The sequence below is a fragment of the Aquarana catesbeiana genome, linkage group LG02 (genome assembly GCF_042186555.1).
Source record: "Aquarana catesbeiana isolate 2022-GZ linkage group LG02, ASM4218655v1, whole genome shotgun sequence".
NCBI classification, from domain to species: Eukaryota; Metazoa; Chordata; class Amphibia; order Anura; family Ranidae; genus Aquarana; species Aquarana catesbeiana.
Genome location: NC_133325.1, coordinates 9,697,610 through 9,769,698, shown reverse-complemented (window position 1 = coordinate 9,769,698; position 72,089 = coordinate 9,697,610). Strand labels below are relative to the sequence as shown.

The window sequence follows — 72,089 nt, the reverse complement described above, 5'->3', positions numbered from 1 at the left end:
CATGATTCAGCATGAGGTTGGATCTATGGAATAGAAGTTCATATTACAATCAAAGAAATTAGTATACAAAACCGCGGTATAAGCCAACTAGACCCGCAAATGCGTGCCCATGATGTCATGATTACAATTAGAAAAAATTGGCAAATTTAACTTCCTCTGATTCCATCTCTGTGGATCTGGTGATCCCATTTACCTGTAAAAGCCCAGTAAGATTTCAGTTCTCTTCTTCTTTTTCAGCTGAGACTCGGAAAAAAAAAATGTCTTGTTGACCCGAATGTGCATTAATGATGAAAAAATTGTATTCTTGTTCCTCCAGGGCCTGGTGAGGCACCTTCTGATCTCTTTCACCCCTAGCCCATAGATGAAGAGATTGAGAGAAGCCAGTAACCCTAACCCTCATCCTAACCCTAACCGCCCACTAAGAGTTAATTTCTCTTCCCCTTTTTTTAGCTGAGAAATGGACAACTAATGTCTTGTTGACGTGAATGTGCATTGATAATGAGTTAATCATATTCTTGTTCCTCCCGAACCTGGTAAGACAACATTCTGATCTCTTTCAGCTCCAACTCAGCTCAAAGATAAAGAAATTGGAAAAGGATTGACCATCATGAGATAGATTGCGTTAAATAGGTTCTGAATGTCTTGGAAATATGCATCTGCATGAGCTACATAATGAATGATATCAGTGTGGACAGGTAAATAATCACGACTACCAAGAGATGAGTTTCTTGACTGGCTTTGCTGATGACAATGTAGACAACGCTCTATTTATCTGCAGAGAAAGACTGACATTGACAACAGTGACTAAGATCCCAACCAAGATACCTACAGCTTGCGGTTTGGAGATGTCTAAATGTGCAAGGCTGAAAATGTCCATGTTCTCACAGACAAGATTCAGATTGACATTGGATCTACAGAATAGAAGTCAATATGACCATCGTAGAAATGAGCGTAGCACTCTGCACCACCAGAGTGAAATCCAACTGGACCTGCAAACGTGTGGTCATGATATCGTGATCACAGTTATAAAATTGGGTCAATTTAACTTCATCTCTGTGGATCTGGTGATCCCATTTACCTGCAATAGACCTATAAGAGTTCAGTTCTCTTCGTCATTTTCACCTGTGTGCCGGAAAACAAATGTCAAATTGACCCGAATGTGCATGGATGATGATGAGACAATCATATTCTTATTCCTCCAGGACCTGGTGAGGCATCTTCTGATCTCTTTCACCCCCCAGTCCATAGCTGAAGATATTGAGAGAAGCTGATAACAATAACCCTCACCATAACCATAACTTCCCACTAAGATTTCAGTTCTCTTCTTTTTTTTTAGTGGAGACTCGTAAAACAAATGTCTTGTTAACCCGAATGTGCATGGATGATGATGAGACAATCATAGTCTTGTTCCTCCAGGACCTGGTGAGGCACCTTCTGATCTCTTTCACCCCCAGCCCATAGATAAAGGGATTAAGAGAAGCTGGTATCATGAGATAGAATGCGTTAAATAGGTTCTGAATGTCGTAGGAAACATGCGTATGCATGCGGTACACAATGGAGGAGATCAGCGCAGACAGGTAAATAATCATGGCCACTGTGAGATGTGCTCCACAGGTGTGTAAGGCTTTGTGACGGGCTTTCCCAACAGCAATCTTCATGGCTGTGTAGACAATGGTGGAGTAGGACAGCAGAAGAAGACTGACATCGACAACGGTGACCAGGATCCGAACCATGAGACCTACAGCTTGCTGTTGTGAGATGTCTTCACAGGCAAGGCTCAGAAGCCCCATGTTCTCACAGACAAAATTGAGAATAACATTGGATCTACAGAAATGGACACTGGAAGTCAGTACCACCATTGGAGAAACAAGGAGGGCACTCCGCACCACCCCAATCAGAGCCAACTGGACTAGCAAACCCGTGGTCATGATATCGTTGTATCGTAAAGGTCGACAGATAGCTATAAACCTGTCCAGGGCCATCGAGAGGATAACGCCAGACTCAAAAATAGCCATGAAGTATATGTAGAACATTTGACTGAGACAACCAGACAACGTGATCTGGTTACTATTAAAAGACAAACCGAGGAGGAGCTTTGGCAGAACGGCAGTTGTGGAGGAGATATTGACAGCGAAGAGGAGGTTCACGAGGAAGAACATAGGGGAGTGGAGGCTCGGTTCAACAAAAACCCGATGAATGATGAGGATGTTTCCAGACAAGATCATGACATAGATAAACATGAATGGAATTGTCAACAATTTCCGGTATTTTATTATACCGGGAAACCCAAAGAGGATGAATTCTGTGTAAGAAATGGTGGTCTCATTTTGGGTTAGCCCTTCCATGGTGAAAATTATGAAGCCTTCAAATCAAGAAGTGAAGGAGATGGTTTTCTGAATTTTCTAGGAAACCCAGAAAGGACATATTCTATGTGGGAAATGAATGCCTGGCTTTGGATCCATCCTTCCATTCTATAATCATGGAACTCTCATGTTGGCATCACTGGAGACCTTCAAGTTTGGTCCTTTATCATAGAAAACAGAAATATATAAATAAGACGGAATTTTGATACCATGAACAAGTAATAGGGGATAAAGATGAGAGAGGAAACTTTAGTTAATATTATATTGTTGGGTGGGTCCATTGGTGAGATCTCTGCACTGTGTTGCTGACTCTGAACACCTGCTTTGTCTATTATGAGGGGTTCCCATCATCCCTCTGCTGAGTTCCCGGGTCTGTACATCTGATGTGCCCATTATGAGGGGTTCCCACCATCCCTGTGCTGAGTTCCCCGGTCTGTACACCCGCTGTGCCCATTATGAGGAGTTCCCACCATCCCTGTGCTGAGTTCCCGGGTCTGTACACCCGCTGTGCCCATTATGAGGAGTTCTCACCATCCCTGTGCTGAGTTCCCGGGTCTGTACACCCGCTGTGCCCATTATGAGGGGTTACAACCATCCCTGTGCTGAGTTCCCAGGTCTGTACACCCGCTGTGCCCATTATGAGGGGTTCCCACCATCCCTGTGCTGAGTTCCCGGGTCTGTACACCCGCTGTGCCCATCATGAGGGGTTCCCACCATCCCTGTGCTGAGTTCCTGGGTCTGTACACCCACTGTGCCCATTATGAGGGGTTCCCACCATCCCTGTGCTGAGTTCCCGGGTCTGTACACCCGCTGTGCCCATTATGAGGGGTTCCCACCATCCCTGTGCTGAGTTCCCGGGTCTGTACACCCACTGTGCCCATTATGAGGGGTTCCCACCATCCCTGTGCTGAGTTCCCGGGTCTGTACACCCGCTGTGCCCATTATGAGGGGTTCCCACCATCCCTGTGCTGAGTTCCCGGGTCTGTACACCCGCTGTGCCCATTATGAGGGGTTCCCACCATCCCTGTGCTGAGTTCCCGGGTCTGTACACCCGCTGTGCCCATTATGAGGGGTTCCCATCATCCCTGTGCTGAGTTCCCAGGTCTGTACACCCGCTGTGCCCATTATGAGGGGTTCCCACCCTCCCTGTGCTGAGTTCCTGGTTCTGTACACCCGCTGTGCCCATTATGAGGGGTTCCCACCATCCCTGTGCTGAGTTCCCGGGTCTGTACACCCGCTGTGCCCATTATGAGGGGTTCCCACCATCCCTGTGCTGAGTTCCCGGGTCTGTACACCCGCTGTGCCCATTATGAGGGGTTCCCACCATCCCTGTGCTGAGTTCCCGGGTCTGTACACCCGCTGTGCCCATTATGAGGGGTTCCCACCATCCCTGTGCTGAGTTCCCGGGTCTGTACACCCACTGTGCCCATTATGAGGGGTTCCCACCATCCCTGTGCTGAGTTCCCGGGTCTGTACACCCACTGTGCCCATTATGAGAGGTTCCCACCAACCCTGTGCTGAGTTCCCGGGTCTGTACACCCCTGTCTCTCTTATGAGGGGTCTCCGCCATCCCTGTGCTGAGTTTTGGGGTCTGTACACCTGCTGTGCCCATTATGAGGGGTTCCCACCATCCCTGTGCTGAGTTCCCGGGTCTGTACACCCGATGTGCCCATTATGAGGGGTTCCCACCATCCCTGTGCTGAGTTCCTAGGGCTGTACACCCACTGTGCCCATTATGAGAGGTTCCCACCATCCCTGTGCTGAGTTCCCGGGTCTGTACACCCGCTGTGCACATTATGAGGGGTTCCCACCATCCCTGTGCTGAGTTCCCGGGTCTGTACACCGGCTGTGCACATTATGAGGGGTTCCCACCATCCCTGTGCTGAGTTCCCGGGTCTGTACACCCGCACTGCCCATTATGAGAGGTTCCCACCATCCCTGTGCTGAGTTCCCGGGTCTGTACACCCGCTGTGCCCATTATGAGGGGTTCTCACCATCCCTGTGCTGAGTTCCTGGGTCTGTACACCCGCTGTGCCCATTATCAGGGGTTCCCACCAACCCTGGCTAAGTTCCTATGTCTGTACACCTGTTGTGTCTATTATGAGGGGTTCCCACCAACCCTGTGCTGAGTTCCCGGGTCTGTACACCCGATGTGCCCATTATGAGGGGTTCCCACCATCCCTGTGCTGAGTTCCTAGGGCTGTACACCCGCTGTGCCCATTATGAGGGGTTCCCACCATCCCTGTGCTGAGTTCCCGGGTCTGTACACCCGCTGTGCCTATTATGAGGGGTTCCCACCATCCCTGTGCTGAGTTCCCGGGTCTGTACACCCGCTGTGCCCATTATGAGGGGTTCCCACCATCCCTGTGCTGAGTTCCCGGGTCTGTACACCCGCTGTGCCCATTATGAGGGGTTCCCACCATCCCTGTGCTGAGTTCCCGGGTCTGTACACCTGCTGTGCCCATTATGAGGGGTTCTCACCATCCCTGTGCTGAGTTCCCGGGTCTGTACACCCGATGTGCCCATTATGAGGGGTTCCCACCATCCCTGTGCTGAGTTCCTAGGGCTGTACACCCGCTGTGCCCATTATGAGGGGTTCCCACCATCCCTGTGCTGAGTTCCCGGGTCTGTACACCCGCTGTGCCTATTATGAGGGGTTCCCACCATCCCTGTGCTGAGTTCCCGGGTCTGTACACCCCCTGTGCCCATTATGAGGTGTTCCCACCATTCCTTTGTGGAGTTCCTGGCCTTGCAAATCTGCTGTTTTAAAATGTTATGTTATGTATAATGTACCTGGAGTCAGAACACGCAAAGTGGATGGGAACTCCCCATGGAAGATGTCAACACATGAAGAGGGTCGGAGCACCCAAAACTTCCTGGTCTGCAGAAACAGGTCTGGGAAGTTTTACTGCTGGGGTATCCAAGACATATCAGAAGTCAAGATCCATTGCAGCCAAACAGGCTCCACCTATAACATAATAAACAAGCATAGACCTGGGCTAAAATCTTCCCACTGGTTGGCACAACATGTAAATCTTGATGTCTGCATAGCAGTCTTTATGTTCCTATTATAACCAAAGGACCCTTCCCTTCTCTCTCCAAAGAATCCTTCCCTCCTCTATCCAAATAACTCTTCTCTATTATAACCAAAGGGTCCTTTCCTTCTCTCTCCAAAGAATCCTTCCCTACTCTATCCAAATAACTCTTCCCTATTATAATCAAAGGGCCCAAAGAATCCTTCCCTTTTCTATCCAAAGGACCCTTCCCTTCTCTCTCCGAAAAACACTTCCCTTCTCTTTCCTAAGAACTCTTCCCTACTCTATCCAAGTAACTCTTCCCTATTAAAACCAAATAATCCTTCCCATCTCTCTCCAAAGGATCACTTACCTTCTCTCTCCAAAAAACCCTCACATTCTCTCTCCAAAGGACCCTTCCCCTCTTTCTCCAAAGGACCCTTCCCTTCTCTACCCAAATACCTTTTCCCTACTATAATGAAAGGATCCTTCTCTGCTCTCTCCAAATCACTCTTCCCTATTATAACCAAATGACCATTCTCATCTCTCTCCAAAGGTCCATTACTTTCTCTCTCCAAATGACCCTTCCCTTCTCTCCAAAGGACCCTTCCCTTCTCTCTCCAAAGGACCCTTCCCTTCTTTATCCAAATAGCTCTTACCCTTCTTTATCCAAATAGCTCTTCCATATAATAACTAAAGGATCGTTCCCTTCTCTCTCCAAAGGTCTCTTACCCTCTCTCTCTAAAGAACTCTTCCCTACTCTATCAAAATAAGTTTTGGCTTTTATAACCAAAGGACCTTCCCCCTCTCTCTCCACAGGACCCTTCCATTCTCTCCCCAAATAACCTTTCCATTCTTTATCCATATAGCTCTCCCCTATAATAACCAAATGACCCTTCTTTTCTCTGTCCAAAGGACCCTTCCTTTGTCTCTCCAAAGGACCCTTCCCTTCTCTCTCCAAAGGACCCTTCCCTTCTCTCTCCAAGAACCCTTCCCATCTCTCTACAAAGAACCCTTCCATCTCTCTAAAGGACCCCTCCCTTCTATCTCTAAATGACCCTTCCCATCTCTCTCCAAAGGACCCTTCCCATCTCTCTCCAAAGGACCCTTCCCATCTCTCTCCAAAAAACGCTTCCCATCTCTCTCCAAAGAACCCTTCCATATCTCTAAAGGACCCTTCCCTTCTCTCTCCAAAGGCACCTTCCCATCTCTCTCCAAATGACCCTTCCCTTTTTATCCAAAGAACCTTCCATCTCCCTAAAGTACCCTTCCATTTTCTCTCCAAAGAACCCTTCTATTCTCTCTCAAAACAACTCTCTCCTATTATAGCCAAAGAACACTTCCCTTCTCTGTACAAAACCTCTTTTCCCATTCCACATCCTCTCTAACAGTAAATAACTCCTTACACAATTTCAGGATGAACCGCTTCTCCTCCGATGACATTGAGTGGTCACGTGTCTTCTTAAGCTGCCTGAAAGTGAATAGTTTCCCTCTGTTCTGGAATCACTAGTGAGGTATTTGTGTATTGTCATCATATCTACTTCCTGAGAGGAGATATGAAAGGGTTGATGCTTCTGAATAGGATGTCTATCAGATCTCTATCTTCATTTCTATTGGTTGAAGTGTGTCTCTTTTTTCAACCTGACTAACTATGTAATTATATAACAGTATAACAATGTAACAATGTAACTAATCATCTCTGATATCCCCCACACTCACCTGCTCAGTGTAGAATGTCAGTGCAGCGTCCTCCCTCCAATCAGAACAATGACACGGATGGACGGGTCGCTCTCCGTATTTATCCTCTGTGATGTTCCCACCGGATTTCCATCTGATAATTGGTGTCTCTGTTGGTCCCCAGGTACTCCCCAGCAGCATGGCAGTGACCATGATCCACCCCACCCCACCTCATACCTTCCCAGCATCCCCGGTGAGAATTGTCAGGATTAAAATAACAACCAGTTCAACTCCCGTACTGGTACACCCCTTATAGACCAGAGCAATTTTTATAGTTCTATATGGGACTTTATTTTTTGGCAATTACACACGATAACAAAGTAATATTACATTTTTTTTGTTGTTTTTTTTCTGTTAATATAAAAAAATACATTTTATTTTTTTAATTTGTCCTAGATAAAATGACACTAAAATAATGTTTCTGAAAAAAAAAAAAACATGGCAAAGTTATTTGCAAATGAAAAAAACATTTTTTTAAAATGCTGGTTTAGGTGTTTTACCACACCACTTAATTCCCTTTGGATCGGTGACACTGCCCTTCTCTTTTTTTGTTTTCATAATATCAATGCTGTACATGTTTAAAAATTCACCTTAAAAATTAAAAAAAAAATTGTAACCTTAGATTGGTCTATCTTGATAATTATCTATATCCAGTATTTGTTTTTCCTTCTTCCATTATTCCTTTCTCCCCCCCCCCTCCCACCTCCCTTGGATTAGGAGTTCCACCACCCTACACTATGGCAGACTTCTGTGGTTAGGCGTGGGAAGGCCTGATGACCAAAATCGAACTATCCCACCAAACCTCTGGCATTAAGGAAGAAGACCTTGATAGGTCATTTATTAGTAGGGATGAGCCGAACACCCCCCGGTTCGGTTCGCATCCAGAACATGTGAACAGACCGAAAGTTCGCGCAAACATTCGATCCCCGTTAAAGTCTATGGGACTCGAACGTGAGAAATCAAAAGTGCGAATTTTAAGGGCTAATTTGCATGGTATTGTCCTAAAAAAGTGTTTGGGGACCCGGGTCCTGCCCCAGGGGACATGGATCAATGCAAAAAACAGTTTTAAAAATGTCAGTTTTTTCGGGAGCAGTGATTTTAACAATGCTTAAAGTGAAAGAATAAAAGTGAAATATTCCTTTAAATATCTGGGGGGTGTCTATAGTATGCCTGTAAAGTGGCGGCGTGTTTCCCGTGTTTAGAACAGTCCCTGCACAAAATGACATTTTTAAAGGAAAAAAAGTCATTTAAAACTGCTTGCGGGTTTAATGTAATGTCGGGTCCTGGCAATATGGATGAAAATCAGTGAGACAAACGGCATGGGTACCCCCCAGTCCATTACCAGGCCCTTTGGGTCTTGTATGGATATTAAGGGGAACCCCGCACCCAAATTAAAAATGGAAAGGCGTGAGGCCCCCAGGCCCTATATACTCTGAACAGCAGTATACAGGCGGTGCAAACAAGACAGGGACTGTTTGTTGTTAAGTAGAATCTGTTTGTAATTTTTGAACTGGTACATTTTTAAAGTGTAGCTCCAGCCAGAAAATCTATTTTTAAGCTTTTTGGAAAACATAGGGAAGGGTTATCACCCCTGTGACATTTGTTTTGCTGTCTGTCCTCCTCTTCAGAAGATTTCACCTCACTTTTTGTCCCAATGACAAATGTTTTTTGAAAATTTGGGGTTTTTTGTGAAACAAGGATTGGTGATAAAGCATCAGTGGAAAGGAGAAAAGTTTTTCCCATATTAATTCTTACAGGAGAGAATTTCCCTTCCTAGGGGTAGATTTCATCTCACTTCCTGTTGTCTCCTTCCGTTTGCAAGTAGGAGTCGTTTGTAAGTTGGATGTTTGAAAGTAGGGTCCTGCCCTAAATACTCAGCAGAAATTTGAGCCTTAGGTATTGTTGGTACCAGAACACTGTAAGCCCTCACAGTTACTCTTGCTGGGCACTGGAACGGGCCCTGCTGTAAAATATTATATCAAGAATTGTAATTACATGTCCCTGTTAAACAGGTTCAGAAAAATTGGGCTTTAGGCCCTGGTGCCACAACACTGCAACCCCTCACAGATACTCTAGTTGAGTGCAGGAGCGAGCACTGCTGCAAATTTTTACAGCCAAAATTGTAATTACACGCCTCTGTTAAACAGGAGTAGAAAAATTGGGCTTTAGGCACTGGTGGTGGTGCCACAACACTGCAAGCCCTCACAGATTCTGTTGTTGAGCGCAGGAACGAGCCGTGCTGTGAAATATTACATTTAAAAATGGTAATTACACGCCCCTCTTAAACAGGGGCATAAAAATTGGGCTTCAGGCACTGGTGCTGGTGCCACAACACTGCAACCCCTCGCAGATACTCCAGTTGAGTGCAGGAATGAGTCCTGCTGCAAAATATTACAGCAAAAAGTGTAATTACACTCCCCTGTTAAACAGGGGCAGCAAAATTGGGCTTTAGGCACTGGTGGTGGTGCCACAACATTGCAACCCCTCACAGATACTCTAGTTGAGTGAAGGAACGAGCCTTGCTGTGAAATATTAGATTTAAAAATTGTAATTAAGCGCCTCTCTTAAACAGGGGTAGAAAAATTGGGCTTTAGGCACTGGTGCTGGTGCCACAGCACTGCAACCCCTCACAGATACTCTAGTTGAGTGCAGGAACAAGCCCTGCTGCAAAATATTACAGCAAATATTGTAATTACATGTCCCTGTTAAACAGGGGCAGAAAAATTGGGCCTTAGGGACTGGTGGTGCCCTGAAACAAAAATGTTCTTAGAAGCTATCAACATGAACATTGAGGAGGAATAGGATAGTCACTCAGCATAACAGGATAGTCACTCAGCATAGGCAGTCTTCAAGGGATCTCACATTCATAGAAAAATGAATCAGTTACATCAGCATCAGGTGCTTGGTAGCTGGTGATCCAGGACTGATTAATTTTTATGAAGGTGAGCCGATCAACTGAGTCTGTGGACAGGCGCACTCTGTGACTGGGTACAAAGTCTCCAGCAGCACTGAATGTGCGTTCAGAAAGAACACTGGATGCAGGACAGGCCAGTAGCTCAATTGCATATTGTGCAAGCTCTGGTCAGTGATCCATCCTCAAGACCCAGCAACCCAGTGGATTTTCAGTTGGAAAGGTCTCCAAGTCTGATCTTGCCCCTAGGTATTCCTGCACCATGTAAATCAGACTCTGGCAATGATTGCTGGAACCGATCAGACCTTGGGGCTGCAGACTAAAGAATTGTCTGAACGCATCGGTCAGATGGCCACCTTCTCCACCGCTCCTTCTGTGAATGACCAAAGCCTCAGCGACACGTTGTCCAGGAGGACCAGGAAATTGTAACCTCCAAGGCTCTGGAAACGCATTGCACAAACCTTTCTGCAAGGCTTCCCGAAGATGTTTCAGCCTCTGCTCCCTCTGCGAAGGCTGGATAAATTCCGCAACCTTACCCTTGTAATGTGGATCAAGAAGGGTTACCAGTCAGTAATGATCCCTCTCCTTGATACCATGAATATGAGGGTCCTTTCGCAGGCTTTGCAGGATCAGGGAGGCCATGCAGTGAAGGTTTGCTGAGGCATTCGATCCGGAGTCCTCTGGGTCACTAAGGATGACATGATCCACAGCCACCCCCTCCCAGCCACGTACAAGTCCATGGGTTTCTGGGGACTGAAAACGATCCCTTGAAGACTGCTGATGATGCTGAGTGCTAGGCTCCACCTCCATGCTGACACAATCCTCATCCTCTTCCTCCTCCTCTTCCTGTGTGATCGGCGGGCCCACCAGAATACTGTCTGGAAAAAAAGGGGGCCTTGAGAGGTAAGGAAGTCCTCCTCTTCCTCCCTCTGTTCTGCCTCAAGTGCCCTGTCCATTATTCCACAAAGGGTGTGCTCCAACAGAAAGACAAGAGGGACAATATCACTGATGCATGCACTGTCACTGCTCACCATCCTCATGGTCTCTTCAAATGGTGACAGGACAGTGCATGCATCCTTGATCAGTAGCCACTGGTGTGGCGAAAAAAAGCCAAGCTCCCCTGACCCTGTCCTGGTGCCATACTCACACAGGTACTCATTGATGGCCCTCTGCTGCATGTGCAGCCGCTGTAGCATTGCCAATGTTGAGTTCTACCTGGTGGGCATGTCACAAATGAGGGAGTTCTTGGGCAGGTTGCATTCCTTTTGAAGGTCATCCAACCGAGCACTGGCATTATATGACTGGCAGAAATGCCCACAGACTTTCCTGGCCTGCCTCAGGAGATCCTGTAAGCCCGGGTACCTGCCCAAGAACCGCTGCACCACCAAATTAAGGATGTGAGCCAAACAGGGAACATGGGTTAAGTGTCCCTGTCGGAGGGCGGAGAGGAGGTTGGTGCCATTGTCTCAAACCACCATTCCTGGCTGAAGCTGGCGTGGCATCAACCACCTCTGAGTCTGCCCCTTCAGAGCTGACAGAATCTCTGCCCCAGTGTGGCTCCTGTCCCTAAGCAGACCAACTCAATCACCGCATGGCATCTTTTTGCCTGAGTGCTTACGTAGCCCCTTGAATGCCTGCGGAGCACCGCTGGTTCTGAGGACAAATCTGCAGAGGAAGAGGCCATAGAGGAAGAAGAAGAGGAGGGGGTGGAGGAGAGAGGTGCGGCAAAATCACCACTACTAGCATTTTGGAGGCGTGGTGGCGAAGCAAGCTCCAACAATACTGCACCTTGTCCTGCATCCTTCCCAGCTGCCAGCAGAGTTACCTATTGCACCATGAAAGAAAGGTAACCTCCCTGTCCATGCCTGCTGGACCATGAGTAAGCGGTAATATGCACCTTACCGCTGACCGCCCTGTCCAACGAGGCCAAGACATTGCCTTCCACATGCCGGTAGAGAGCCGGAATGGCATTCTGTGAAAAGAAATGGCGTTTGGGAACCCGTCACTGAGGTACCGCACATTCCACAAACTCACGGAAGGGGGCAGAGTCTACCAGCTGAAAAGGCAGCAGTTGGAGTGCTAGCAATTTAGCCAAGCTAGCATTTAGCTGCTGAGCATGTGGATGGCTGGGACCGAATTTCTTTCGACAGTTTAATTGGGGTAGGGAAATTTGCCTGCTACAATCGGATGTTGGTGTAGCGATAGCAGATTGCCCGCAAGTACTTGGCACACCTAATTCTACACCTTCATTCCTCTCAGTGCAGGTCTCAGAGAGGACTGAAGGTATAGTGGGGTTGGAGATCCCAGCTGATGAGGAGCAAGGAGAGGTCCGCCTTGTTCTTTGGTGTGGGTCTTTTAAGTACTGTTGCCAACGGACTGCATGGGAGGTCGACATATGTCTGGTCAAGCATGTGGTGCCCAAGCGGCTGCTGTTTTGGCCACGCTTGATACGCTTCAGACATATTGTAAGGATATTTTAGCCTGCTGTCCTTTATTTTAGCTATAAGAATATGTATCCATCTTAGAATAATATGTATATGTGACGTCTATCAAAAATTAGTTTCAAATCCTTGTAAATAACATGATTTCCCAGAAATGACGCATGAAGGTTTTTCCTTGTTGATAGTTTCTGTATGAAGAAATCATGTATTATTTTTAGGTGTTTTTTAATCATCTGATGTATACGTAATGTCTGTATATTAATGAAAGGGTTGAACTTTTTTTGTGATGTCGTTTTGATTATATAAGTGATTGTCTACGGAAGTAAAAAGCAGAACATTCCAGGCATTTGACTGTTGTGTCATTATTTTCTCACTGGAATGGTCTCCGGGCCTGATTTGGGTTTGAAAGAACACTCTAGGCAGATATTCTAAGAAGAGGTTCACTTGCTCCTAGAAGAAGATCGTTAGCCCCCTAACAGAGTTTTGGTGGCAGAGGTGGGATGGTCATTGTTCATGAGATGATCATCATCCAAGATCGTCATCCAAGTTTCTAAAGTCCGGTGAGTCTGATTTAATTATTATTATTTCTTTCACCGTGACTTTAGTTTAAAAGACCGTTTCCTTATATGGGGTTAACAGAAGGTGTAGTGTTAAAAACATTTATGTAAATGTATGAATCTCGCAGAGGTCCGTTCGGGTGACGGATCAAAGGGCTCTGAGTTAGTCCAAAGGGCTCTGAGTTAGTCCAAAGGGCTCTGAGTTAGTCCAAAGGACTCTGAGTTAGTCCAAAGGGCTCTGAGTTAGTCCAAAGGACTCTGAGTTAGTCCAAAGGACTCTGAGTTAGTCCAAGGGGTTCTGAGAAACCCAAAGTAATATAATACAGTACTGTAAGAAGTTTTATAAAGATATCTGATAGAGTGTCCCGGAAAAACCCAAACCTCTTTGCTTACCTTATCTATCGCTAATCGCTTAGATTTTTTATATATATAAAGTAAGATAAGATAATCTATACGTGTATTGTGTGGATTTTGTCGGACGCTGCGAGGTGAGGTGGCGTTCACCACTGTATTGTTATGGGTCAATCATCAGGGAAGAAGATTCTCCTTCCAGATGTAGGAGAGACATGTAAATGTTATGTTGCCAGAATATGTGGAACGGATTATGTGTATATTAACCCTTGGGTAGATAATCTGGCGGGATGGACTGAAGGCATGAGGAGTAGTGACCCGTTTCCCCGACAGGGTCAGAATGACATTTTTCATATGGACATGGTCAAGGGACTTTGTTTAGGGGATAGGGAAGCTTTCCCATATTATATGGGAGACCCCCAATGGGATAAGGAATATATGAGGAAAGGTGGGGAAAATTGGTTATTGTATGCCCCCTACTGGTATGAGAGAGCGGATAAGAAAATAAGAAAGAGAAGTCCAAATCCAAGGGACAAGGAAGCTCCGGGGTTACATGCTTGTGAGAAGAGACTTAAATTAGGTTTCCCGTCCTTAGTTCCATGTGCATCAGCTCTCCCAGTAGCTCCCTCAGTTGATCCCCCAGTTGTTCCGTCACCTCCACCTTATATACTGCAGCCAAATAAGGGAGCACCAAAACAAATATACCCCTCGTTCTCAAAAGAGGACATTGAGTTTTTGGCTGCAATTGCAGCAGTTCGTCCATTTGAGAATAGAGTGTCACCTGCAGAGGCATCTGTTTCCTCTGTATCCGTTCCACAGCAAGGTGCAGTGGTGGGTCAGGCACTGCCTGTGGTCTTACCAGAGTCACAGGTTGCTGTCCTATCAGATCAGCCACTGCCTGTAGTTTCACAAATGCAACAGCCGATGGGTGCTGCCTCCTCCACAATGGATGAGGAATTACCTGAAAAGACATCTGCGGGGGAACATAAAATAAAGATGCCCCATGGACCTTTTAGGGAGGATCCGGCTCAGACCAGGAGTACAACTCAGAAATTAAAACAAGCTGCAGAGGGTGAGATTGCACAACACGCAGTTTCAAAACAAACAGCTGACAGAAAAAAAGAGGAAGTAGCTACGCAGCTAGCAACGCAAAGCTTTCCTTTTCTGAGTGTCGGTGACGTAATGGTGATAAAATGTATCGATATTGAAGATATCAGTCGTATTGTCAAACATTGCCCCAAACCTTCCACATCAGCTTTGGGGGCAATAGCTTATTTAAAGAAAGCTTGTAAGGGTAGAAATTATACACAGGAAGATATAAGGATTATTATAGATTGGTGGGAACTACCTCCCCATGGGATTGGACTAAAGTGCCCACCATAGATGTCCTAGAGGCACCCACTACCAAGGCAGAGGCTTATTCACTAAACACTGTTGAAGGAAGGAAACTTATGTGGGAAGAGCTAGAGAAGGAAATGAAGAGAGTTTTCATAAACAAGTCGTCACTCCCTACTGCAGTAGCCTGCAAACAGAAATCATCAGAGTCAGTTTTGGAATTTTGGAAAAGATTTCAGGAGGTCTGGACACAAGATGCCGGACTCAATACTCAGGATGGAATGCACAGTCTTTTAATACAGACTTATCTTAGCAACGTGACCCCTAAATATGCCCTCGTTGTGAGACAGCAGATTTCAGATTGGGCGACAAGGAGTATGACTGACTTTCAAAAAAAATTGACTGAAAAAGACGCAGCGGGGTGTTTTGACATTCCCACGCAGACACCAGCACCGATACATTATCAGGATAATTTCCCAGGAAATCAAAGGGGAAACTTTTATAAGAAAAGGGGACAGGACAGAGGGGGTTATAGAGGTGGATATAGGGGAAGAGGACAGCCACAAAGAGGGGACTTCCAGCAGAGACAACCTAAACCAGGGTGTTTTAATTGTGGGGACCCCGGACATTGGAAAGCTCAATGCCCCTGGTATGACCGAGAGTGTACAAATTCAGGGCCACCGGCTGCACCTACTCCCCCTCAGGCACCACCCTCAGTACAGCAGCAGCATGGTGTTAAGTACCCCATTTCTTGGAAACAACAGCAGTCACAATGAAGCTGCCCGGAAGGTAGTGTCCCGGCATTTCCACTTGTCTCTCATTCTTATCATGAACAGCCTATAATTTCATTGCTTGTAGACGGGCATGAGGTACCATTTGTGCCCGATTCAGGAGCGACGTGCAGTACCATTAGCAAGGATTTTTATAGGGGAGAGATTGTGGATGCTGAGCCTTCAATGGGAATAAATGGGATACTCACCAAAACTTTTAAAACACACCCGTACTGGTACTGATTGTAATCTGCAACATTGTTTTAGAATTATTCCTGGTTGTCCCGTGAGTCTCTTGGGAAGGGACTTGCTGGGAAAATTGGGCATTACAATGAAAATTACTGCAAAAGGAGGATTATATGTAAAATCTGACAGGGTTCACCTTTTTACATCGCTCTCACACCCAGAAGAGGAAGATGTTAAATTGAGTGAGGAGGGAGTATGGGCAGTGAATCCTCTTGATGTAGGGTTCATTTCCTGTACGCCCTATAAAGCCACTTTGAAACCAGGAGCTTTACCTGTGTATCATAAACAGTACCCCATATCCAGAGAAAAAGAAGAGGGTATAGAGCCCATTGTGGAAGATTTCTTGAAGAAAGGTATTTTGAGAGAAATCATTTCTCCTTATAACACTCCTATCAATCCTGTTAAAAAGCCGGATGGCAGTTACAGGTTTGTACAGGACCTTAGAGCCATAAACAACTTAGTGGTACCAATTGCCCCAATAGTGCCTGATGTGCCATCATTGCTCACCTCCATACCATCCGATGCTGAGTATTTTTCTGTAATTGACCTCTCAAACGCGTTTTTTTCAATTCCCGTGGATGAGGAAACACAGCCACTCTTTGCCTTCCGATTTAAAAATCGGACGCTGACCTGGTGCAGATTGCCCCAGGGCTATATAGACTCACCTGTTGTCTATTCTATTGTCCTCCAAACCACTCTTAGAGCTTGGACACCTGAACATGGTTCAGTCTTGCTGCAGTATGCGGATGATCTGCTACTCTGCAGCTTGACAAGGGAGGCCGCCCTGGAGGATGGGAGAAATCTTTTGAAATGTCTTTTTGAAAGTGGTCATAAAGTGTCAAAGAAAAAGTTGCAATGGTGTCAGAAAACAGTTGAATATCTAGGGTTTGTTCTCACAAAAGGAGAAAGAAGAGTCAGTCATAAAAGAGTTACGGCTCTGATGGGTCTCAATGGGAAGGACATGCTCACCTTCCTAGATATGATTGGTTACTGCCGCCAATGGATACCTGACTGCTCTTACTATGATAATCTCCTGAGACAGGCCACAGGTTCAGATATGCCAGACTGTGTTAAATGGACAGATGAAATGTGTAATGCTTTTGTGTATTTGAAAAATGCTATGGTAACAGCTCCAGGACTCGGCCTTCCTAAATATAATGTGATGTTTTATTTGTATGCCAGGGAAAATTGTACAACGATGGCAGGTGTCCTCGCTCAGGAGCATGGAGGCAAGCTTCGCCCTGTTGCTTTTTTTTCAAAGGTAGTACCGGTACCAGTTCAGGGCATGCACGCATGTTTCAGAGCTTTAGCGTCTTGTGCTATGTTGGTTGACATGGCTGCAACTTTCACTTTGGGCCATGATACTACTTTGTATACTACTCATATTGTGATAAGAAGGGAAGGAAAGTGGGACTTTATATGAAGGATACTTGCTCCTGAAGAGTGGCAGTCGCCACGAAACGCGTAGAGCCAATAGATGCCTTTCTACTCTTACTGTACTACATCAGTACTTACCAGACTCACCAATTGGATCGTACCAATAAATTAGAGATACAGCTTTTTATCAGGGAGACACGTTTATATGAAAATGGTTCTCTATAATGTGCATGATATGAACTCATTATGCTACTATTGTTTTTGTCATCATCAGTGTTATATTATATTAAATTTATCCCAATGTACTTTGTTCTATACAATGTTTTATATTATGAACTGACTGTGTTACTATTTTACTATGGTATTATTATTATCATTACTTTTACAAATAAATCTTTGACTGCTAATTTTTGTTCTGCAATGCTGTCATTAGATGTTTATAGTTCTGGGATACCGAGTACCATCCATTTCATATATATCGTGATTTCTCCAGGGGTGCATCCTTCATATAAAGTCCCACTTTCCTTCCCTTCTTATCAAATTAACAGGGAGGGAGGCGCTTGGCGGTGGTAGCCCTGCGTTCTCATATAAAGTCCCAAATAGTTGCTCTTTTGTCTTGCTACTACTCATAATGTGTCCACATTACTGAGAAATATACATACGCAACATATGTCCGCCCAAAGGTTGAGCGGCTATGAGGTGATACTGTTGTCAAATCCAAAACTGCATATTAAATATGCTTCCCCTAATGCAGGCCCAGCTCCAATTTTAAATGCACTGCTAGGATTAAAAGGAGAGCAGGATGAAGTGGTCAGTGGCGTCTCCAGCTTTCAAATTTAGGGGGGGCACATGGGGGGACAGGGACAAAAGTAGGGGGGCAACTATAAAATGCATATATATATATATATATATATATATATATATATATATATATATATATATCCTGGGGCCCTTTACTACGACCCCACAACGGGCCCTTTCACATGTTCTGCAGTGAGCTCCCTTCCTACTGTATTGGGGTCCCCCAGGGTGGCAGAAAACAAGAGATATATGTTACCAGCATATCAAGAAAATATAAGGATCCAAAGCAGTGGGAGAACTATCAGGGTTACAAAGGTTGTCTTGCCTCCGGGCCCTGGTGTTCTGCCACTGTGGGGTTCCCCAGCCTCCTCTTGCTGCCCCTGCTATTGACAGCTCTGGTCTGGCATCTCTTGGAATTTACAGGCTGGTCCTCCTGTCCTAAGGACGGGAGAAATCAGTCTGTTTTTTCAGTAACTGAAAGTCCTGGTGGAGTCCTTCCTGCAACTCGCTCTTCTCCCTGCCAATGAGGATGCAGGTGAAGGAGCAGATCAGGCGGCCGTGGTTGTGTGAACGCTCGCATTATGCAGTGTCAGCGAGCAGGGGAGGGGGGAGGAATCACCCGCAGGAGCTGACTGGGGACTCTCTCCCTCTTAGACATTGATTTTTTGTAAAAAAAAAAAAAAATTTTTTTTTTTTTTGGGGGGGGGGGGGGGGGGGCACATGGTGGGGCACAGCATAATGTTGGGGGGGTCAGGGCCCCCTCTGGCCCCCCCCTAGGGTTGCCATTGGAAGTGGTGCCACAACATGACTGCACTAACCTCATCCACCAAGACACATCTCCCAGACCTGACTTGTCCCCTACTGCTTTGCCAAATGTGCAAAATATGTATGTGGATGGATCTTGTTCTAGGCCAAATGATCACACATATCATGCAGGATATGCGGTTGTGCAACTTCCAGATGTTATACTTGAGGCCAAACTTATCCCATATCAATCAGCCCAAGCTGCGGAATTGATTGCTCTCACCAGGGCATGCCAAGTGTTTGAGGGTCAAGATGTAAACATTTACACTGACTCCAAATATGGGTATGGCGTGGTGTATGATTTTGGCGTCATATGGAGTAGGCGTGGCTTTATTGCAGCTGATGGAAAAAGCATCTCTCATTCCTCTCTGGTAGTGTCATTGTTAAAAGCTATTCAGTTGCCCAGAACTCTAGCCATAATACATTGCAGAGCACATACAGGCCAACAAACAGAAGTAGCTCGAGGAAATGCTCTAGCTGATTCAGCAGCCAGAAAAGCAGCTATCTCTCAACCAGCTCAAATCCAAATGCCAATGTTACAGCCTGAACTATCTTGTTTTGACCATGTACTGTCTGACCTACAAGATTATGCCTCAGAGGCCGACATGAGAAAAAGTAGGTGCACAAATAGATCCAAAAACAGGACTTTTGTGCAAAGAGGGGAAGGTATGTATTCCAATGGCAAGTGCATCACTTTTTATTGCCCAGTATCATGGAATAGGTCACAGAGGCTGGAAGGCAACTTGTGAGTTACTAGGCAAGGATTTTTACATTTCAGATCTCCCTTTGTTGACAAGGGATTACGTGTCCAGGTGCATTACTTGCATTAGGAATAACCCAAATAACCCAAACAAAGCGAAACACGAACATTTGATATATCCCAGTACACCTTTCACCCACCTACAAGTTGATTTCACACACATGCCCAAGATAGGGAAAAGACAGGAATATTTTTTGGTGGTCTTGGACATGTTTTCGAGATGGGTTGAAATTTTTGTAACTACAAAGGAAGACGCACAAACAGTAGTGAAAATTCTCACACAGGAAATTATTCCTCGATGGGGATGTCCACTTCAGATAAACTCAGACAGAGGTCCTGCATTCACCTCAAAAGTATGTCAGGACTTGGTACATTCACTCCAAATAGAATGGAAGTTTCACATTCCATATCATCCACAAAGTTCAGGGATAGTGGAAAGGGTAAATAGGACCGTGAAAGATAAAATAAAGAAGGCCACAGGAGGAATCTTTGTCCATTGGAAGAGGGTTCTCCCAGCGGTTTTGGCAGAGATAAGAAGTACTCCCTCCAAAACTACAGGCTACTCTCCTTTTGAAGTGTTGATGGGCCGTCCCTTTCCTACTCCCTGGGCCAGAGCACCTCTTATGATAGAGCAGGGGGATTTGGATCTAGTACAGTCAGAGTATGTGAGGAAACTAATTAAAACTTTGGATACAGTTGAGAGAAATGTTGCTCGCACCTCTCCTTTTTCTTCACAGGAACCTACCCACCCTTTTAAAGTAGGAGACACGGTGGTGGTCCAACAGTTGAATAGAAGTAAGAAACAGGAATATCCTTTTGGACCTCCTACTACGGTGATTGCAGTGACCAGAACAGCTATCCTGGTGGAGAATTGCCAATCCTGGATCCATGCCAGCCGAGTGAAAAAGGTTGCCCAAAGCCCCAAGAGCAGGAAGGAGATCTTAAATACAGGAGGCCCTCAAGCAGAAGTCCAAGCAGATGAAGGAGAAGTTCCTGGAAAAGCAGGTCCGGCCAGAGAAGATGACCTCGCTTATTCCACCACAGACTTCTGGCAAGGCATTCTGCCTCCTGTTCCTGATCACCCTGATAGTGTTCCCGCCCATTTGGATCATCACTAACTGTATCTACCACCCTGAAGATTTGGGTGCGATTAAAAGTATTTGTGGTAACACATATAAACAGAAGAACATTACAGTGATACAAGTTAGACATTGAAGATAATTTTGCTGATAAAATGCTTTTGTTAAAATTTAAATATGCTTATGCTCGGAAATCAGGATTTCAAAAATGTTGGATCTGTAGTAAACTGCACCCTAGCACTGTTAGGATACCCCTAATGGCTATACCTTTAAATATTACTCCCCTCTTGAGAGAAGAGATTCTCCTTGACCTTCTGAATGTCAGCAGAAGAACTAATGACACCATTTCCTTTCACATCATCAATAGAAGTCATAATCCTGCCTGGTGTTTCAATTTAGGGAATTCTACTAGAAATGCTCATACCTGTAGTCAATCAGTTTTGAACATTTCTAATTGCTATGCCCCTAGTGGGAAGTTTTGTTCTTTATATCAAACACACCACGATGAGGTCAGAGTACGGGCTGATTTTGAAAAGATTCTTGCCTCTGAAGATGAAAGTAGTAAATCTGTACAGCATTTGTTTCAGGTTTTAGCAGCAGTTACAGCAGTAGATCAAGAGACTGCTGTGAATACGCCCTTCTCGTTTGGTAACCACACTTATGTTTGTTGTGGAAAGACTTGTTATCCGTGGATTCCACAAGAGGTCCAAGGCTGGTGTTACCTGGCCTCACTGGTGCCCATAATGGGGGTGATAGTGATGGGAGTCATTTGCTTGAAGCTAGTATACACCCAAGGTATCCATTAAAACATCGTAACAAGAGAGAGTTATTCCTTGAGAAGGATATGGCCTGGGCATGGTTCCCCTCCTGGACAGGATGGGGAATAGATTTGATGAAAAGGTTAAATAATTATTCAGGAATTATTGATGAGATGATGGAAAAGAATTCTGATGACATTTCTAAACTTAATGTTGAAACTAGGGCTATTAGAAAACAACTAGAATTGCATGACTTAGCCATTGAGAGCATGAGTTCAGCCCTTACAGGATTATGTGAAATGACTGAGGATTATGAATGTTGTACTTGTGTACACAATACCAGTATAGAGGTACCAGATTATTATGATGTGATAGCTCAGCATAGAAAAGAGGTGGCCAAGCTGCAACAAGAGGCTCGCAACATAGCCCAGACCTGGAGTCCTTTTGGAAATGTTGATTTTGGATTTGGAGGGATATTCTCTTGGATAAGGGATATTGCCATAATTTTAATTATTGTCATGTTGCAAACAGCAACGGCGCGATCTGCTGCACACGTATCAAAAAAGGCCCACGCCAAAGAACTTTTCAAAATACGCGGGGAGTCAGCAGCGCCCTGCACATGCGGAGCTCTGCGGTGTGATGCAGTCGGGTGGCTGCCCTTAAGCTGGCCCCCTCGTTGGAGATGTGCCTCCTCCTGTCTTCTATCAGGCACCCACGTATAGTCAGTGACCTCATCATCCCCTCCCTCCTCATCACTGGAGCAAACCTGGCAGTATGCTGCAGCTGGGCGAACATGACTGCCAGTTTCTTGTCCTTCTTGGGCACCCCCTCTGTCTGGGCTCACGTTACTGCCTTCCTCAACCTGGGTAACATCATCAGAGCCTTCAAAACGCTGTGCATCCTCCTGCAGCATGTACCCGACACTGTGGTCGAACAGTTTGGGGGACTCCTCAGGGCATGATGGTGGGGCTAGAGAAGGAGTGACTGATGCCATTAAGCTGACGGAATAGGCCGCTTTGGTAGCTGCATTGGCAATTGCTCAGTACCCTGAGCCTGGGTGATAGAGGATGAGGAGGATGAGGACGCTTAGTCATCCACTCTACCAACCCTTTTGCATGTTGTGGATCAACACGGCCAGCTGCCGAAAAAAAGGACAAGTGTGCCCCACAGCCACGTGCTGGGGATGCACTGTGTCGATGACCAGCACTGTTGGCTGTAGACACAGAGCCTGCTTGCCCTCTTTTATTGGCTTGTGAGCATCTGCCTCTCCGTGGTGGCCTTCCAGACATGCTACAAAATTTTATTAGCAAAACACTGCCTGAAGTTTACTAGAAAAAGTACACCAGGAATGGCCTGTAGTCAGGTATAGGCTTGGCTAGACTAGAATGCAGTGGATATATATATGAAGGAGACTGTATATATATTTAATGCACTGCAGATCACTGAATCACCTGCCTGCCTGAAAGTGTATTTGAAAACGTACATCAAGAATGGCCTGCAGTCAGATATAAAACAGATTACAGCGCACACACTCAAGAATCTGTTTTGTACTGTTTGTTGGTCTTATAGCAGCGCCATCTTGAATTTAAACGCATTTTAGGGTGTGCCCCCCAAATATGTTTTTGTATATTGTAATAGACCCTGATCAGGTTTTTTTGGGCTGGAGCACCCCTCCCCCTCCTCATTACCTCTTTATTAGTTGGTCACCAGTGCATAGGAGGAATCCCTTCAGTTCTCCCACATAGAGGAGTTCATCTCCCATGGTTGAGACAAAGGATCTTCCATTCTATTACTAGTGTAGGACCCACTAATTCGGGTACTTTGTCGCAGTAAGTGGGCTTAGCACTATATGACCATATAGTGTGACCAAACCCCCGTATTTTTTTGAATATGTTCAGGAGTTTTTAACTAGCTTTGCAGGATCAATGTCATTCTTAAATGTGGGCGCTGTAATGCGTGCGCTGTAATCTGTTTTGTACTGTTTCAACACCATCTTGAATTTAAACGCATTTTAGGGTGTGCCCCCCAAATATGTTTTTGCACTCAGATATAGGCTTGGCTAGACTAGAATGCAGTGGGATATATATATATATATATATATATATATATATATATATATATATATATATATATGAGACTGTATATATTTTTAATGCACTGCAGTTCACTGAATCACCTACCTGTCTGCCTGAAAGTGTATTTGATATATATATATATGTAGGAGACTGTATATATATTTTATGCCACTGCAGCTTGCTGAATCACCTGCCTGCCTGACAGTATATTAGAAAAAGAACACCAGTAACAGCCTGCAGTCAGATCTAGCTACACTGGATACAGTGGATGTATATATATATATATATATATATATATATATATATATATATATATATATATATATATTAAATACACTGCAGCTAGCAGAATCACCTGCCTGCCTGAAGTATATTAAAAACAGTACACCAGGAACGGACTGCAGTGAGATATAGCTAAACTGTATCCAGTGGATATATATATTTATACAAGACTGACTGTGTATATATATATATATATATATATATATATATATATATATATATATATATATATATATATATATATACATATATTAAATACACTGCAGCTAACTGAATCGCCTGCCTGAAGTATATTAGAAACAGTACACCAGGAACGGACTACAGTGAGATCTAGCTAAACTGGATACAGTGGATATATATGTGTATATATATATATATATATATATATATATATATATATATATATATATATATATATATATATATATAAAATAAACTGCAGCTAACTGAATCGCCTGCCTGCTCAATCTAAATGAAATGACACTCTCTGTCTCGGTCAACGCCAGCAACACACTACACGGGGCGGACGTGCAGACGGCCTTATATTGTGTGTGTCGTGTACTTAACCCCCTGAGCCATGATTGGCCAAAGGCACCCTGGCCTTGGCCAATTATGGCTCTCTATGCTGATGGTGCTTTGATTGGTCAAAGCATGCGGGTCATAGTGCATGCTTGGCCAATCATCAGACAGCAATGCACTGCGATGTCGCAGTGCATTATGGGGCATGACGCGCCGCTCGAATTTGGCGCGAATGTCCCATAATGTTCATATTTCGACGAACGCTCGAACAGCCAATGTTTGACCCGAACATAAAGCTCATCCCTAGTCCTTAACAACTAGCTATTCTTCAAACAGAATTTGAATCGGGCGATCATTTTTCATTCCGAAAATGTAGAATTCATTCGAAAACGAATATACAAAATGATATTAAATGAATTTCAGCAAAATTCATTACTATTTCATTCAGAGATTTGTATACATCTGAATCTCTGAATAATCAAAAATTTGTCCGAAATTACATTCAGACCGAAACAAATTGCACATGTCTAAAAACTGTCCTCCAGCTAACTCTTGGGTCCCCATGTAAATGTACATCCTTCCACTGTAATATTCAATTAGGAGGGACACGCTGAGCCTTGTCCACATCCACCTGTCCAGCGTTCTCCACCACCATTCCGAGTAGAAGAGTGGGCCCCACCATGCACCCTTTGAGGGCACCACACATGCACCTGATTCGACTCTTGAGCTTCCCCCTCTGTACAGGAAGGGGACCTCTGTCATGCGAGTTCACTCCCCTCACTATGGGAGACAAACGGCCGGCGGAAGGAGTGCCGACAACATCTCCCTTGCTGCTGGAGGCTGGTCCACCTATAACAGGCAAACGCCACCAACAGGCTGCTGTACCTGTCTTGTAAACCTTTGTCACCCAAGGCAATCACCTGCTGTACTGCACCAAGTTGCCTTTTAAGTGCTGCCTCTTCAAACCCCAATATGTCAGTGACCCGAAGCTGTAGAAATGTCCCATATACTTGCATTGCACTCCTTTAAATGGCTCAAGACCAGGCAGAAGGCAAAGTTTCATGCTTCACTTCAGAAAAGTGCAAAATAAAACAGTTCTCGTCCCTATATCCCTAATCCTATCTCGCTATGTGCTGCCCCGGCATACCTGAAAAGGTAGAGTCTATGTGCTAAAATGTCCATCAGTGGCATTTTCCCAGTGCCTGGTGTCTCCGGCACACCCAAGGCTCCGATGACCTTCTACATTTCGATGGATTCCCAGATGACAGGTGTAACGCCATTGTCTTTCAGGCTAAGGATTCATTGCAAGAGCGAGCCCTCTCTCTGGACCACTGCCCTTCTTTTATAGCACATGACCGGTGGGCCCGGACCCAAAGAAACCCGCCAAAAAGAGAACAGGGAAAAACATTAACCCTCAACCCCCTCCCCCACCACCACCATCCTGGGCAAAACCTAACTAGCTTAGTTGCAACTGGCTCACAGGCTGCGCCTTTTATAACAGGGTTGCCATGATGGCACATAGGCCGACAGAAGAGGGACGTGGGCATAATGAAGCTTGGGAGAGCTTAAAGGCAGCATGGTGCAACCACCTGGTAAACATAAGAAACTCTTGATGTGACATTGATATTAATATGACACTGATCGACCAATGGTTGCAGATATTGGCTGATGATTTAAATGGACAATCTGGTGTTAACCTGGATTCACTTAATTCAGCTCTCTTTGAGAAAGTCCATTGTGATGAAACGTGTCAGTGGTTGAGCCTAGGCATGTTCGCTGAGGATCAACTCTAATAAAGAGCGGTGCCATACTGAGCCTAAGACCGAGAGAACTGGTGCAACATCTAAAGTAAAACTCCAGTGCTGTGGTTACCCTCCAAAGTGAGGGAAACCTTGGCTGTAACGAGAACTAGTGACCCTATTGGACAATTTTTCCCCTGTTCCTTTTCTGGTAACAACCCAAAATTTAGCATTTTCTGCCACTTTCACCCTTGGTTATAAGGGTCACCAGGACAGATAGAGAGGGTGAATCTCCCTAACTGGGGACACAGAGAGCAATAAAGACCTAACAGGGGTTCTAATACCTCTATCTAAAATGACAAAAAATGTTTTATATACACTCACCGGCCACTTTATTAGTAGCGGGTTGAACCCCCTTTAGCCTTCATTCTTGGTGGCATAGATACAACAAGGTTTTGGAAACGTTCCTCAGAGATTTTGGTCCATAGTGACGTGATAGCATCACGCAGTTGCTGCAGATTTGTTGGCTGCACAACCATGATGCCAATCTTCCGTTCTACCACATCCCAAAAGGTGCTCTATTGGATGAGATGTGGTGAGTGTGGAGGCCATTGGAGTACAGAGACCTCATTGTCCAGTGGTGAGATGATTGGAGCTTTGTGACATGGTGCATTATCCTGCTGGAAGGAGCCATCAGAAGATGGGGACACTGTAGTCATAAAGGGATGGACATGGTCACCAACAATACTCAGGTAGGCCATGGCCATTAAACCATGCTCAAATGGGTAATAATGGGTCCAAAGTGTGCCAAGAAAATATCCCCCACACCATTACACCCCCACCACCAGTCTGAACCGTTGATACAAGGCAGTATGGATCCATGCTTTTATGTTGTTTACACCAAATTCTGACCCCACCATCTCAATGTTGCAGCTGAAATCGAGACTCATCAGGCCAGGCAATGTTTTTCCAATCTTCCATTGTCCAATTTTGGTGAGCCTGTGCCAATTGTAGCCTCAGTTTCCTGTTCTTATCTGACAGGAGTGGACTGGGTTACCTACAATCCACCCATTAGGCTCCTAGACCTGAGTCTCCTCCCTTAATCTCTCCCATCTTAGCCCCCCTATCTCAGCAGATTTCCCTATAACCCCCCTCTCCGTTTTTACTTTGCTTTCTTCTATCTGAACCTACAGGCCCAAGCAATGGTCTTGAGGGCTGACCTATGATTTTAGGCCCATGAGAGGCCCTTAAACAATGTATCACCTTGGGCTATGTAAGTTTATTACTGCATAAGCCACCCGGTGACCCCGCCCCCCTCGGACGCACGGGACATGAAGGGACTTCCCTGTGGCATTCCCCGTGACGTCACAGGGAAGTCCCGTCAAGTCACTGTGCGTCAGAGGGGGTGGGGTCACCGGGTGGCCCCGCCCCTCGTTATTTAAGAACTGTCAGACGAGGAGTGCCGTCACACAGCGGGAGCCTCCCTCCATGCCAGCATGGGTGCGGAGCGGCCCGGAGAAGAAAATGAAGAAGAGAAGAAGAGAAGAAAAGAAGAAGAGAAGAGCGGGAGCCTCCCCCCCATGCCATGGGTGTGGAGCGGCCCGAGGAGAAGAAGATAGAAGACGCCGCGGAGGAGATGCTGGACGAGAATGCCAGAGGAAGAACCAGAAGAGCCAGAAGATGAAGGAAGAAAGAAGCATTTAAATAAAGCAATTGTCAAAAACTGTCTCTTGTCATTTTTAACATTTTTGACAGTTTTTTAGTGAAATGGTAGGGGTAAGTACCCCCTTACCATTTCACACAGGTGGGGGCCGGGATCTGGGGGTCCCCTTGTTAAAGGGGGCTTCCAGATTCCGATAAGCCCCCCGCCCACAGACCCCCACAACCACCGGCCAGGGTTGTGGGGATGAGGCCCTTGTCCTCATCAACATGGGGACAAGGTGTTTTGGGGGGCTACCCCAAAGCACCCTCCCAATGTTGAGGGCATGTGGCCTGGTACGGTTTAGGAGGGGGGGCCGCACTCTCGTCCCCCCCTCTTTTCCTGCGGCCTGCCAGGTTGCGTGCTCGGATAAGGGTCTGGTATGGATTTTTGGGGGGACCCCACGCCGTTTTTTTTTTTTTTTTGGCGCGGGGTTCCCCTTAAAATCCATACCAGACCTGAAGGGTCTGGTATGGAATTTAGGGGGAACCCCACGTCATTTTTTTTTTAAATTTTGGCCCGGGGTTCCCCTTAATATCCATACCAGACCTGAAGGGCCTGGTATGGAATTTAGGGGGACTCCCACGTCATTTTTTTTTTTAATTTTGGTTCGGGGTTCCCCTGTGGGGAATTTAAAATGCCGTTTTTATCAATGAACTTCTATGTGTATTGTCGGCAATGCAATAGCCGCGGGTAGTTTTAAATGAGTTTTTTCCTTCGAAATGTCATTTTGCTGTCAGACTGTTCTAAACACAGGAAACATGCGCCCCTTTACAGGCATACTATAGACACCCCCCAGGTACGATATTTAAAAGGATATTACACTTTTATTGTTTGACTTTAAGCATTATTAAAATCACTGCTCCCGAAAAAACGGCCGTTTTTAAAACTTTTTTTTGCATTGATCCATGTCCCCTGGGGCAGGACCCGGGTCCCCAAACACTTTTTATGACAATAACTTGCATATAAGCCTTTAAAATTAGCACTTTTGATTATTCATGTTCGTGTCCCATAGACTTTAACGGTGTTCGCGTGTTCGAACAAACTTTTTTCCTGTTCGCATGTTCTGGTGCGAACCGAACAGGGGGGTGTTCGGCTCATCCCTACTTATCAGATATTTAAGCCCCTTTATGGGCATAGTTGCTGTTATCCCCTTCTAAAATCTAACAACTATTCATTGTAAGCTCCATGAGCCGGGCCCTGCTATTCCTTCTGTATTGAAATGTATTGTAATTGTAATTGTACTGTCCCCCTCTATATTGTAAAGCGCTGAGCAAACTGTTGGTGCCATATAAATCCTGTATAATAATATCGATAACAGAAAAAAGAATAGGCCAGCCAGTCTGCGTGTTGGCAGGTGCAGTTGGCTACTTTGAAACTAGGTGGCTCTGTACAAGAATAGTGTCTAGTTACAGCAGGCAGTGTCATCAGGTGCTGGGCCCCTTTTAGGTAGAGCCCTCCTGCAGTGAAGTCATAGGTGACTCAACACCCATATATACAGTATGTCAGATACAGAGAAACACAGACACAGACTGGGATAAGATCATCTAGAGCCCAAGAGAAACATGCCAAACTGTGCCCCTATCACCCCCTTCCCAAGACCCATGAGCATTATGTGTCAGCAAAACCCCCCCGCAAAAAAACTGAGCATAAATTCCCCCTCCTCCCAGTAAAAATCCACCCCCTGTTGGAATCCCCCTCCCAGAACAGATCTTTGCCCCCCCCATCACCCAAATTCCCCCAGCAAAAATGCCCCCTCAGAAAAAAAAACTCCATTCCTAGCAAAATTCCTCTACCCTAAAATTTCCCCTCCAAATACACATCCTCTCCCCCCCCCACTCCAAATCCCCCCCTTCTAGCCCAACCCCCCCCCCCAATCCTCCCTCCCAGAAGAAATTACTCCAAATTCTCCCTCCTAGCACAAATCCCCCCCAATCATTCCTATTAGCACAGACCCCCCCCCCCCCACCATACCATATCTCCTCTTCTAGCACAAAAACACCCACTCCTAGCACAAATTCTCTTCCTCCGCCCCCGATCCCAACACAGGTGCCCATAAATCACCACTCCTAGCACCCCCCCCCAATCCCCCCTCCTAGAACAATTCCTACCCCCTGGCATCCCCAAATTCTCCCTTCCAACAAAGATTCCCTCTCCCCCAATCTTCTCAAGTGCCCTCCCACCTCCCTCAATACCACAGTGCCCCTCCTGCCCACCCCTTGTCCCGGTCCTGCTCTTGGGGCATGGTACAAACAAAGCCTGGGGAATGCCCAGGGAACAAAAAAACAAAGCCTACTTACCACCAGCTCGCAGACAACCAAATTAACCTGTCTAACAGTACGCGTTAAAAACAGGGGTTTTCTCCTGCCCACCCCTTGTCCCATTCCTGCTCTCGGGGCATGGTAGCTAAACATCCCACCCCTATGTGCATGTAACCAGCAGATGTAGGCCCTGGACCTGTACGCAGGAGGAGCCGGCTGTAGTCTTTCTGTCCCTTAGGGAGGTGGGGGCTGGGGAGGATTGCAGAAGGCCATTTAGGCCAGGCTGGAGATCTGGGTCTAAGGCTGTTTACCTGGAGGGTTACCTGGAGAGATGTACCTAGGAAAAAGATGACTACAAAGGGCACAGTCCTGTGGGTATTAATGACCCTGGGTGGAGGAGAGACTGTAAGGGAGATGGCTGCTGAAGTGCTGCATGTGCTTTCACTTGTGACTCCTGCGGACCATTTACTGAATGTGATTGACTGTGCAGTATCATGTCACTCCGGAATGTATGTCCTTGTGATGTGACTGGAATGCCGTTTCCTTAATATCACCAGTACAGTGCAGCAAAACTACTTCTAGTGTGGACATTCCTTCCTTGGGTATACAAAGGTCTATGGCCAGCAATCTCGTGTCGCTCTAGGAACCTCAGGAGGAACTTGGTGGAGAAACACTGATTGTGTATGACCAGTTTGAATGGCACTAACTTTAGGGGAACTTTGGGCAAGCAGCCGTGTAGGTAACGCCAACTACCGAAAATAAGGATTAACACACATTTGGGAAGTCAACCTGATGGAATCAGATGTCACATTTATTATGTGTTGTTATAACAGAAGCCATGGTTGTGGTATCCTCCAACATTAGTGGTCATTGTAGAAGTGCTCTGTTACATTATTGATTAATGGAAAGTTGCCCTCTTGCGTTGGTGGTCAGTGTAGGTGGTAGATCACTCCACTAATACTCACTGCTCAACCTCTGGAGGAGCCCTGGTACAGAAACACTGATTGCAAAATGTATGGCCAATTTGAATTCCACAAATTTTAGGGGAACTCTGGGCAGGCAGCCATGTAAGTAACTCCATCCACAGAAAAAAATAATTCTCTTACACTAGAGACATGTCAACTCATTTAATCTAAATGGCACATTTATTATGTGTTGTTATAACAAAAGCCATGATTGTGGTGTTCTCTATCATCAGTGTTCATTGTAGAAGTGCCCCTTACATTGGCGATTAATGGAAAGTTGAACCCTTTTATTGGTGGTCAGTGTAGATGGTAGATCCATCTACTATTTCTCATTGCCCAGGGAATCCCTAGGAACCTCAGGAGGAACCCTGTTGGAGAAACGCTGATTGCAAAATTCATGACCAGTTTGAATGCCACTAACTTTAGGAGAACTCTGGGGAAGTGGCCGTGTATTGTAGGTAACTCCAGCTATGGAAAATGAGGATTAACACATATTTCAGAACAATCAACCTGATGGACCCAAATGTCACATTTATTGTGTGTTGTTATAACAGAAGCCATGATTGTCGTATCCTTTATCATTAATGGCCATTGCAGAAGTGCCCTTACATTGGGGATTAAAGGAAAGTTGCTCCTTGTGTTGGTGGAAAATGTAGGTGATCGATCAATCCAGCATTTCTCTATGCTCAAGGAACCCCTGGAATCTTTAGGAGTAACCCTGGTGGAGAAACACTGATTGCAAAATCCATGACCACTTTGAATATCACTAACTTTAGGGAAATGCTGGGCAAGAAGCAATGTTGGTAACTTCATAAAAATACTCAATTTTAACTACATAAAATGAGGTTTAACACACATTTGAGAAGTCAACCTGATGGAATCAGATGTCACATTTATTATGTGTTATTATAACAGAAACCATGATTGTGGTATCCTCCAACATTAGTGGTCATTGCAGAAGGGCTCCTTTCATTGGTGATTAATGGAAAGTTGCTCCTTGTATTGGTGAATAATGTAGGCGTTGGATCAATTCAGCATTTCTCTATGCTCAAGGAACTCTTGGGAACTTCAAGAGGAACCCTGGTGGAGAAACGCTGATTGCTAAATTTATGACCACTTTGAATACCACTAAATGTAGGTAACTCCAACAACAGAAAATGAGGATTAACACACATTTGAGAAGTCAACCTGGTGGACTCAGTGTCATATTTATTATGTGTTGTTGCCCTTTTGCGTTGGTCGTCAGTTTAGGTGGTAGATCAATCCACTAATACTTACTGCTCAACCTCTGGAGGAACCCTGGTAGAGAAACACTGATTGCAAAATATTTGAATGCCACAAATTTTAGGGGAACACTGGGCAGGCAGCCAGGTAAGTAATGCCATCCACCTAAAAAAACAAGTACTATACACTAGAGAAATGTCAATTCATTTGACCTAAATGTCACATTTATTATGTGATGTTATAACAGAAGCTGTGATCAGTGATCATTGTCGAAGTGCCCCTTACATTGGCGATTAATGGAAAGTTGCCCCCTTTCATTGGTGGTCAGTGTAGGTGGTAGATAAATCTACTGTTGCTCGTTGCTCTAGGAATCCCTAGGAACCTCAGGAGGAACCCTGGTGGAGAAATGCTGATTGCAAAATGTATGACCTCTTTGAATACCACTTACTTTAGAGGAACTCTGGGCAATTGGCCATGTAAGTACCTCCATTCACAGAAAAAATAATTACCCTACACTAGAGAAATGTCAACCCAACTGACCTAAATGGCACATTTATTATGTGTTGTTATAATAGAAGTCATGATTGTGGTGTCCTTTAACAGTCGTGGTCATTACATTGATGATTAATAGAAAGTTGCCCCATTGCATTGGTGGTTAGTGTAGGTGGAAGGTGGTAATACTCATTGCTCAAGGAACCCTTAGGAACCTTGATGGAGAAACACTGACTGCATATTTTATGGCCAATTTGAAGGACACTAAACTTAGTGGAACTCTGGGCAAATGGCCATGTAGGTAACTCCAACAACAGAAAAAAAGGATCAAGAAACACTTGAGAAAAGTCAACCAGACAGACCTAAATATATTACACGTTCCTGGTAAAGTGCAGAAAAGAACCAAATTTATTTATTATAGGAAGTATTGAACAAACATACCATTCTAGATAGGAGGTTGCCTCAAACTGTTTTCACTTACGGGCAACATTCAAATTTAGGAATAAGTATTAAGTTAAACTCCTCCAAAGTGAAAATGTTTATAAGAAACACTTTGAAAATGATTACATTCAAAGTACAAGTAGCCACGTTATCCAATAGGAAGACACAGGAAAAATGTTTTCCAGGAAGACTTGGAAAAGAATTTATAGAGCTGTACACTGCAGGCTTTTAAGTGTCCTTCTATTTCTCCAGAGTTTATTATCAGCAAACACCAAGCAAACACATTTGTTAATATGACACTGAAAAAAAAGAACATACAGAATAATTAATGACCAATCCAAAATTGTATATAAATTCTGAGCCCTGAGTCAGGAATTTCATATTTTAATATCTACAGATGAAGGCTCATATAAAGCTCTAAATCAGGAATTTCATACTTAAATATATATATAAATGAAGGGTCATATACAACAGACCCCCCCACCCCCCCCCCCACACACACACACACAATTTTGACCTCTAAGTCAGGAATTTCATATTTTAATATCAACAGATGAAGGTTCATAAAGAAAGTGCCCCCCCCCCCCAAATGACCTAAGTCAGGAAGTTTCTAATTTAATATCTACAGATCATATAGAAAGTACCCCCAAACATTCGGCAGTGTAATGGTCAGGTAGGTGAGTGTAATGTCAGGTAGGTGAGTACAATGGTCAGGTAGGTGAGTGTAATGTCAGGTAGGTGAGTGTAATGGTCAGGTAGGTGAGTGTAATGTCAGGTAGGTGAGTGCATGTGTCAGGTAGGTAAGTGTAATGGTTAGGTAGGTGAATGCATGTGTCAGGTAGGTGAGTGCAATGGTCAGGTCAGGTAGGTGAATGTAATGGTCAGGTAGGTGAGTGTAATGGTCAGGTAGGTGAGTGTAATGTCAGGTAGGTGAGTACAATGGTCAGGTAGGTGAGTGTAATGGTCAGGTAGGTGAGTGTAATGTCAGGTAGGTGAGTGCATGTGTCAGGTAGGTAAGTGTAATGGTCAGGTAGGTGAATGCATGTGTCAGGTAGGTGAGTGCAATGGTCAGGTCAGGTAGGTGAATGTAATGGTCAGGTAGGTGAGTGTAATGGTCAGGTAGGTCAGTGTATGTGTCAGGTAGGTGAGTGTAATGGTCAGGTAGGTGAGTGTAATGGTCAGGTAGGTCAGTGTATGTGTCAGGTAGGTCAGTGTATGTGTCAGGTAGGTCAGTGTATGTGTCAGATAGGTCAGTGTATGTGTCAGGTAGGTCAGTGTATGTGTCAGATAGGTCAGTGTATGTGTCAGGTAGGTCAGTGTATGTGTCAGGTAGGTCAGTGTAATGGTCAGGTAGGTCAGTGTATGTGTCATGTAGGTGAGTGCAGGTGTCAGGTCAGTGTATGTTGCAAAATGTATTCTGAGCACAACACATTCCTGATCCCTGCATTCTGAGTGACTTTGGCAGAATTGTAGGTTTTTGGTCCCTCATGGCTCATTCAGAGGGATGATCAGTCCAATCCTCTGTACAGAGCCACTGGCACGTTTAAAATAATTTTTTTTTGCGTCATGATTTGGGCGCTCGGGCTCAAAAAAGGTTCAACATCACTGGCCTACACCCGTCAATGACCCACACCCATCACTGACCTACACCCATCGCTAACCTACACCCGTCACTGACCCACACCCATCACTGACCTACACCCATCGCTGACCTACACCCATCGCTGACCTACACCCGTCACTGACCCACACCCATCACTGACCTACACCCATCGCTAACCTACACCCGTCACTGACCCACACCCATCACTGACCTACACCCATCGCTGACCTACACCCATCGCTGACCCACACCCATCACTGACCTACACCCATCGCTGACCTACACCCATCGCTGACCTACACCCGTCACTGATCTACGCCCATCACTGTCCTACACCCATCACTGTCCTACGCCTATCACTGACCTACACCCATCACTGACCTACACCCATCACTGACCTATACCCATCACTGACCTACACCTATCTCTGACCTACACCCGTCACTGACCCACACCCATCACTGGCCTACACCCATCATTGGCCTACACCCATCGCTGACCTACACCCATCGCTGACCTACACCCATCGCTGACCTACACCCATCTCTGACCTACACCCATCACTGACCTACACCCATCACTGACCTACACCCGTCACTGACCTACACCTAGCACTGACCTACACCCATCTCTGACCTACACTCATCTCTGACCTACACCCGTCACTGACCCACACCCATCACTGGCCTACACCCATCACTGGCCTACACCCATCGCTGACCTACACCCATCGCTGGCCTACACCCATCACTGACCTACACCCATCGCTGACCTACACCCATAGCTGACCTACACCCATCACTGGCCTACACCCGTCACTGACCTACACCCATCACTGACCTACACCCATTACTGGCCTAAACCCGTCGCTGACCTACACCCATCGCTGACCTACACCTGTCACTGACCCACATCCATCACTGGCCTAAACCCATCGCTGACCTACACCCATCGCTGACCTACACCCATCGCTGGCCTACACCCATCACTGACCTACACCCATCGCTGACCTACACCCATAGCTGACCTACACCCGTCACTGACCTACGCCCATCACTGTCCTACACCCATCACTGACCTACACCCATCACTGACCTATACCCATCACTGACCTACACCCATCTCTGACCTACACCCGTCACTGACCCACACCCATCACCGGCCTACACCCATCGCTGATCTACACCCATCGCTGACCTACACCCATCGCTGACCTACACCCATCACTGACCTACACCCATCTCTGACCTACACCCATTGCTGACCTACACCCATCACTGACCTACACCCATCACTGACCTACACCCGTCACTGACCTACACCCATCACTGACCTACACCCATCTCTGACCTACACCCATCTCTGACCTACACCCGTCACTGACCCACACCCATCACTGGCCTACACCCATCACTGACCTACACCCATCACTGACCTACACCCATCTCTGACCTACACCCATCTCTGACCTACACCCATCTCTGACCTACACCCGTCACTGACCCACACGCATCACTGGCCTACACCCATCACTGGCCTACACCCATCGCTGACCTACACCCATCGCTGACCTACACCCGTCACTGACCCACACCCATCACTGGCCTACACCCATCACTGGCCTACACCCGTCACTGACCTACACCCATCACTGACCTACACCCATTACTGGCCTAAACCCGTCGCTGACCTACACCCATCGCTGACCTACACCTGTCACTGACCCACATCCATCACTGGCCTAAACCCATCGCTGACCTACACCCGTCACTGACCTACATCCATCACTGACCTACACCCATCACTGGCCTACACCCATCACTGGCCTACACCCATCACTGACCTACACCCTTCACTGACCTACACCCATCGCTGACCTACACCCATCACTGACCTACACCCTTCACTGACCTACACCCATCACTGACCTACACCCATCACTGACCTACACCCGTCACTGGCCTACACTCGTTTCTGACCTACACCCATCACTGACCCACACCCATCACTGACCCACACCCATCACTGGCCTACACCCGTCCCTGACCCACACCCATCACTGACCTACACCCATCACTGGCCTACACCCGTCACTGACCTACACCCGTCACTGACCCACACCCATCACTGACCTACACCCATCACTGGCCTACACCCTTCACTGACCTACACCCATCGCTGACCTACACCCGTCACTGACCCACACCCATCACTGACCCACACCCATCACTGACCTACATCCATCGCTGACCTACACCCGTCACTGACCCACACCCATCACTGGCCTACACCCGTCACTGGCCTACACCCGTCACTGACCTACACCTGTCACTGACCTACAACCGTCACTGACCCACACCCATCACTGACCCACACCCATCACTGACCTACACCCATCACTGACCCACACCCCTCACTGGCCTACACCCATCACTGACCTACACCCATCACTGACCTACATCCGTCACTGACCCACACCAATCACTGACCTACACCCATCACTGACCTACACCCGTCAATGGCTAACACCCATCACTGACCTACACCCGTCACTGACCCACACCCGTCACTGACCCACACCCATCACTGACCCACACCCATCACTGACCTACACCCATCACTGACCCACACCCATCACTGGCCTACACCCATCACTGGCCTACACCCATCACTGACCTACACCCATCACTGACCTACATCCGTCACTGACCCACACCCATCACTGACCTACACCCATCACTGGCCTACACCCATCACTGACCTACACCCATCACTGACCTACACCCATAACTGACCTACACCCATTACTGGCCTAAACCCGTCGCTGACCTACACCCATCGCTGACCTACACCCATCACTGACCTACACCCATCACTGACCTACACCCATCACTGACCTACACCCATCTCTGACCTACACCCGTCACTGACCCACACCCATCACTGGCCTACACCCATCACTGGCCTACACCCATCGCTGACCTACACCCATCGCTGACCTACACCCGTCACTGACCTACATCCATCTCTGACCTACACCCGTCACTGACCCACACCCATCACTGACCTACACCCATCACTGGCCTACACCCGTCACTGACCCACACCCATCACTGACCTACACCCATCACTGGAACACACCCTTCACTGGCCTACACGCTTCACCGACCTACACCCATCACTGACCTACACCCATCACTGACCTACACCCATCACTGACCTACACCCATCTCTGACCTACACCCATCTCTGACCTACACCCATCTCTGACCTAGACCCGTCACTGACCCCCACCCATCACTGACCTACACCCATCACTGGCCTACACTCGTCACTGGCCTACACCCGTTACTGACCTACACCCATCACTGACCCACACCCATCACTGACCCACACCCATCACTGGCCTACACCCATCACTGGCCTACACCCGTCCCTGACCCACACCCATCACTGACCTACACCCATCGCTGACCTACACCTGTCACTGACCCACACCCATCACTGACCTACACCCATCACTGGCCTACACCCGTCACTGACCTATACCCGTCACTGACCTACACCCATCACTGACCTACACCCATCACTGGCCTACACCCATCACTGGCCTACACCCTTCACTGACCTACACCCATCACTGACCTACACCCATCACTGACCTACACCCATCGCTGACCTACACCAGTCACTGACCCACACCCATCACTGACCCACACCCATCACTGACCTACATCCATCGCTGACCTACACCCGTCACTGACCCACACCCATCACTGGCCTACACCCGTCACTGGCCTACACCCGTCACTGGCCTACACCCGTCACTGACCTACACCCGTCACTGACCCACACCCATCACTGACCCACACCCATCACTGACCTACACCCATCACTGACCTACACCCATTACTGGCCTAAACTTGTCGCTGACCTACACCCATCGCTGACCTACACCCGTCACTGACCCACACCTATCACTGGCCTAAACCCATCACTGGCCTACACCCATCACTGGCCTACACCGTCACTGACCTACACCCGTCAATGACCCACACCTGTCACTGACCCACACCCATTACTGACCTACACCCATCTCTGACCCACACCCATCACTGACCTACACCCATCACTGGCCTACACCCATCACTGACCTACACCCATCACTGACCTACATCCGTCACTGACCCACACCCATCACTGACCTACACCCATCACTGACCTACACCCATCACTGGCCTACACCCGTCACTGGCCTACACCCGTCACTGACCTACACCCATCACTGACCTACACCCATCACTGACCCACACCCATCACTGTCCTACACCCGTCAATGGCCTACACCCGTCACTGACCTACACCCATCACTGACCTACACCCATTACTGGCCTAAACTTGTCGCTGACCTACACCCATCGCTGACCTACACCCGTCACTGACCCACACCCATCACTGGCCTAAACCCATAACTGGCCTACACCCATCACTGGCCTACACCCGTCACTGACCTACACCCGTCAATGACCCACACCCGTCACTGACCCACACCCGTCACTGACCCACACCCATCACTGACCTACACCCATCTCTGATCCACACCCATCACTGGCCTACACCCATCACTGACCTACACCCATCACTGACCTACATCCGTCACTGACCCACACCCATCACTGACCTACACCCATCACTGACCTACACCCATCACTGGCCTACACCCATCACTGGCCTACACCCGTCAATGACCTACACCCATCACTGACCTACACCCATCACTGACCTACACACATCACTGACCTACACCCATTACTGGCCTAAACCCATCGCTGACCTACACCCATCGCTGACCTACACCCGTCACTGACCCACACCCATCACTGGCCTAAACCCATCTCTGGCCTACACCCGTCACTGGCCTACACCCGTTACTGACCTACACCCATCACTGACCCACACCCATCACTGACCCACACCCGTCCCTGAACCACACCCATCACTGACCTACACCCATCGCTGACCTACACCCGTCACTGACCCACACCCATCACTGACCTACACCCATCACTGATCTACACCCGTCACTGACCTACACCCGTCACTGACCTACACCCATTGCTGACCTACACCCGTCACTGACCTACACCCATCACTGGCCTACACCCATCACTGGCCTACACCCGTCACTGGCCTACACCCGTCACTGACCTACACCCATTACTGAAGATTGAACGATGAAGAAACCCCAATAACAAGGCTATATATATATATATATATATATATATATTCAATCCATTAAAAAGGTTGCAATCCTAGAAGAATGGTAAGCTGTATGCAGATGGAAAGAAGGGAAGTGATGGGACCAAGGAACCTCCCATTTTGAGATCAATACCAAGCTTGGGCAACCCTAAACAATTGATCTACGAGAAGGACTAGGGGTTGTGACGGAATCTTCCCGGCTTCATTGGTTATTCCATTCTTTGCTTCCGATTGCACTATATATATATCTGAATTACAAAAATGCTTTGCATAGGCTTCATACCAGATAAATAATACACAATTGGTTTGACTTTATCCAATGGACATTAGTTGTGTTCAAACTTAGGTACTGAACTGATTTTTAAAGAAATTCCAATTTTCTATTTGGCTTTGAATGACGGGGGTTGATTCAGTTGGTTCGACTAAATTGATTTTTCTTTGATTGTTTTTAAATAGTTCCCCCCTGAGGTAGCTTTGGGAATTGGATAATCTGTCATTTGTGCTATAAATTATATGCAATAAAGTTTTTTTTTATACCAAAAGTGTTGTCACTGACCTACACCCATCACTAACCCACACCCATCACTGGCCTACACCCATCACTGACCTACACCCATCACTGACCTACACCCGTCACTGACCCACACCCATCACTGACCTACACCCGTCACTGACCCACACCCATCACTGACCTACACCCATCACTGACCCACACCCGTCACTGACCTACACCCATCAATGGCCTACACCCGTCACTGACCTACACCCATCACTGACCCACACCCATCACTGGCCTACAACCATCGCTGACCTACACCCGTCACTGACCCACACCCATCACTGGCCTACACCTATCACTGACCTACACCCATCACTGGCCTACACCTATCACTGACCTACACCCATCACTGACCCACACCCATCACTGGCCTACACCCGTCACTGACCTACACCCATCACTGACCCACACCCATCACTGGCCTACACCCTTCACTGACCAACACCCATCACTGACCTACGCCCATCGCTGACCTACACCCGTCACTGACCCACACCCATCACTGGCCTACACCCATCACTGGCCTACACCCGTCACTGGCCTACACCCATCGCTGACCTACACCCATCGCTGACCTACACCCGTCACTGACCTACACCCGTCACTGACCCACACCCATCACTGGCCTACACCCATCACTGGCCTACACCCGTCACTGACCTACACCCATCACTGACCCACACCCATCACTGGCCTACACCTATCACTGACCTACACCCATCACTGACCTACCCCCATCACTGACCTACACCCATCGCTGACCTACACCCATCGCTGACCTACACCCGTCACTGACCTACACCCATCACTGACCTACACCCATCGCTAACCTACACCCATCACTGACCTACACCCGTCACTGACCCACACCCATCACTGGCCTACACCCATCACTGGCCTACACCCATAGCTGACCTACACCCATCACTGACCTACACCCATCGCTGACCTACACCCGTCACTGACCCACAACCATCACTGACCTACACCCATCACTGACCCACACCCATCACTGACCTACACCCATCACTGGCCTACACCCGTCACTGACCTACACCCATCACTGACCCACACCCATCGCTGGCCTACACCCATCGCTGACCTACACCCATCACTGACCCACACCCATCGCTGGCCTACACCCATCGCTGACCTACACCCGTCACTGACCCTCACCCATCACTGGCCTACACCTATCACTGACCTACACCCATCACTGGCCTACACCCATCACTGGACTACACCCGTTACTGACCTACACCCATCACTGACCCACACCCATCACTGGCCTACACCCATCCCTGACCCACACCCATCACTGACCTACACCCATCGCTGACCTACACCCGTCACTGGCCTACACCCATCACTGGCCTACACCCGTCACTGACCTACACCCATCACTGACCCACAACCATCGCTGACCTACACCCGTCACTGACCCACACCCATCACTGACCCACACCCATTGCTGACCTATACTTGTCACTGACCCACACCCATCACTGACCCACACCCATCACTGACCCACACCCATCACTGACCTACACCCATCACTGACACCCATCACTGACCTACACCCGTCAATGGCCTACACCCGTCACTGACCTACACCCATCACTGACCTACACCCATTACTGGCCTAAACTCGTCGCTGACCTACACCCATCGCTGACCTACACCCGTCACTGACCCACACCCATCACTGGCCTAAACCCATCACTGGCCTACACCCATCACTGGCCTACACCCGTCACTGGCCTACACCCGTCACTGACCTACACCCGTCAATGACCCACACCCGTCACTGACCCACACCCATCACTGACCTACACCCATCTCTGACCCACACCCATCACTGGCCTACACCCATCACTGACCTACACCCATCACTGACCTACATCCATCACTGACCCACACCCATCACTGACCTACACCCATCACTGACCTACACCCATCACTGGCCTACACCCGTCACTGGCCTACACCCATCACTGACCTACACCCATCACTGACCTACACCCATCACTGACCCACACCCATCACTGACCTACACCCGTCAATGGCCTACACCCGTCACTGACCTACACCCATTACTGGCCTAAACTCGTCGCTGACCTACACCCATCGCTGACCTACACCCGACACTGACCCACACCCATCACTGGCCTAAACCCATCACTGGCCTACACCCATCACTGGCCTACACCCATCACTGGCCTACACCCGTCACTGACCTACACCCGTCAATGACCCACACCCGTCACTGACCCACACCCATCACTGACCTACACCTATCTCTGACCCACACCCATCACTGGTCTACACCCATCACTGACCTACACCCATCACTGACCTACATCCGTCACTGACCCACACCCATCACTGACCTACACCCATCACTGACCTACACCCATCACTGGCCTACACCCATCACTGGCCTACACCCGTCACTGACCTACACCCATCACTGACCTACACCCATCACTGACCCACACCCGTCACTGACCCACACCCGTCACTGACCTACACCCATCACTGACCTACACCCGTCACTGACCCACACCCATCACTGGCCTACACCCATCACTGACCTACACCCGTCACTGACCCACACCCATCACTGATCTACACCCATTACTGACCTACACCCATTCCTGACCTACACCCATCACTGAACTACACCCATCACTGACCTATACCCATCACTGACCCACACCCATCACTGGCCTACACCCATCGCTGACCTACACCCGTCACTGACCCACACCCATCACTGACCCACACCCATCACTGGCCTACACCCATCACTGACCTACACCCATCGCTGACCCACACCCATCACTGGCCTACACCCGTCACTGATTCACACCCATCACTGGCCTACACCCATCACTGACCTACACCCATCGCTGACCTACACCTGTCACTGACCCACACCCATCACTGACCCACACCCATCACTGGCCTACACCCATCGCTGACCTACACCCGTCACTGACCCTCACCCATCACTGGCCTACACCTATCACTGACCTACACCCATCACTGGCCTACACCCATCACTTGCCTACACCCGTTACTGACCTACACCCATCACTAACCCACACCTATCACTGGCCTACACCCGTCCCTGACCCACACCCATCACTGACCTACACCCATCGCTGACCTACACCCGTCACTGACCCACACCCATCACTAACCCACACCCATCACTGGCCTACACCCATCACTGGCCTACACCCGTCACTGGCCTACACCCGTTACTGGCCTACACCCGTCACTGGCCTACACCCATCACTGAAGATTGAACGATGAAGAAACCCCAATGTCAAGGCTATATATATATATTCAATCCATTAAAAAGGTTGCAATCCTAGAAGAATGGTAAGCTGTATGCAGATGGAGAGAAGGGAAGTGATGGGACCAAGGAACCCCCCATTTTGAGATCAATACCAAGCTTGGGCAACCCTAAACAATTGATCTACGAGAAGGATTAGGGGTTGTTACGGAATCTTCCCGGCTTCATTGGTTATTCCATTCTTGGCTTCCGATTGCACTATATATATCCGAATTACAAAAATGCTTTGCATAGGCTTCATACCAGATAAATAATACACAATTGGTTTGACTTTATCCAATGGACATTAGTTGTGTTCAAACTTAGGTACTGAACTGATTTTTAAAGAAATTCCAATTTTCTATTTGGCTTTGAATGACGGGGGTTGATTCAGTTGGTTCGACTAAATTGATTTTTCTTTGATTGTTTTTATATAGTTCCCCCCTGAGGTAGCTTTGGGAATTGGATAATCTGTCATTTGTGCTATAAATTATATGCAATAAAGTTTTTTTTATTCCAAAAGTGTTGTCACTGACCTACACCCATCACTAACCCACACCCATCACTGGCCTGCACCCATCACTGACCTACACCCGTCACTGATCCACACCCATCACTGACCTACACCCATCACTAACCCACACCCATCACTGGCCTACACCCATCACTGACCTACACCCATCACTGACCTACACCCATCACTGACCTACACCCATTACTGGCCTAAACCCGTCACTGACCTACACCCATCACTGACCTACACCCATCACTGACCTACACCCATTACTGGCCTAAACCCGTCACTGACCTACACCCATCACTGACCTACACCCGTCACTGACCTACACCCATCACTGGCCTACACCCATCAATGACCTACACCCATCAATGACCTACACCCATCACTGACCTACACCCATCACTGACCTATACCCATCACTGACCCACACCCATCACTGGCCTACACCCATCACTGACCTACACCCGTCACTGACCTACACCCATCACTGACCCACACCCATCACTGGCCTACACCCATCGCTGACCCACACCCGTCACTGACCTACACCCATCACTGACCTACACCCATCACTGACCTACACCTATCACTGACCTATACCCATCGCTGACCTACACCCATCTGTGACCTACACCCGTCACTGACCTACACCCGTCACTGACTTACACCTGGTACTGACCCACACCCATCGCTGACCTACACCCGTCACTGACCCACACCCATCACTGACCCACACCCATTGCTGACCTACACCCGTCACTGACCCACACCCATCACTGGCCCACACCCATCACTGACCTACACCCATCACTGACCTACACCCGTCACTGACCCACACCCGTCACTGACCCACACCCGTCACTGACCCACACCCGTCACTGACCTACACCCATCACTGACCTACACCCGTCACTGACCCACACCCATCACTGGCCTACACCCATCACTGACCTACACCCGTCACTGACCCACACCCATCACTGACCTACACCCATCACTGACCTACACCCATCACTGACCTACACCCATCACTGAACTACACCCATCACTGACCTATACCAATCACTGACCCACACCCATCACTGGCCTACACCCATCGCTGACCTACACCCATCACTGACCCACACCCATCACTGGCCTACACCCGTCACTGACCTACACCCATCACTGATTCACACCCATCACTGGCCTACACCCATCACTGACCTACACCCATCACTGACCTACACCTGTCACTGACCCACACCCATCACTGACCCACACCCATCACTGGCCTACACCCATCGCTGACCTACACCCGTCACTGACCCTCACCCATCACTGGCCTACACCTATCACTGACCTACACCCATCACTGGCCTACACCCATCACTGGCCTACACCCGTTACTGACCTACACCCATCACTGACCCACACCCATCACTGGCCTACACCCGTCCCTGACCCACACCCATCACTGACCTACACCCGTCACTGACCCACACCCATCACTGGCCTACACCCTTCACTGGCCTACACCCGTCACTGACCTACACCCATCACTGACCCACACCCATCACTGACCTACACCCATCACTGACCTACACCCATCACTGACCTACACCTATCACTGACCTACACCCATCACTGACCCACACCCATCGCTGATCTACACCCGTCACTGACCCACACCCATCACTGACCAACACCCATTGCTGACCTACACTTGTCACTGACCCACACCCATCACTGACCCACACCCATCACTGACCTACACCCATCACTGACCTACACCCATCGCTGACCTACACCGTCGCTGACCCACACCCGTCACTGGCCTACACCCGTCACTGACCTACACCCATCACTGAAGATTGAATGATGAAGAAACCCCAATGACAAGGCTATATATATATATATATATATATATATATATACTCAATCCATTAAAAAGGTTGCAATCCTAGAAGAATGGTAAGCTGTATGCAGATGGAGAGAAGGGAAGTGATGGGACCAAGGAACCTCCCATTTTGAGATCAATACCAAGCTTGGGCAACCCTAAACAATTGATCTACGAGAAGGACTAGGGGTTGTGACGGAATCTTCCCGGCTTCATTGGTTATTCCGTTCTTTGCTTCCGATTGCACTATATATATCTGAATTACAAAAATGCTTTGCATAGGCTTCATACCAGATAAATAATACACAATTGGTTTGACTTTATCCAATGGACATTAGTTGTGTTCAAACTTAGGTACTGAACTGATTTTTAAAGAAATTCCAATTTTCTATTTGGCTTTGAATGGCGGGGGTTGATTCAGTTGGTTAGACTAAATTGATTTTTCTTTGATTGTTTTTAAATAGTTCCCCCCTGAGGTAGCTTTGGGAATTGGATAATCTGTCATTTGTGCTATAAATTATATGCAATAAAGTTTTTTTTATACCAAAAGTGTTGTCACTGACCTACACCCATCACTAACCCACACCCATCACTGGCCTACACCCATCACTGACCTACACCCATCGCTGACCTACACCCGTCACTGACTCACACCCATCACTGACCTACACCCATCACTGACCCACACCCATCACTGACCTACACCCATCACTGACTCACACCCGTCACTGGCCTACACCCGTCACTGACCCACACCCATCACTGACCTACACCCATCACTGACCCACACCCATCACTGACCTACACCCGTCACTAGCCTACACCCGTCACTGACCTACACCCATTACTGACCCACACCCATCACTGACCTACACCCGTCACTGGCCTACACCCGTCACTGACCTACACCCATTACTGACCCACACCCATCACTGGCCTACACCCATCGCTGAGCTACACCCGTCAATGACCCACACCCATCACAGGCCTACACCTATCACTGACCTACACCCATCACTGACCTACACCCGTCGCTGACCTACACCCGTCACTGACCTACACCCATCACTGACCTACACCCATCACTGACCTACACCCATCACTGGCCTACACCCGTCACTGACCTACACCAATCACTGACCCACACCCATCACTGGCCTACACCCATAGCTGACCTACACACGTCACTGACCTACACCCATCACTGGCCTACACCCATCACTGACCTACCCCCATCACTGGCCTACACCCGTCACTGACCTACACCCATCACTGACCCACATCCATCACTGACCCACATCCATCACTGACCCACACCCATTACTGGCCTACACCCATCAATGACCCACACCCATCACTGACCTACACCCGTCACTGACCTTCACCCATCACTGACCCACACCCATCACTGGCCTACACCCATCGCTGACCTACACCCGTCACTGACCCACACCCGTCACTGACCCACACCCATCGCTGACCTACACCCATCGCTGACCTACACCCGTCACTGACCCACACCCATCACAGGCCTACACCTATCACTGACCTACACCCATCACTGACCTACACCCGTCGCTGACCTACACCCGTCACTGACCTACACCCATCACTGACCCACATCCATCACTGACCCACATCCATCACTGACCCACATCCATCACTGACCCACACCCATTACTGGCCTACACCCATCACTGACCCACACCCGTCACTGACCTACACCCGTCACTGACCTTCACTCATCACTGACCCACACCCATCACTGGCCTACACCCATCGCTGACCTACACCCGTCACTGACCCACACCCGTCACTGACCCACACCCATCGCTGACCTACACCCATCGCTGACCTACACCCGTCACTGACCCACACCCATCACTGACCTACACCCATCACTGACCTACACCCATCACTGACCTACACCCATCACTGACCCACACCCATCACTGACCCACACCCATCACTGACCTACACCCATCACTGACCTACACCCGTCACTGACCTACACCCATCACTGAAGATTGAACAATGAAGAAACCCCAATGACAAGGCTATATATATATTCAATCCATTAAAAAGGTTGCAATCCTAGAAGAATGGTAAGCTGTATGCAGATGGAGGGAAGGGAAGTGATGGGACCAAGGAACCCCCCATTTTGAGATCAATACCAAGCTTGGGCAACCCTAAACAATTGATCTACGAGAAGGACTAGGGGTTGTGACGGAATCTTCCGGCTTCATTGGTTATTCCATTCTTTGCTTCCGATTGCACTATATATATCCGAATTGTTATTATTATTATTATTATTATACAGGATTTATATAGCGCCAACAGTTTGCGCAGCGCTTTACAACATGGGGCAGACAGTACACTTACAATACAAATCAATACAGGAGGGATCAGAGGGCCCTGCTCGTTAGAGCTTACAATCTAGAAGGGAGGGTCAAGTGGAGACAAAAGGTAATAACTGTGGGGATGAGCTGATGGGGAAAAAAAAAAGAGAAAGAAAGTACAGTTGTTAGGTGTGGGTAGGATAGGCTTCTCTGAAGAGAAGGGTTTTCAGGGATCTTCTGAAAGCTAATAAAGTAGGAGATAAGCGGACAGATTGGGGTAAGGAGTTCCATAGGATTGGAGAGGCTTTGGAAAAGTCCTGGAGGCGAGCATGGGAGGAGGTGATGAGGGAGCTAGAGAGCAGGAGGTCTTGAGAGGAACGAAGAGAGCGAGTAGGTTGGTATTTAGAGACTAAGCAAGTGATGTAGCTGGGGGCGAAATTGTGTATGGCTTTGTACGTAGTTGTTAGAATTTTGAATTTAATTCTTTGGCTGAGCGGAAGCCAGTGGAGGGATTGACAGAGAGGAGTGGCAGACACAGAGCGATTGGTAAGGTGGATGAGTCTGGCAGCGGCATTCATAATGGATTGAAGAGGTGATAGACTATGTAGTGGTAAGCCAATGAGAAGGGAGTTGCAGTAGTCAAGGCGAGAGATGACCAGCGAGTGAATTAAGAGCTTTGTTGTGTCATTGGTTAGAAAGGGGCGTATTTTGGAGATGTTACGGAGGTTGAGGCTGCAGGATTTGAACAGTGATTGGATGTGTTGCTTGAAGAAGAGTTCAGAGTCTAGGACTACACCTAGAACCTTGGCATGTGGGGATGGGCTTATAGTTGTGCCATCGATTTTGACAGAGAGATCCGGGGAAGGGGCACATGGGGGAGGAAGAATTATAAGTTTGGTTTTGGATAGATTGAGTTTGAGGAAGTGCTGTGACATCCAGACTGATAGATCTGATAGTAAATTAGTGATACGTGAGGAGACAGAGGGTGAGCTGAGGGGTAGAGAAATAGATTTGGGTGTCATCAGCGTAGAGGTGGTATTGGAAGCCATGGGAGGCTATCAGCTGACCCAGGGAGGCAGTGTAGATTGAAAATAGTAGAGGTCCAAGAACAGAACCCTGAGGGACCACAACAGAGAAAGGAAGAGGAGAGGAGGAAGTAGAGTTATAAGAAACACTAAAGGTGCGGTTGGATAAGTAGGAAGAGAACCAGCCAAGTGTACAGTCACGGAGACCAAAGGTGTGTAGTTTTTTGAGGAGGAGGGGGTGGTCAACCGTATCAAAGGCAGCAGAGAGGTCCAGGAGTAGGAGTACAGAATAGTGTCGATTGGTTTTGGCCGTTAGTAGATCGTTTGTTAGTTTTAGGAGAGCAGTTTCTGTGGAGTGTTGAGGACGAAATCCAGACTGAAGGGGATCTAGAAGGCCATTATCAGCGAGGAGGACGCTCAGTCGGTTGTAGACCAGACGTTCAAGGAGTTTGGATAAGAAGGGGAGCAAAGAGATGAGGCGTAGGTTGTTAAGATTTGATGGATCCAGTGAGGGCTTTTTAAGTATGGGTCTGACAAGTGCATGTTTTAGGGAGTTAGGGAAGATGCCAGAAGAGAGGGAGAGATTGAAGATGTGGGTTAGAGAGTGTAGTATAGGGCCAGAGGGTGAACGAAGCATTTGTGAGGGAACAGGATCCAGAGGGCAGGTGGTAAGGTGGACATTAGCAAGTAGCTTTGCAACTTCCTCTGTAGTGGTGGGGTTGAAAGAGGGAAATAATGATTGTGCCTGTGGGCATGAAGTATAAAGCGTGGAGGGTGTCGGCACAGTAGAGATCTTCGTGCGAATAGTATCAATCTTCTGTTTGAAGTGATTGGCGATCTCCTGTGCAGTGAGTGAGTTGGCAGGTAGAGGCGGTGGAGGACGAAGTAGAGAGTTGAAGGTGGAGAAGAGTTGACGGGGACAGGATGATAAGTTGCTAATGAGAGTGGTAAAATAGGTCTGCTTGGCAGAGAGGAGGCTGGAGTTGTATTTTTGGAGGGCAGATTTATATTGATAGAAATCTCTCTGGGACTTAGTCTTACGCTACAGGCGCTCCAGAGCACGACTACGTTTTTTCAGACTTCTAGTATCATCTGTTTGCCAAGGTTGAAGGGGTCTGGGCTTGATTCTGTGTGTAGTGAGGGGGGGAAGTGAGTTCAGTGAGGCTAGAAGTGAAGCGTTGTAGACAGAAGTGGCTAGGTTGGTGCAGGATAGGGGAGAGATTTTGTCGTAGAGGTTGTTGATAGCAGAGTAGAGAAGAGAAGGGTTGAGATGACGTAGGTTTCTGCAGGTAACTTTAAGGTGGTTGGAGGGAGAGGAGGTAAAGGAGAGGGAGAGAGTGAAACTAATAAGGTGGTGATCAGAGAGAGGGGATGGATAGTTAGAGAGGTTGCATGGAGTGCAAAGGTGAGAGAACACGAGGTCAAGGATATTGCCTTCTGAGTGAGTTGGAGCATGTATCCACTGCTTCAGGTCAAAGGAGGATGTTAGGCTGAGAAGTTTGGAAGTGGAAGGAGTGTTAGTATTAATAAGGATGTTGAAGTCCCCGAGAATGATTGTAGGGATTTCAGAAGAAAGAAAGTAGGGTAGCCAGGCAGAGAAGTCTTCAAGAAAGGTTGATACTGGTCCAGGGGGCCTGTAGATCACAGCTATCCTTAGAGAAATTGGAGTGAAAAGGCGAATACAGTGTGCTTCGAAAGAGGAGAGTGACAGAGAGGGAGGTGGCTGAAGTACCTGAAAGGTGCTATGTGGGGCTAGAAGGATTCCGACACCTCCTCCCTTACGTCCGTGGGATCTGGGGGAGTGAGTCCAGAGAAGACCACCATGGGATAGGGCAGCAGAAGATGCAGTGTCGGATTCGTGGAGCCAGGTTTCGGTAATGGCGAGTAGGTTAAATGAGTTGGCAATAAAGAGGTCATGGAGAGAGGTGAGCTTGTTGCAGACAGAGCGCGAGTTCCAAAGGGCACAAGAGAAAGGGAGTCTGGATTTGGGAAGAATAGAAATGGGAATTAAATTGTGTTGATTACGGCGGCTGCTGCCAGAGGGTGCAGGGTGATGGGTGCATGGGGTACAGTTAAATGATGGAGGCCCAGGGTTTGGGGATATATCTCCAGAGGTTAGGAGAAGCAAGAGTGTGAGGGAGGTAATATGGGAGTGGGATTTATATGAAGGGACATGGCCCAGGGTCTTGGAGATTTTTAGTGTATGTGGATTTAGAATTAGCAGGAGTTGGTGGGTGCAGTAATAATGACAGGACACAAGTGAGGGTGATATATATATATATATGCTGTGGGGGGGGGAGAAGAGGGGTGAAGGAGAGATTTTTAGGATGGAGGACAGAGCTGTCAAAAGCAGTGGTAGAGAAAGCATGTTCCAAGGAAAAAGAGCTAAAGGAGTAAACAAGTTGACCTGATGTCTGTGTGCTGTTTTTCAAAGTGTTTATCTTGTGTCCTTTTGTTTTGTGCCTTCGCTGAAGTGCAGAGTCAGAAGTGCTTCCACTTGTAGAAATCGCCACTTTGGGAAAGAGCCTAGTTGCAAATGTGTCCCCCCTGCAAATGCTTCCCCCAAGAGAAGCTTAAATATATACTGATAGGGGTGGGTGGTGGGCGGACTTCAATTAGCAATCAAGAGGTAATAAAGGTTGGCTGGTTAACAGGGCAAAATTCTTAAGTCACAAACAGACTAGCAAGAGGGCACTAAAGTTCAGAGGGCCACAATTTTGGGTAAGACGAGGGAGATAATAAAGCATTGTAATGTGGTCAGGTCTACAGACAGTTAAGTAAAAATAACGTACCAGCATTATTAGAGACACATAAGAAAAAAGATAGCAGTGTTTCAGTTTTTGGCTGGAGCTGTAGCAGTAGGAGCATACCTGAGTTACGAGACATAGGAGACAGATTTCACTAATGCGAATTACAGAAATGCTTTGCATAGGCTTCATACCAGATAAATAATACACAATTGGTTTGACTTTATCCAATGGACATTAGTTGTGTTCAAACTTAGGTACTGAACTGATTTTTAAAGAAATTCCAATTTTCTATTTGGCTTTGAATGGCGGGGGGTTGATTCAGTTGGTTCGACTAAATAGATTTTTCTTTGATTGTTTTTAAATAGTTCCCCCCTGAGGTAGCTTTGGGAATTGGATAATCTGTCATTTGTGCTATAAATTATATGCAATAAAGTTTTTTTTATACCAAAAGTGTTGTTTTTCCAGGAATGCCCAAAGCCTTTTCCCACCATGACTCTTATATCCTATGAAATGGTGTCCTGTGTATCATTGTATGGTTAGTGGGGATGTGTACCCTACAGGAGAGGTAAGTACCCCCCAAATGATGCAGAATTATCAGTGTTATAATTGTGTATATTAGATTTACATGAATGACGTGTGAAGAGAAGATGATGAACCGAGTACCTTGGATGATGACTTTTTACAATTTGGAGGATTGTTCCTGTTCTTCATGCAATTTGTTTGTGCCAGCACGATGGTCAGCTTATAGTTCATCTCAGAAACTACCTATAGAAGTATAAAAATACAATGAAAATGATGGATTACAGTGTTCTAAGGCAGAAGTCTCCAAATTGTTCAGTATGAGGACCACCTTTTACAAATATTCCTGGGCCAAAAAAAATCCCCTTCAGAGTCACCCTTGTCCAATCCTTCCTTACATCAGGTTCCTCATCAGAGCCCCCCCATACATCAGGTTCCCCATCAGAGCCCCCCCATACATCAGGTCTCCATTGGAGTCCCCCCCCCCCATACATCAGGTCCCCATCAGTGATCCTCCTTACATCAGGTCTCCATTAGAGCACCTCTTAAATCAGGTTCCCCATCATAGTCCCTACTTACATCAGGTCCCTGTTAGAGACCCCCTTACATCAGGACCCCATCACAGTTTCCCCATATATCATGATCCCCATCAGACTCCCTTCTTACATCAGTTGTTCCCATCAGAGTCCCCCCTACATCAGTTTCAGCATTAGAGCCCTGTTTACATGAGGTCTCCTTTAGAATCCCTCCTTGGATTAGGTTCCTATTAGATCCCCCTTACATCAGGTTCCCTATCAATGTCCCACCTTACATCAAGTTCTCATAGACGTTCCCCTTACATCAGGTCCCCATCACAGTTCTTCCTTACATCAGGTCTCCATCAGTGTCCCTCCTTACATCAGGTCTCCATTGGAGTCCTCCCTTTACATCAGGTACCTCATCAGAGTCCCTCCTTACACCAGGTCTCCATTGGAGTCCTCCCTTACATCAGGTCCCCATCAGTGTCACTCCTTACATCAGGTCTCCATTGGAGCACCCTTTACATCAGGTCCCCATCAGAGTCCCTCCTTACATCAGGTCTCCATCAGAGTCCCTCCTTGGATTAGGTTCCTATTAGATCCCCCTTACATCAGGTTCCCTATCAATGTCCCACCTTACATCAAGTTCTCATGGACGTTCCCCTTACATCAGGTCCCCATTACAGTTCCTCCTTACATCAGGTCCCCATCAGTGTCCCTCCTTACATCAGGTCTCCATTGGAGCACCCTTTACATCAGGTCCCCATCAGAGTCCCTCCTTACATCAGGTCTCCATCAGAGTCCCTCCTTGGATTAGGTTCCTATTAGATCCCCCTTACATCAGGTTCCCTATCAATGTCCCACCTTACATCAAGTTCTCATGGACGTTCCCCTTACATCAGGTCCCCATTACAGTTCCTCCTTACATCAGGTCTCCATCAGAGTCCCTCCTTGGATTAGGTTCCTATTAGATCCCCCTTACATCAGGTTCCCTATCAATGTCCCACCTTACATCAAGTTCTCATGGACGTTCCCCTTACATCAGGTCCCCATTACAGTTCCTCCTTACATCAGGTCCCCATCAGTGTCCCTCCTTACATCAGGTCCCCATCAGTGTCCCTCCTTACATCAGGTCCCCATCAGAGTCCCTACTTACATCAGGTCCCCATCAGAGTCCCTACTTACATCAGGTCCCTGTTAGAGCCCCCCTGTGAGGAGGTCTCTTATTATTATTGGATAAGAAATGTTTGCGCTGCGCTTGATAATCTAATAAAAAATGGTGTCAAAGATCACTAATATATAAATATCGAATAAACAAATGAATACAACTTAAGAACTTCCTATATATAGTGTGCACATTGACTTCTATATTGTGTTTACATATCAAACAATTAAAGTGCAATGTGCATGTACAATAACGCCAAAGCAAACTTAATCAAGTGATGTATCAGACAACATGCAATATCTCACATCTAGTGCAGCATGCAAAAAACCAAATAACATAAAAATGAAATCGCATAAAAGTGCTCAGTGCTTCTTAAACGCAGTCAATAAAATCTGCGCTTAGTGATCTCCATATTTTAGTGTCCATAAAATGTCCAAATCAAAAGTGCATCTGTGTCCAGCGAAGTCCAAAACATCCAATGCAATGAATTCGAGTGCTGCAAACAACCGTGATGTATTCTGGTAACCCCCCCCAAAGTGATTGCGCTCACCTCAGAGCGTGTGACACAGTGGCTAGCTATGTCAAATCACGCTTGGTAGCCACTCAATGGGCTCTGCAAGGTATAATAGATGCGATCTCCACTCACTCTGGGTTGATAAGGCTCCATAGACATCCAATCATAAAATGAAGAGAGACTACATAGTGTAATACTATCAAACACTATTTATTAAAATATAAAGTCACTTCCCACAGAGGGGTACTCACATTCTCCTGGTGCTGCTGTGCACCAGACAATAAAACGCTGTATAAAACCACTAGTTAGTATGCCGCAGGGTATGTATTTTCTCCCAGCTCAGCTGTGTGCTTTTTCATCCGTCCTGGCCCCTCCCCTACGCGTGTTCAACACAGGGGCCCTGTGACTTTATATTTTAATAAAATTTTAATAAATAGTGTTTGATAGTATTACACTATGTAGTCTCTCTTCATTGAGTGGCTACCAAGCGTGATTTGACATAGCTAGCCACTGTGTCACACGCTCTGAGGTGAGCGCAATCACTTTGGGGGGGGTTACCAGAATACATCACGGTTGTTTGCAGCACTCGAATTCATTGCATTGGATGTTTTGGACTTCGCTGAACACAGATGCACTTTTGATTTGGACATTTTATGGACACTAAAATATGGAGATCACTAAGCGCAGATTATATTGACTGCGTTTAAGAAGCACTGAGCACTTTTATGCGATTTCATTTTTATGTTATTTGATTTTTTGCATGCTGCACTAGATGCGAGATATTGCATGTTGTCTGATACATCACTTGATTAAGTTTGCTTTGGCATTATTGTACATGCACATTGCACTTTAATTGTTTGATATGTAAACACAATATAGAAGTCAATGTGCACACTATATATAGGAAGTTCTTAAGTTGTATTCATTTGTTTATTCGATATTTATATATTAGTGATCTTTGACACCATTTTTTATTAGATTATCAAGCGCAGCGCAAACATTTCTTATCTAAACCTTTGCACGATTATGAATGCGTGAACTGCGTTTGCGGCTAGATAATTATATATATTTATATACATTTCTTTATGTTTCATTTTCTGAGTTTCACGTTTCACATTTATGCACATTGAGCATTGGATTATTGTGGCTCACAAGATTTTCCTCATTTTTGTTCTCTTATTATTATTATTTATTATTATACATGATTTATATAGCGCCAACAGTTTACGCAGCACTTTACAATGTTTAAGGGGGACGACACAATTACAGTACAATACAGAAGGTACAGGAGGGCCCTGCTCGTAGAGATTACATTCTAAAGGGGGGGGTGGTGGTACAAAAGGTAATAGATGCAAAGAATGATTTGATGGAGGTGGCTCGGGGACAGTTATGTGGGTGTGGGATAGGCTTCCCTGAATAAATGAGTTTTCAGGGATCTCCTAAAGGTGGACAGGTTAGGGGCTGATCGGACATACTGGGGCAGGGGGTTCCAGAGGATGGGAGAGGCTCTGGAGAAGTCCTGAAGGTGGACAGGTTAGGGGCTGATCGGACATACTGGGGCAGGGGGTTCCAGAGGATGGGAGAGGCTCTGGAGAAGTCCTGAAGGTGGACAGGTTAGGGGCTGATCAGATATACTGAGTCAGGGAGTTCCAGAGGATGGGAGAGGCTCTGGAGAAGTCCTGAAGGTGGACAGGTTAGGGGCTGATCGGACATACTGGGGCAGGGGGTTCCAGAGGATGGGAGAGGCTCTGGAGAAGTCCTGAAGGTGGACAGGTTAGGGGCTGATCGGATATACTGGGGCAGGGGGTTCCAGAGGATGGGAGAGGCTCTGGAGAAGTCCTGAAGGTGGACAGGTTAGGGGCTGATCGGATATACTGGGGCAGGGGGTTCCAGAGGATGGGAGAGGCTCTGGAGAAGTCCTGAAGGTGGACAGGTTAGGGGCTGATCGGATATACTGGGGCAGGGGGTTCCAGAGGATGGGAGAGGCTCTGGAGAAGTCCTGAAGGTGGACAGGTTAGGGGCTGATCGGACATACTGGGGCAGGGGGTTCCAGAGGATGGGAGAGGCTCTGGAGAAGTCCTGAAGGTGGACAGGTTAGGGGCTGATCGGACATACTGGGGCAGGGGGTTCCAGAGGATGGGAGAGGCTCTGGAGAAGTCCTGAAGGTGGACAGGTTAGGGGCTGATCGGACATACTGGGGCAGGGGGTTCCAGAGGATGGGAGAGGCTCTGGAGAAGTCCTGAAGGTGGACAGGTTAGGGGCTGATCGGACATACTGGGGCAGGGGGTTCCAGAGGATGGGAGAGGCTCTGGAGAAGTCCTGAAGGTGGACAGGTTAGGGGCTGATCGGACATACTGGGGCAGGGGGTTCCAGAGGATGGGAGAGGCTCTGGAGAAGTCCTGAAGGTGGACAGGTTAGGGGCTGATCGGACATACTGGGGCAGGGGGTTCCAGAGGATGGGAGAGGCTCTGGAGAAGTCCTGAAGGTGGACAGGTTAGGGGCTTATCGGATATACTGGGGCAGGGGGTTCCAGAGGATGGGAGAGGCTCTGGAGAAGTCCTGAAGGTGGACAGGTTAGGGGCTGATCGGACATACTGGGGCAGGGGGTTCCAGAGGATGGGAGAGGCTCTGGAGAAGTCCTGAAGGTGGACAGGTTAGGGGCTGATCGGACATACTGGGGCAGGGGGTTCCAGAGGATGGGAGAGGCTCTGGAGAAGTCCTGAAGGTGGACAGGTTAGGGGCTGATCGGATATACTGGGGCAGGGGGTTCCAGAGGATGGGAGAGGCTCTGGAGAAGTCCTGAAGGTGGACAGGTTAGGGGCTGATCGGATATACTGGGGCAGGGGGTTCCAGAGGATGGGAGAGGCTCTGGAGAAGTCCTGAAGGTGGACAGGTTAGGGGCTGATCGGACATACTGGGGCAGGGGGTTCCAGAGGATGGGAGAGGCTCTGGAGAAGTCCTGAAGGTGGACAGGTTAGGGGCTGATCGGACATACTGGGGCAGGGGGTTCCAGAGGATGGGAGAGGCTCTGGAGAAGTCCTGAAGGTGGACAGGTTAGGGGCTGATCGGACATACTGGGGCAGGGGGTTCCAGAGGATGGGAGAGGCTCTGGAGAAGTCCTGAAGGTGGACAGGTTAGGGGCTGATCGGACATACTGGGGCAGGGGGTTCCAGAGGATGGGAGAGGCTCTGGAGAAGTCCTGAAGGTGGACAGGTTAGGGGCTGATCGGACATACTGGGGCAGGGGGTTCCAGAGGATGGGAGAGGCTCTGGAGAAGTCCTGAAGGTGGACAGGTTAGGGGCTGATCGGATATACTGAGTCAGGGAGTTCCAGAGGATGGGAGAGGCTCTGGAGAAGTCCTGAAGGTGGACAGGTTAGGGGCTGATCGGACATACTGGGGCAGGGGGTTCCAGAGGATGGGAGAGGCTCTGGAGAAGTCCTGAAGGTGGACAGGTTAGGGGCTGATCGGATATACTGGGGCAGGGGGTTCCAGAGGATGGGAGAGGCTCTGGAGAAGTCCTGAAGGTGGACAGGTTAGGGGCTGATCGGATATACTGGGGCAGGGGGTTCCAGAGGATGGGAGAGGCTCTGGAGAAGTCCTGAAGGTGGACAGGTTAGGGGCTGATCGGATATACTGGGGCAGGGGGTTCCAGAGGATGGGAGAGGCTCTGGAGAAGTCCTGAAGGTGGACAGGTTAGGGGCTGATCGGACATACTGGGGCAGGGGGTTCCAGAGGATGGGAGAGGCTCTGGAGAAGTCCTGAAGGTGGACAGGTTAGGGGCTGATCGGACATACTGGGGCAGGGGGTTCCAGAGGATGGGAGAGGCTCTGGAGAAGTCCTGAAGGTGGACAGGTTAGGGGCTGATCGGACATACTGGGGCAGGGGGTTCCAGAGGATGGGAGAGGCTCTGGAGAAGTCCTGAAGGTGGACAGGTTAGGGGCTGATCGGATATACTGGGGCAGGGGGTTCCAGAGGATGGGAGAGGCTCTGGAGAAGTCCTGAAGGTGGACAGGTTAGGGGCTGATCGGATATACTGGGGCAGGGGGTTCCAGAGGATGGGAGAGGCTCTGGAGAAGTCCTGAAGGTGGACAGGTTAGGGGCTGATCGGATATACTGGGGCAGGGGGTTCCAGAGGATGGGAGAGGCTCTGGAGAAGTCCTGAAGGTGGACAGGTTAGGGGCTGATCGGACATACTGGGGCAGGGGGTTCCAGAGGATGGGAGAGGCTCTGGAGAAGTCCTGAAGGTGGACAGGTTAGGGGCTGATCGGACATACTGGGGCAGGGGGTTCCAGAGGATGGGAGAGGCTCTGGAGAAGTCCTGAAGGTGGACAGGTTAGGGGCTGATCGGACATACTGGGGCAGGGGGTTCCAGAGGATGGGAGAGGCTCTGGAGAAGTCCTGAAGGTGGACAGGTTAGGGGCTGATCGGACATACTGGGGCAGGGGGTTCCAGAGGATGGGAGAGGCTCTGGAGAAGTCCTGAAGGTGGACAGGTTAGGGGCTGATCGGACATACTGGGGCAGGGGGTTCCAGAGGATGGGAGAGGCTCTGGAGAAGTCCTGAAGGTGGACAGGTTAGGGGCTGATCGGACATACTGGGGCAGGGGGTTCCAAAGGATGGGAGAGGCTCTGGAGAAGTCCTGAAGGTGGACAGGTTAGGGGCTTATCGGATATACTGGGGCAGGGGGTTCCAGAGGATGGGAGAGGCTCTGGAGAAGTCCTGAAGGTGGACAGGTTAGGGGCTGATCGGACATACTGGGGCAGGGGGTTCCAGAGGATGGGAGAGGCTCTGGAGAAGTCCTGAAGGTGGACAGGTTAGGGGCTTATCGGATATACTGGGGCAGGGGGTTCCAGAGGATGGGAGAGGCTCTGGAGAAGTCCTGAAGGTGGACAGGTTAGGGGCTGATCGGATATACTGGGGCAGGGGGTTCCAGAGGATGGGAGAGGCTCTGGAGAAGTCCTGAAGGTGGACAGGTTAGGGGCTGATCGGATATACTGGGGCAGGGGGTTCCAGAGGATGGGAGAGGCTCTGGAGAAGTCCTGAAGGTGGACAGGTTAGGGGCTGATCGGACATACTGGGGCAGGGGGTTCCAGAGGATGGGAGAGGCTCTGGAGAAGTCCTGAAGGTGGACAGGTTAGGGGCTGATCGGACATACTGGGGCAGGGGGTTCCAGAGGATGGGAGAGGCTCTGGAGAAGTCCTGAAGGTGGACAGGTTAGGGGCTGATCGGACATACTGGGGCAGGGGGTTCCAGAGGATGGGAGAGGCTCTGGAGAAGTCCTGAAGGTGGACAGGTTAGGGGCTTATCGGATATACTGGGGCAGGGGGTTCCAGAGGATGGGAGAGGCTCTGGAGAAGTCCTGAAGGTGGACAGGTTAGGGGCTTATCGGACATACTGGGGCAGGGGGTTCCAGAGGATGGGAGAGGCTCTGGAGAAGTCCTGAAGGTGGACAGGTTAGGGGCTTATCGGATATACTGGGGCAGGGGGTTCCAGAGGATGGGAGAGGCTCTGGAGAAGTCCTGAAGGTGGACAGGTTAGGGGCTTATCGGACATACTGGGGCAGGGGGTTCCAGAGGATGGGAGAGGCTCTGGAGAAGTCCTGAAGGTGGACAGGTTAGGGGCTGATCGGACATACTGGGGCAGGGGGTTCCAGAGGATGGGAGAGGCTCTGGAGAAGTCCTGAAGGTGGACAGGTTAGGGGCTGATCGGACATACTGGGGCAGGGGGTTCCAGAGGATGGGAGAGGCTCTGGAGAAGTCCTGAAGGTGGACAGGTTAGGGGCTGATCGGATATACTGAGTCAGGGAGTTCCAGAGGATGGGAGAGGCTCTGGAGAAGTCCTGAAGGTGGACAGGTTAGGGGCTGATCGGACATACTGGGGCAGGGGGTTCCAGAGGATGGGAGAGGCTCTGGAGAAGTCCTGAAGGTGGACAGGTTAGGGGCTGATCGGATATACTGGGGCAGGGGGTTCCAGAGGATGGGAGAGGCTCTGGAGAAGTCCTGAAGGTGGACAGGTTAGGGGCTGATCGGATATACTGGGGCAGGGGGTTCCAGAGGATGGGAGAGGCTCTGGAGAAGTCCTGAAGGTGGACAGGTTAGGGGCTGATCGGATATACTGGGGCAGGGGGTTCCAGAGGATGGGAGAGGCTCTGGAGAAGTCCTGAAGGTGGACAGGTTAGGGGCTGATCGGACATACTGGGGCAGGGGGTTCCAGAGGATGGGAGAGGCTCTGGAGAAGTCCTGAAGGTGGACAGGTTAGGGGCTGATCGGACATACTGGGGCAGGGGGTTCCAGAGGATGGGAGAGGCTCTGGAGAAGTCCTGAAGGTGGACAGGTTAGGGGCTGATCGGACATACTGGGGCAGGGGGTTCCAGAGGATGGGAGAGGCTCTGGAGAAGTCCTGAAGGTGGACAGGTTAGGGGCTGATCGGATATACTGGGGCAGGGGGTTCCAGAGGATGGGAGAGGCTCTGGAGAAGTCCTGAAGGTGGACAGGTTAGGGGCTGATCGGATATACTGGGGCAGGGGGTTCCAGAGGATGGGAGAGGCTCTGGAGAAGTCCTGAAGGTGGACAGGTTAGGGGCTGATCGGATATACTGGGGCAGGGGGTTCCAGAGGATGGGAGAGGCTCTGGAGAAGTCCTGAAGGTGGACAGGTTAGGGGCTGATCGGACATACTGGGGCAGGGGGTTCCAGAGGATGGGAGAGGCTCTGGAGAAGTCCTGAAGGTGGACAGGTTAGGGGCTGATCGGACATACTGGGGCAGGGGGTTCCAGAGGATGGGAGAGGCTCTGGAGAAGTCCTGAAGGTGGACAGGTTAGGGGCTGATCGGACATACTGGGGCAGGGGGTTCCAGAGGATGGGAGAGGCTCTGGAGAAGTCCTGAAGGTGGACAGGTTAGGGGCTGATCGGACATACTGGGGCAGGGGGTTCCAGAGGATGGGAGAGGCTCTGGAGAAGTCCTGAAGGTGGACAGGTTAGGGGCTGATCGGACATACTGGGGCAGGGGGTTCCAGAGGATGGGAGAGGCTCTGGAGAAGTCCTGAAGGTGGACAGGTTAGGGGCTGATCGGACATACTGGGGCAGGGGGTTCCAAAGGATGGGAGAGGCTCTGGAGAAGTCCTGAAGGTGGACAGGTTAGGGGCTTATCGGATATACTGGGGCAGGGGGTTCCAGAGGATGGGAGAGGCTCTGGAGAAGTCCTGAAGGTGGACAGGTTAGGGGCTGATCGGACATACTGGGGCAGGGGGTTCCAGAGGATGGGAGAGGCTCTGGAGAAGTCCTGAAGGTGGACAGGTTAGGGGCTTATCGGATATACTGGGGCAGGGGGTTCCAGAGGATGGGAGAGGCTCTGGAGAAGTCCTGAAGGTGGACAGGTTAGGGGCTGATCGGATATACTGGGGCAGGGGGTTCCAGAGGATGGGAGAGGCTCTGGAGAAGTCCTGAAGGTGGACAGGTTAGGGGCTGATCGGATATACTGGGGCAGGGGGTTCCAGAGGATGGGAGAGGCTCTGGAGAAGTCCTGAAGGTGGACAGGTTAGGGGCTGATCGGACATACTGGGGCAGGGGGTTCCAGAGGATGGGAGAGGCTCTGGAGAAGTCCTGAAGGTGGACAGGTTAGGGGCTGATCGGACATACTGGGGCAGGGGGTTCCAGAGGATGGGAGAGGCTCTGGAGAAGTCCTGAAGGTGGACAGGTTAGGGGCTGATCGGACATACTGGGGCAGGGGGTTCCAGAGGATGGGAGAGGCTCTGGAGAAGTCCTGAAGGTGGACAGGTTAGGGGCTTATCGGATATACTGGGGCAGGGGGTTCCAGAGGATGGGAGAGGCTCTGGAGAAGTCCTGAAGGTGGACAGGTTAGGGGCTTATCGGACATACTGGGGCAGGGGGTTCCAGAGGATGGGAGAGGCTCTGGAGAAGTCCTGAAGGTGGACAGGTTAGGGGCTTATCGGATATACTGGGGCAGGGGGTTCCAGAGGATGGGAGAGGCTCTGGAGAAGTCCTGAAGGTGGACAGGTTAGGGGCTTATCGGACATACTGGGGCAGGGGGTTCCAGAGGATGGGAGAGGCTCTGGAGAAGTCCTGAAGGTGGACAGGTTAGGGGCTTATCGGACATACTGGGGCAGGGAATTTCAGAGGATTATCAGTATCTGTGCACTGTCAGCCTGTGTTTCTCCTGTGTCATTTCCTCCACTCCCACTATGTTACCTTCAGCCTAGTGAATGCAGTTCCCCACCGCTGCGAGGGTCTCATACATTTCCTGAGTACTTCCAGTCTGTTCTCTGTGTCCTACCAGTACTTGTATGAGTCTCTGAGTGCTTCGCCCAGTTACATGTTGCTAGACCTGTGCTCTCCTTGTCCACAAGGTTTAGGAGGGTGTCTATGGGAATGTTTGACCATTCTTCCAGAAGAGCATTTGTGAGGTCAGGCACTGATGTTGGATGAGAAGGCCTGGCTTGCAGTCTCCGCTCTAATTCATCCCAAAGGTGTTCTATCGGGTTGAGGTCAGGACTCTGTCCAGGCCAGTCAAGATCCTCCACCCCAAACTCGCTCATCCATGTCTTTATGGACCTTGCTTTGTGCGCTGGTACAAATCATTAGGTGGAGGAGGGATTATGGTGGGGTGGGGGGGGTTGTTTTTCAAGGGTTGGTCTTGGCCCCTTAGTTCCAGTGAAGGGAACTCTTAAGGCGTCAGCATACCAAGATAATTTGGACAATTTGATGATCCCAACTTTGTGGGAACAGTTTGAGGACGGTCCCTTCATGTTCCAACATGACTGCCCACCAGTGTACAAAGCAAGGTCCATAAAGACATAGATGAGCGAGTTTGGGGTGGAGGAACTTGACTGACCTGCACAGAGTCCTGACCTCAACCCGATAGAACACCTTTGGGATGAAATAGCATGGAGACTACAAAGCAGACCTTCTCCGTCAACATCAGTGCCTGACCTCACAAATGCTCTTCTGGAAGAATGGTCAAACATTCCCATAGACACCCTCCTAAACCTTGTGGACGGCCTTCCCAGAAGAGTTGAAGCTGTTATAGCTGCAAAGGGCGGAGCCAACTCAATATTGAACCCTCCGGACTAAGACTGGGGTGTCATTAAAGATCATGTGTGTGTAAAGGGGGGGGACCAATACTTTAGGTAATATAGTGTATAGATATATATTAAAGTATTTTGGAAAACAATACCACTCTATAAAGCTTTGTATTGCTTGTTATCATAAAAAAGTTACAAAGGTTTTGTTCTATTGTACTTTATATATGATATATTTATTATGTACAGTATCTGACAAAAGTAAGTACACCCCTCAGTGACATTTGTGTAAATCTTTTCTTCTATCTTTTCATGTGACAACACTGAAGAAATGACACTTGTCTACAATGTAAAGTAGCGAGTGTACAGCTTGTATAACAGTGTAAATTTACTGTCCCCTCAAAATAACTCAACACACAGCCATTAATGTCTAAACCGCTGGCAACAAAAGTCAGGACACCCCTAAGTGAAAATCTCCAAATTGGGCCCAATTAGCCATTTTCCCTCCCCGGTGTCATGTGACTCGTTAGTGTTACAAGGTCTCAGGTGTGAATGGGGAGCAGGTGTGTTAAATTTGGTGTTATCGCTCTCACTCTCTCATACTGGTCACTGGAAGTACAACATGGCACCTCATGGCAAAGAACTCTCTGAGGATCTGAAAAAAAGAATTGTTGCTCTACATAAAGATGGCCTAGGCTATAAGAAGATTGCCAAGACCCTGAAACTGATCTGCAGCACGGTGGCCAAGACCATACAGCAGTATAACAGGACAGGTTCCCCTCAGAACAGGCCTCGCCATGGTCCACCAAAGAAGTTGAGGTCACGTGATCAGCGTCATATCCAGAGGTTGTGTTTGGGAAATAGACGTATGAGTGCTGCCAGCATTGCTGCAGAGGTTGTAGGGGTGGGGGGCCAGCCTGTCAGTGCTCAGACCATACGCCGCACACTGCATCAAATTGGTCTGCATGGCTGTCATCCCAGAAGGAAGCCTCTTCTAAAGATGATGGACAAGAAAGTCCACAAACAGTTTGCTGAAGACAAGCAGACTAAGGACATGGATTACTGGAACCATGTCCTGTGGTCTGATGAGACCAAGATAAACGTATTTGGTTCAGATGGTGACAAGCGTGTGTGGGGGCAACCAGGTGAGGAGGACAAAGACAAGTGTGTCTTGTCTACAGTCAAGCATGGTGGTGGGGGTGTCATGGTCTGGGGCTGCATGAGTGCTGCCGGCACTGGGGGGCTACAGATCATTGAGGGAACCATGAATGCCAACATGTACTGTGACCTACTGAAGCGGAGCATGATCCCCTCCCTTCAGAGACTGGACCGCAGGGCAGTATTCCAACATGATAACCACCCCAAACACACCTCCAAGACCACCACTGCCTTGCTAAAGAAGCTGAGGGTAAAGGTGATGGACTGGCCAAGCATGTCTCCAGACCTAAACCCTATTGATCATCTGTGGGACATCCTCAAACGGAAGGTGGAGGAGCGCAAGGTCTCTAACATCCACCAGCTCTGTGATGTCATCATGGAGGAGGGGAAGAGGAGTCCAGTGACAACCCGTGAAGCTCTGGTGACCTCCATGTCCAAGAGGGTTAAGGCAGTGCTGGAAAATAATGGTGGCCACACGAAACATTGACACTTTGGGCCCAATTTGGAGATTTTCACTTAGGGGTGTACTGACTTTTGTTGCCAGCGGTTTAGACATTAATGGCTGTGTGTTGAGTTATTTTGAGGGGACAGTAAATTTACACTGTTATACAAGCTGTACACTCACTACTTTACATTGTAGACAAGTGTCATTTCTTCAGTGTTGTCACATGAAAAGATAGAAGAAAAGATTTACACAAATGTCACTGAGGGGTGTACTTACTTTTGTCAGATACTGTATCTAACTGGATCACGTTTACTATTTTAATGCAACCCTTTAAAATAAACTTTAAAAATTTGGATCATTTGACAGAAAAAACCCACAAAATATAACAAAATGTAACATTGTATTGCAGGCCTTGATGTCCGTAACCCTTTAGTGGGGTGGACAGTGTACATATCTAATTAAAAACTGATAGTGAGATCTGCCAGCACAGTACAGGCAAGGGAAATTTGGTAACCCCCAAGGGGGAGAGTTGAGCAGTTTTTTTTTTTTGCAATATTGATGTTTTCAGAAAAGAACAAGTCAGAAATGTTGTAATTTTTTTTTTTTAGTAAAACCTCTTGATTTGTTACAGTTGATACTTGGTATGTTTAACAAGTATTGGGAGAGAATATAGTTACGGGCCCCTTAACCTTGAGTATTGCCCCCCCTAATAATACACTACACACATATAAAGACCAATTGCGTCCCTAGGGGGGCAGAGGGGGCCCTGACCCCCCCCAACATTATGGGGTTTTTTTTTTACAAAAAGGCAATGTATTTTTGTTTGCATTCATAGTGGATCTTACTCGGACCGCCATGGGAGTAACATAGTCTCTATTGAGAGGGAGAGCGTCCCCAGTCAGCTCCTGCGGGTGATTCCACCGATAAAGACCCCCCCCCCCCCCGTGTGACAAACACATTACCTGCTGATAAGCGTCTTCGAAGGAAATCATCTTGAATAGGTGGTAATCATAGCTCTTCCTGTTGAACTCAGAGACACAGAAATCTGCTATGTCTTGCACAACCTTACTATTTTTGTCAGCAGGTCTCCAACCTCCTCCTATAACCTCACTGAGAGACACGGGAGCCCACAGCAAGAAGATGATAAGAGCTCCAAGACCAGCCATGATGGTTTCCACTATCACCACCACTCTCCGACAGAGGAGGGTATATAAGACCTGATCTCCTCCCAGGATACATCGTCTCTGACCACGAGCCATTCACGTGCCGTGCCACGTCACCTTGGCAGGCACCAGAGATCAGGAGGGCAGGTTAATCGAGCTGGCAATCTGAACACAGATACAGTATCTGACAAAAGTGAGTACACCCCTCACATTTGTGTAAATATTTTTATTCTTTTCATGTGACAACACGGAAGAAATAAGGAAAATCTTTGCCAGCACACCATGGATCAACAAGGAAGCAGCGTCCATTAAAACGTGCTGGCAAAGATTTTCCTTGCGACTTCTGAGCCAGTTCACAACTGCAGAACCCAAAGCCGGGAACGTGTGAGATGGGAAGATGGAGTAACACTGAAGAAATGACACTTGGCTACAATGTGACTGGATGGACTTGTTATCTTCTGTCAACCTCGCCTACTATGTAACTATATGTAACAATACGTAACTATATGTAACAATATGTAACTATATGTAACAATATGTAACTATATGTAACTATGTAATGATGTAACACTTTGACACTTGTCTACAATGTAAAGTAGTGAGTGTACAGCTTGTATAACAGTGTAAATTTGCTGTCCCCTCAAAATAACTCAACACACGGCCATTAATGTCTAAACCGCTGGCAACAATAGCAGTACTAAATAATAAGAGAATTCTTGCGAGCTGCCATATATGCCATAAGAGTTAATAATCTGGAGAGCTGCTAGCACTGATCACGTCCCATACCCTCGTGCTGACCAAGTAAGCTACAGAAGAAATTGCCGCGCTATCTAGATCTTACCATGTGACCACCAGATAGGCTCGTGCTAATATTTACACCACTTGATGAATATTAAATCAAACATTACTGATGTAATACGTAATACAATCATTGCAGATTATACCTCGTGTGACAATAAATTGATCATGTACAAAATTGATATAAATACAGTGCATACACTTATCTATTCAGACAGTGCTTAATAAAGTGCTTCAATGATAAAAAAAAAAAAAAATTATTTCAGTGCACCAAAGCGCGATCATGCGTCAAATGAAGGTCCACTCAATCCAATCCACTGATTCTATTGGAAATGACCAAACGTGTGTGTAACGGTCAGGGCTTTTTTTCAGCGGGAACGCGGGGGAACGCAGTTCCGGCACCTCCTGGACTGACTGTATGTAATGGTAAGGGGCGTTGGGGTGTTCTACAGGGTATTGATGCTCACTGCTGGGGGATCTATTCTATCTGGAGGGCATATATTTTTTGCAGGACGGGTCTATTGTTGCTAAGGAGATCTATTGTTGGTGGAGGACCTATTGTCGCTGTGGTGGGTCTTATGTTGCTGGGAGGTCAGTTGTTGTTGAAAGAGATCTACTGTTGGGGGAGGGGTCTATTGTTGATGGCTGCTGGAGAGTCTATTAATGCTGGCTGTGCGGAGATCTGTTGATGCTGCCAGGAGTCTATTGTTTCTGGGGGGAGGGTTTTGTTGTGAGTTGCTCCATTGCTGTTAGGGGATCTATTGTTGCTGGCTGCAGGGGATCTATTTTACTGCTTTTCTTGATATCATTACCAAATTCCATACAAATTACTTAGCACCACAAAATGATACTTGGTTCTGTATTGTCTGAAAGGGACAGTACTGGGAGGTGTGTAGGGGGTAGAACCAAGGGATGGTGCTCGGAGGTGGGTAGGGGATGGAACCAAGGGATGAAGCTCGGAGGTGGGTAGGAGATGGAACCAAGGGATGAAGCTCGGAGGTGGGTAGGGGATGGAACCAAGGGATGGTGCTCGGAGGTGGGTAGGGGATGGAACCAAGGGATGGTGCTCGGAGGTGGGTAGGGGATGGAACCAAGGGACAGTGCTCGGAGGTGGGTAGGGGATGGAACCAAGGGATGGTGCTCGGAGGTGGGTAGGGGATGGAACCAAGGGATGGTGCTCGGAGGTGGGTAGGAGATGGAACCAAGGGATGGTGCTCGGAGGTGGGTAGGAGATGGAACCAAGGGATGGTGCTCAGAGGTGGGTAGGGGATGGAACCAAGGGTGGTGCTCGGAGGTGGGTAGGGGATGGAACCAAGGGATGAAGCTCAGAGGTGGGTAGGGGATGGAACCAAGGGATGGTGCTCGGAGGTGGGTAGGAGATGGAACCAAGGGACGGTGCTCGGAGGTTGGTAGGGGATGGAACCAAGGGACGGTGCTCGGAGGTGGGTAGGAGATGGAACCAAGGGATGGTGCTCGAAGGTGGATAGGGGATGGAACCAAGGGACGGTGCTCGGAGGTGGGTAGGGGATGGAACCAAGGGATGGTGCTCGGAGGTGGGTAGGGGATGGAACCAAGGGATGGTGCTTGGAGGTGGGTAGGAGATGGAACCAAGGGATGGTGCTCGGAGGTGGGTAGGGGATGGAACCAAGGGACGGTGCTCGGAGGTGGGTAGGTGATGGAACCAAGGGATGGTGCTCGGAGGTGGGTAGGGGATGGAACCAAGGGACGGTGCTCCGAGGTGGGTAAGGGATGGAACCAAGGGATGGTGCTCGGAGGTGGGTAGGAGATGGAACCAAGGGATGGTGCTCGGAGGTGGGTAGAAGATGGAACCAAGGGATGGTGCTCGGAGGTGGGTAGGGGATGGAACCAAGGGACGGTGCTCGGAGGTGGGTAGGGGATGGCACCAAGGGATGGTGCTCAGGGGTGGGTAGGGGATGGAACCAAGGGATGTTGCTCGGAGGTGGGTAGGGGATTGAACCAAGGGACGGTGCTCAGAGGTGGGTAGGGGATGGAACCAAGGGATGGTGCTTGGAGGTGGATAGGGGATGGAACCAAGGGATGGTGCTCGGAGGTGGGTAGGGGATGGAACCAAGGGACGGTGCTCGTAGGTGGGTAGGGGATGGAACCAAGGGACGGTGCTCGGAGGTGGGTAGGGGATGGAACCAAGGGATGGTGCTCGGAGGTGGATAGGGGATGGAACCAAGGGATGGTGCTCGGAGGTGGTTAGGGGGTGGAACCAAGGGATGGTGCTCGGAGGTGGGTAGGAGATGGAACCAATGGACGGTGCTCGGTGGTGGGTAAGGGGTGGAACCAAGGGATGGTGCTTGGAGGTGGGTAGGGGATGGAACCAAGGGATGGTTGGTGCTTGGAGGTGGATAGGAGATGAAACCATGGGATGGTGCTCGGAGGTGGATAGGGGATGGAACCAAGGGATGGTGCTCGGAGGTGGATAGGGGATGGAACCAAGGGACGGTGCTCAGAGGTGGGTAGTGGATGGAAGCAAGGGATGGTGCTCGGAGGTGGGTAGGGAATGGAACCAAGAGATGGTGCTCGGAGGTGGTTAGGAGATGGAACCAAGGGACGGTGCTCGGTGGTGGGTAGGGGGTGGAACCAAGGGATGGTGCTCGGAGGTGGGTATGGACGGAGAAAAGGGGTGACTCAGAAAGGGGGAGTTCCTGCGCCTATTGTCTGAGAAAAAAAGCCCTGGTAGCAGTACCCCCGTAAGGGCTGCTGATTTGGTTACTTAGCAATCCGCCAATCACCCCGCTGCCATACTTCCCACAACCAATTAAAGCAAAGAACAGTCAGTTTTATGGTTTTGTCATATTTATTTCAGGACACAACTTGGATGGGAGAAGGATAATATGAGCTGCCCATAGTGTTTAGAACAATGCAAGTTTTAATTAGTTATTCAGTGGCCGTGGCCTTACAAGAAACTTGATACACTGCTTGCACCTTAGTCTCTTTTAGTTTGAATAACTCTTCTGTAGACTATTACTTCCAATTTCTTTATGCAAATCCTTACTGCAACAACACACTGATATCCTATTTCTTCACTTCCATTTCAAGAACGAAAAATCACTCTGAATAATTCCTCATTTGTAGACCATGATGGGATTGTCCATGTGAATCAAAGAGCCAGAAGCGCATGCTGCTTCTCCTCGATGGCCCAGAGAATCAGACATCCACACAGTCTTTGGAAGGCTCTACCAATGTGCTAACCAGGCCGGAGGTAACACGGGACCCCCCCCCCCCCCGATGACCTGACACATGGCAGTGAGTGGACCACTGCTTTCAGCCAGTCCAGGACGATCAACGCTGTGTTCCCCGGTAACAGAATTCTACACTGACCTTTCTCTAGGAGGATAATAGTTCTGTGTCCCAGGTCACAGAACGCTGCTCTACTCTCCTCCACTTGACTGCTACTTCTTCCTTCCAGATCTCCTCCAGCATGCAAGTCCTGTTTTCCCCTGTCACAGCAGCTCGATACTTGATTGAGGATGAAGATCTTTATCTTAACCACTTGACCACCGGGCACTTAAACCCCCTTCCTAACCAGACCAATTTTCAGCTTTCGGTGCTCTCATATTTTGAATGACAATTACTCAGTCATGTAACACTGAACCCATATGACATTTTTGTCCTTTTTTTCACACAAATAGAGCTTTGTTTTGGTGGTATTTAATCACCTCTGGGTTTTTTATTTTTTGCGCTATAAATAAAAAAAGACTGAAAATTCGGTAAAAAAAAAATTCTTTGTTTCTGTTAAAATTATTTACAGAGTATGGGCGAGTATTGTCAGAGTATTGGAGAGTATTGGCAGAGTATTCCCATAGTATTGCAGAGTATTGCATAGGATGGCAGTACTGGCATATGGGCACTGAGCAGCACTGTGGGCTGGATCTGTAGTGCCCACAGCGCTGCAAACGATCTCTCCCTCTCTCCTCTCACACTGTACCGATCGGTACAGAGAGGGGAGGGAGGAACAGAGAGGGGAGGGAGGAACCGGCGTCATGACATGACACCAGTTAGTTTACAAGTGACGCTCCGTCATTTGACGGAGCGATCACGTGGTAAACGGACGCTATCAGCGGCTGTTTACCGTGATCCGAGATGCGCCGGGTCCCCCGGACCTGGCGGTCACGGATGTTCCCAGGTGCACGCCCCAGGGGGCGCGCGGGAGCAAGATTCTGTGAGGACGTCCATGGATGCCCACCCAGAATTAGCCGTCTTTCGGCTATGGCCCGGTCGGCATGTGGTTAAACTCCCTCCTGGCGGTTCCTCCATCCCTCCTCCGCACACGGTGCATCCCCACGTGGGGACGCCCGGAACAGCAACTCAGTACTCCATTGTCTGTTCCTACTTTTCCGAACTCCTCCGTGGAAGCATGTGACCCCCAGCTTATATGAGAGGCCTGCCCCCTGCCAATACCGCAAGATAATTGGTCAGGGCTCCTCACATGAGCTGCCTGCCACTCAGATCTCAAGTCCAACCTC

At 48.4% G+C, this 72,089-nt stretch overlaps 2 protein-coding genes across 2 annotated transcripts; both read right to left on the bottom strand.

Annotated features, from left to right (window-relative positions):
• Positions 1 to 1,313: 1,313 nt before the first annotated feature.
• Positions 1,314 to 2,345, bottom strand: LOC141129593 (olfactory receptor 52K2-like). The gene has a single exon (XM_073617692.1). It carries the CDS (start codon positions 2,343 to 2,345, stop codon positions 1,314 to 1,316), a length of 1,032 nt encoding a protein of 343 aa, XP_073473793.1.
• Positions 2,346 to 32,950: 30,605 nt separating this feature from the next.
• Positions 32,951 to 66,906, bottom strand: LOC141129592 (cystatin-SN-like). The gene is made up of 3 exons (XM_073617691.1): positions 66,595 to 66,906; positions 52,942 to 53,043; positions 32,951 to 33,300 (listed from the first exon to the last, which is right to left on the bottom strand). Exons 1-3 carry the CDS (start codon positions 66,889 to 66,891, stop codon positions 33,205 to 33,207), a joined length of 495 nt encoding a protein of 164 aa, XP_073473792.1. The 5' UTR covers positions 66,892 to 66,906; the 3' UTR covers positions 32,951 to 33,204.
• Between the last annotated feature and the right edge of the window lie 5,183 nt (positions 66,907 to 72,089).

Coding starts and splice junctions, on each gene's coding strand:
- LOC141129593 (XM_073617692.1), bottom strand. CDS start 2,345: ATGGAAGGGCTAACCCAAAATGAGACCACCATTTCTTACACAGAATTC.
- LOC141129592 (XM_073617691.1), bottom strand. CDS start 66,891: ATGGCTCGTGGTCAGAGACGATGTATCCTGGGAGGAGATCAGGTCTTA. Junction 53,044..66,594: donor TCGAAGACGCTTATCAGCAG/GTAATGTGTTTG, acceptor ATACTTCTATAG/GTAGTTTCTGAGATGAACTA. Junction 33,301..52,941: donor GTAAAAAGTCATCATCCAAG/GTACTCGGTTCA, acceptor CTTTTTTTTCAG/TGTCATATTAACAAATGTGT.